The following is a 72,089-nucleotide window of genomic DNA, read 5'->3' on the forward strand; positions in this document are numbered from 1 at the left end:
TGAAGCACCATATGACTTGCAGTAATCAATAATCTTCTCTTCAATTATGTGCACTTATACATTTGGCATCATCCAAAATGCCTTTCCATGTTGCACTAGCCTGTGCGTGGCACATGATTCTAGCAACTTGTTCAGTTGGCCTAAACAAAGAATATCGAACTAATTTGTCAACTCGGGGGATATTGAGGTCCCCCTTCCTCTTTTCCATGAACAGTGGGGGAAGAAATAGACCTCCAACATTCTTTCCCACATCTTAATTCCAAAAGGAAGTTGCTAGCTCCTTCAAAATGGCTGTTCAAGTCAATACACTAAACTTCAAAATCATTGCTAAGAATACAAAGAGATATGGCAAGACTATTCTAAAAACTACAATTTCCCAATAGAAATCGAATGGCTGCCCCTTCCATGGCTTTATCATATCCTTCACTTTACTTTCCATCCATTCATCACATTGCCACATTATAGCTGCTACTTCCATAGGGAAGTCGAAGCATCTAAATATCTACCCAAGCTTAATGACTTTGAATCCAACTACATAAGTTGGGGCTTTGGCTCTCTATATGCCAAGAAGACTACATGTCTTGTTGATGCTTATCACCAAGCCCAACAAGGCCAGAAACTAATCATAAGCTTCCATCAAAGCCTCAACTTATTGTTTTAATACCTCCACTACATTAGGTTTTCACTTGCAACAATTTGAGCTACAAAAAGAGTAGACTTGGTCTATTGATACTTTTTGTCACACCCAATTGAATGTTCTTGTCCAAGTTCCTTAGGAGGGGGTATGTAATTAGTGCATAAAGTAATGGGGCAATAGAGTAGCCCTATCTTCCTAACATATGTAGTGCAAAAGGACAAACAAAATGCCATTAACATTTACCATTTCTGAGAAGTTAGTTAAAAGAGCCTTAGTCAATTTGAGGAACCATCTCCAAACTCCATGGTCTCTTGCATGGTCTTCATGACCTCAATAATGAATTGACAAGTGATTTTGTCATATTCATTGTCAAAATCCATATTAATTTGGACAAAATCTACATGAGAGTTCAGAACACGATCCATAAAGAAGATAAGATTGTGGTATCATGGATCTTTTTGCCTTGCATATCTGTGTTGTTGTGAGTGGAAAAACTTTCTAAGAATAACTTTAATCCTAAAATCCATTACTTCTGCCATAAATTTGCATACCACATTCAGCACAGTTAATGACCTCCATTGTAACAATCTTGTTCTATCCAACAATTGATTTAGGAATCAAAACAATTAAGACTTGGTTTAGTTTTTTAGGAAACATACATTCATGCCTTATTAGGCTGAGTATGCTACAAAGATCCTAAGAGCAAACCTCTCATAATGCCTAGAACACATCAATAGGTATTCCATCGGCCCTAGTGTCTTGCCCCCCATCCACATCCCCAATCATTGTGATGAATTCTCTATTTGCCTTTTGCTTCATGGCAATCAAGAAGAAGCTAGTTAGGGAATTTCCCATGAGACACGATTTACCTTTTAGATTTAACTTTTGTAGTCTCAAAATGAAAATTCCTTGTTGATTTTCAATGTAAGCCTCAGTTCCCTTAAGAAGTTATTATAGAACCATATCACTAAGGTTGTCCCTAAAAGCCAAAGGTACATTACCTCTACTTGACATTGATATTGTAGCCCTCTCCATTATCTAGCCTTAGCTCTACCTTGCTTCTTAGCAACCTTAACTATGGCTTTAATGCATCCACTCTAGGTATCTGCAAGCCTCAAGCTACTACCCATGTATCTAGAAATAGTTGCAAAGTTTTCCTCTCTTCTAGATAGGAGGATTTGAATAATCTAAAGGGCAACAACCCTTTTCCTTCCTCCCCTTCTACATAGAGTCTAGTCATATGGAATATTAGAGTGTGATCTAATAAAATTTTTCAATCAATATTACAAATCTACACTTTTGAGGGATGGTCCACCATCCTCCATGATTGAGGTAAATTCTATCAAGTCTTGTTGCCATGTATCTCCCACATGTCGATTATGCCATGTAAATTGAAGCTGCATGTTCAATTGAATGTAATCATCACATCAATCAATTCCTTTGAAGTTACTAGATCCTGCCATTTCTACCTTTCTTGTACTAGCATGTTGCTTTCTATGTGTGATTCCAAATCTAAGGAGAATCATTTTCCAATCCCCAAGAAAACTATCGCTATCATCCCTTGTTGCCTTATTTACTTTTTGACCAAAGTGTCACTCTTCTCAATTAATTGTTCAAACCATAAATAGAAAACATTACCATCTTCTCATCACTAATCATAACTCTTACAATCATTCCCTTCTATCACCTTTTTCCCATATAGCCTTTGATCTAAGGAAGTGCCTCTTGTATGTTTTCTATAGTCATCTTAACCCCAATTGTAGCTCTCAAACTTTAGTGTTTGAACAACTTCTTTACCCATCTTAACTTCCTACATTGCAACAATATTCAACTTCCTTCTCCTCAAGACAACATAGCACAAGTCTATCTTAAAGACACTTCCTTGCCATCTCACATTCCACGTGATTAAGGTGAGCCTCTACATCCTCTTCTCATTCATAATAGTATCTCCATAACCGTATACTTCATCCTCATCTTCAAATGTTGCATTTTTTTTTGTGTGTGTGTGTGTGTGTGTGTGTGTCCTCTATAGCATCTTTCTTACACCCATTGAATGCCTTTTCATCTTCTCCATCTTTACCATGTCTTCTCCAACTACAACCGTCCCTAGGTGGTCAAGTTCCATGCTACTACCATCTACGTGTGCACCATGGACTGCATTGCACCACTCACACACACCTCTTCATTTGTTAGCATTGCCCATTATGGCATACATTATTACAATGCTATAGTGGCATTGTGGATCATTATTGAAAAATTGACCACACCTAACTTGTTTACAAGCTTACTTGTAAGAAAGATAAATTTTCATTTAGTGGGAGGTTGCTTTTAGGGAAGAATGCTAATATAACAAAACGGCGATGATCGTGTGCACCCCTTACATGCCCTTAATTATTTTTTCATTGACATTGAGACATTGAGGATCTTTCTCAAGGGTGGCTACTTTAAAGGCCACTACATCTTTTTGTTTTCAGATTTTCTCTAGGAAAATCGTCTTAAGAAAAGAGATAGTAGGAAAATATGAAACACACACCGAGAAAGAGTTGTGGTGGTATTAAGAGGCAGGCATAGGTGATCGTGCTGTAGAGGCAAGAACCGATGCATGCTTAATGGTTTCAGCTGAAGGCTGAAATTGCCAAGAACATCCAGACTTAATTTCTCACTCGGTAAAAATTTAGGCTAGAATAGGTATACATGATTTTGTGTGCTATAGATCCCCAGTTTATCAAATCTCTAAGCTAGTATGTCTGCCATGTCTTACAATACGATGAGTTCTTTTCAGTACGAGTAAGTCTCATCCGTAACTTACAGTTAACTTGTGGCAGCTTGGGATGGTAGCCATTAGTACAATGTTAAGCGCATTTTGCATGATGGTCAATGCAAAACTCACTAATATTCTGTTGGAATAGCCAATAGGCTTGCTCTTTTTTTTTGTAAATACTAGATATGATCTTCATTATTCTCTTGCCGCAACAAAGAATTTCGCAACTCAGTAACCGGACCCAAAGCTTGCTGCTGTCAGGACTTGGCCAGGGACCTCAAGGTACACTTCAGTATGCTTTGGAGAAGAGTTGGCCATTCACAAGAGAATGGACACACTGAACTCTTAAGATAGAGTTTTGTAGGACCATCCAGCTAAGATTTCCCATGAAGTACATACTGCAGCCATCCGTTTTCACAAAGATTCCTTCCCCCATCTTAACTTAGGTGCAAATGCAGAAGGCTCTGTACTATACAGGATGCTTGCAGATCTTTGAGGCAGATGGGTTGCAGTTTTTGTCCATCCAGCATTAAGCAATTCAGCAAGGAGCCTTTGTATTATATCAGTTCAGTAAGGATCAACCCAGCATTTGTCTTGCTCAGCAGACTCATTCCATCGCCTACGGAAAATTTCAAGCTCCACATATGAGCGCCGTCGAACCTGAGAATAAGGGGTCCAGAAAGCTTTTGTCAGTAACGTTGGCTTTGAGAACAGCCAAAGAGAATGTACGACAATTAAAGAATGGTTTCATACTCGCATTCGTTCTTGTTGGTCAGTATTCGAGCTTGGCTGCATATGATTAACAAAGCAGTATCAGCATAGAGAAACATTAGTATGAAAACCCTCTCAAGCAAGCAATATACTAAAGGTTTTAAGTCTTAATTAAGATGGTGTGCTTAGACCTTTGAGTATTTCTTCAATGGAAGTGGTGGATTAGTTACTGCACTGTCACTTTCAGCCTCATTCTGGTACACACAGATAATGGCACATTTAGAATCATCTCTTTCTTTAATCTTTGCACATACCTCTAGAACAATCTGCTTTTGACATCGTACTTTAGAATGGAGAATGAGCTAGATTCTATTTGCTGGTTAACAAATCCAAGGTCTGACTCTTTCACAAGATACAAGGTCGGTAATAAGTCAGACACTACATGCATTCATAGCCAGCAGTTTTTTAGCTGTGCACATTGCTGCAGCCTCCAATAGCTGGCACTTTGAGAAGAAATATTATTCCCACAGAGTTACATGGACTGATACTAGAGTGATGACAAGGTACCATGCATCAGGATAATTGAAAGTAGCAACAAAGATCTGTGACCAGTATTTCAGTACAGAATAGATCATCACATCATCAATAGCTGCACTTTTAAAAGCCAGAAAAAAAATAACCTGATCAATGACACCCCCCAGAGATGGTATTCCATAATGCACAATGTACTGATCATCCACGATGCCAACCTTTTGGCTGCGATCACCCTTACAAATACAACAAAATAAGCAAAGCTTTATGACACTCATAAAAGACGGGTTGGCACAGATACCATTGGGCAATCAGTGACTGTGAAACCAACATTCAAATCAAGCAAGCCAGTTCCATCTCATAACATACAGCTTAAATTTTCCTGCTATTTTACACAGTGCTGGCACAATAACACCTTCCCTGGTTAATTTTTAAAGCACCCAAACTTTAAGGATCTAAGCAATGCATGCTCTGGATGTCAAATTGGAAAACCAAAAAAAGATGACATGATGCCTATTAATATTCATAATCTCTACGCCTTGGCACATTCATGGACTAAGAGCTGATTAAAGATGAGACAAGAAGCATCATGTGGCTCATGTTGCCTCATTAGATCTCTGGTTTGTTCGTGGGAAATTTTTTGTATGACTATTTGGGCTCCTTATTATACTTGGAATTGATGCACCTCCAAATGAAAGGTTTCCACATAAATCTAGCAACCTTTAAAAGTGCCTAAACTCCTAGCACTGCATACTTCAGATGCCAGTTCATAAAAGATGACTTGGTGCCTACTGATATTCATGACCTGCTATTCATTAAGATGAGACAAGAACCATCATGCAGCTCATGTTGTCTCGTTAACTCTTTGGTTTGTCCATGTCAAATTATTGTACAACTATCTATGCTCCTTTTTATCCGATTTGGAACAGATGCACGTTCAAATGGAAGGCTTCCACAATAAATCTAGCAACCAAGACACTAAAAGCTCGAGTTGCATCTATTCTCGTGTGGAAAACCCCCCCATATATCAGTCCATTACCAGTGACTAAGATACCAACAACCCACACACAGCTGTTTCATCAATTACCTTACTTCAGATCTCAACATTGGGCCCCATTAATTCCTGAGCTGTGAGATTTCTTAATATCAAGTCAATTGGAGATGCAAATGGTCAGGCCATTCCTCGCACAGTTCTCACATTTTGGCATGCCCATGCGAGTGAATGCCATCATGAACAGTTATTACCAGTTCAAAGGTGGCCAAGACAAATGCTGTCAAGCAGTTTTTGAGAAGGGAGGGTCATTCAATAAAAGGAGTCAGCTTTTTAGGATTTATTTTCCAATCCTTTCATGTGATCCCCTAATTGCCCCTTTGAAGTAGAGGAAACCAGATCCCTCTCCCTAGTAGGACTTGGTCATCCAATGTGCATAACGTAGGAATTGATACTCCAATTCACAAAAGGTCAGCAAGGTGAGCAAGAAAATGATTTGCTGCATGAATTGGAAGTATTTGGAAAGCATCTTAGTTAGAGTAATGTTGCCTAATCATCGTTTAACTTTGGTGGGACAGTGATGGTGGACTCAATGAGCAAACACCAGTAGTCAACCATTTGGACTGCTAAATCACCCCCTCCTTTCTAGTAAGCTCCTACAGCTCATAATCTCAATTAATATGTCAAGTGTGATCTCGAGCTGCATAGTGGTGAATGTGATGATCCCACTAGTGAACTCAAGTCCGTGCATCTGGAGTCGGTCATGCAACTACCATGCATAACATAGGAGCTGCTCTCAAATGCATAGGGTTGGCAACGTGGGCAAGAAAATGATTTGTGCATGGAGTGGAAATATTTAGAAGATATCTTATTTAGAAATAATGTGACCTAATGATCATCTGACTTTAGTAGGCCAGTGGTGGTGGACTTGGTGAGTAAAACGTCAATAGTCAACCATTTGGACTAATAGCCTTCCTTTCTAGTAAACTCCTACATCTCATAATCTAAATTAATAATCTAAGTGTGATCCCAAGCTGCATCATGGTCAATGAGATGATCCCACTGGGCTGATGCAAGTGGAAGACAATTTCTCTTTCTTTTAGGAAGCCGCAACCCCCACCCCAAAACAACCCAGTGACAAAAAGCATCACAACATCATACAAAAGGAGAAGCCAATTGCATAAGCTCTTTGGTAAGCAAAAACACATGAATCTCAAGACCTTTAGTTGTATTCTGGCTCCTGGTTCTTTCAACAATTCATTGGCCTTTTCAATAAAAAAAGGTATAATGACAAATACAATCCCAAGAATAAGATTGAATAAGAAATACCTGAGCACAGTACCCTAATTTGAAGTCCAAACCCCAAGCATGCACCAGATCATTCTGCATAGAAAGCAACCCTTGGCATAAAAAATTAAGGAATTCACGAGGACAGAAATGTCATTCAAAGCAGATGTTTATCCACTGGTAATCCTTTTCTGAAATTGTAAGAGCTTATGTCGAAATAAGCTACAGATACTATTTTCACAATGGTTTCTAGTAGAGGTACTGTAGAATGCATGAAACTTATTTGAGATTCAATTGCTAATCATTGTTTCTCTTAATTAAGCACTGCCAGCTTCACACCTGAATCATGTACCAGGCACAACGCCATGCCAGTTGGGAAAAAACAGGCACCATCATCTCCACCCATCTACATGGCATCAATTTTCCAGCAATTTTCACAATCAGATGTTCGAACTGTCGACTCTTTTCGTTTCCAATATAAACAGACCTCAAGAAGGCAGTCACATATGGATAATTTTCTGAACATAGATCCACCATAGTGGTTCTGCAAAGTGTGCACTTGAACCCAGACAAACTTACCCTGTACATGGTGGTCCAGTGCTGTTTTGAAAGCACAGTCCATTTCCTTTGAATTTATAAATCCTCCTGTTGATGACATACATGCTATTAAGCATAAAAACAATCTTCTAGGTCAACCATAATGAGGGCTTGAAGAGAGTCATCTACAACTGGTATGTACATCTACCTGTGAACTTTGCTTTTGGCTCTGCGAGCTGTTATCTGATGATGTACCTCAGACACCTTGGGATCCAAGGCTGGCTGTGATATTTCTAGACCTTCTTTTTCTACAATTTTCAAATACCTGAGAGTGTATGATCAAGTAAGAAGCATGCTTGAAGTTCAATAACACAAAACAGAAGAATACATTATGATAGAACATTTGTTTATGCTTCACAATATCTTATTGAATTTATACAGAAATTGCTGAATAGGCAAAGAAAAAAGTATCCCTTATGTATCTTCCTCTTTCATTTCTACTATGTTGATAACTAGGTGCAACTTCCAAGCAAATATGCTCATTTGAAGGCCTTTGGCCAAGTTTTATAATATTTAGTGAAGAAGCAACTCAAATATAATGCAATATTGAGGGTTAATTTTCAAATGCTCGACACTAGCAATTCCTTGGGATCAATTGTTATATAGTTCAAGCCAAACAATAGCAAATGCCATATGTATCTAGCAACAACATTTGCATGCACAAAAAACCACTAGAACATCCCAACAATCACTCTTACAATTGAATCAAATGGTCACTTTCTTGTTCCCAAAAGCATGCCAAAGCATACTTCTTTGTGTCTGTAGAGCGCTTTGTAGTTAATGAATAAAGAGCCTTTAGAATGAGGCTTTGAAAAAGCAATTAGTTTATGTACATTGAATTGCCAAACGAGATTGAACTAAGAAAGCATAAACAAGTACCAGGAACTCCTGCATTTGCAACATCATATGCTAAAATCCATTTTGGTTGGTGTAAAAAGTGACATAAGAAAAGCACAGATACCCTCATGTACTCCGAGAGCCACATGAGCAGCCCATATCTAAGTGATTCAATTCAACAAGGTTGAAACTCTGATCATTCTAAGCCCCAGTAACAAACATTATAACTACACAAAGACAGCCCAAACCCAATAACAGGAGCCTATACACACATACATATGTAAGTATGTTGCATGTATGTATGCATTTATGTATGTGGAGAGAGAGAGAGAGAGAGAGAGAGAGAGAGAGAGAGAGATTGCTTTTTTTTCTTTTAAGAGAGAGGTACATGGCATACCTGACCGCATCAAAATGTTCTACACCAATATCTTCATCCCAAACGAATATATATTTATAGGGTGCAACTACATCTGGATGTAGGAACCTTTTTGCATACCACCTGCCATTTAGCTCATCACATCAATCAAATTGCCAATCTCTCCTCCTCCCTTGCTCCATCCCTCCTCTCTATATTCCTTAAATGCACACTAATCCATGCTCTTTCAGTTCTTTTGAGATAATTCTAATATGCAAACCTAATTGTTCCCCATAAGAAATTGCCAAAAACCAGCTGCGTAAGCCAGAAGAATAAGGTTCTATAATGTCCTATACTTTGCAGCCGTGCAAAACAGGACATAAAAACACTTGACTACAGCCTCAACTGTCCTCGCCTCTGACTCCGAAGTCCAGAGCTGAACCAAGTGATTAGGATGGACATCCTAGAGAGGACTTGGGCGAGTCCCATAGGGCAGTTGGGGTACACAGGATGCATTCAACATTCACTTAGCATACATGGACATGCCACCAGAGTTATACCCTACACTCTTTCACACCTTGACATCTATATTACAATGGCCCATGAGAATGTTTTTGGATGATTGCATGGGGTCATTTTGTATTACATCTGACCTCCATTTGTATTTTACCTCCAGGATGGCATTTAAGACATGGATATCTCTTTTGCCCCCCTTCCCCTTTCTTTGCAGTTCTGATCCTGTTCATGCATGCAGTATCCTTTATGAAACAAGCATCCACTAATGTATAAATAATACTCATGAAAAACAGCCATGCAATAAAAAGTTCCGCACCATTTCGTTTGGTCTACAACTGCTACATGAATTACTCGCTTGCTCCAAGGGAAAATGTCCCATTGCTCAACAATCCCATCATAATGAAACAGCATCACGACAAATTTGTCTGCAGGAAACTGACAAGATAAAACTTAATTATATAGACAAAAAGGACGGGAGAAAGCTATATGAGCTGCTGACAAAACGAAAAACCCATTTGATTACAAAAGGAATGCTCTAGTTAAACAAAACGAATTTTCACAGACAAGTGAAAATGCTGATTAATTTTGTGTCACCTTTTGTATTATCTTGTCTACAGTTTCTTTCTGTTTAATTCCAACTGGCATCGCCAACAAGCTTTGAGAAGATGGTGCATTTCTGGACTGAAACATTCCAAAAGAAAACGTGAAAATATGCTCACTGTTTATGGAAACAGTACAAAGATTTGCATGTCAAAACTGTCACATGGATCAAAAAAATAGAAAAAAACAAATACATGAATTTGAGAAAGTATCTGGATCAAGTCACATAATGATTGTCAAGCAGGAATTGATTGAAAGTTAACAATATAGAACAAGAATGAACCACAACATATATATGGTAACTAAGAAGGTGCTCTTCAATATACAATTTTGTGAACAGAAAGAAGTCTGTCTTTCAGTAAGAGCTTTATGAGTGCCATACTCAAACATTAAAAGAAGAAGTTTGTCTTTCATTGAGAGCTTCACAAAGGACATACTCAAAACATTACAGAATAATCACCTCTGCAACAGGATCTGCGGACAAAGATCGCAAATACAGATCAGATGTCTCATGCATAACCCCTCTGGGAAATGAAATTATGTTCGCCTTTTGGAAAGAATCGTCTTTTCCCTGCAAAAAGCAAAAGTTGCAGCACTACAGATCAAACACATTCAAATTGGATTCATCCATGACTCACATGGTGAGCAATTTTTCATTAAGCAGCACTAATACTGCATATGAGGACAGGAAAATCCTGAAACAATCTTGCTACTAAAATCTAGGATCATTCAATCTCCAAATAGGCTGGACCAAGATGCCAATAGCCTTGTAGCAGATATACTTGACTCATGATCCAGATATAAGTGAAATATGCTGGGTTAGCTAATGTATATAGACGAAACATCTTTAGTTGGTGTCTTCACTCCTGAGGAATTTCTTATCTTCACTTTTTCCTTTTAAACAGAACATGACAAAGCAAAATACATGAACCAACATGGGATGCAACCAAATTTAGAAACTACACTTTAAGTATCACCTATGCATAAAGACAAAGCATGTGTAAGAAAAATGAGCACCTCACAAGGGGGGGAACTGGAAATCACAGAAGAGTTTGAAACGTTTAATAATGCTGGCATTCTTATCCGTGCAACCACCTGCATACAATATCAATTGTCATACTCTGTATCTAAATGGACCAAGACCCATTGATCAAAGTGCCAATCAAAGAAGAGTCCTTAAAATTTCTTTAACATAATCATTTCCAAGAGACTGAAATCAGGTTTTGAGTTTATAAAGAAGTATATGTCTTTCTCATTACTCACAAACCAAAGCTTGTTTTGAAGAGTCCCTACTTGACGAGCATCCTCTGATCCAACCTAAAATACAGAATCAATTGACATAGAATCTAAAATAATAGGGTTCGTATTTGGCATTGGAGAAAAGAAGTATTGTAGAAGTGATGTGTAATCCGAGCTAGGTTGCACTTGCAGATGGCTAGTCTGTAGTGGAGATTCCGAAGGTCCCGCAAGATCATTAGTTCTATGCACCAAATATTAAGGAAAAAACTCAGGCTTACCTTCAACTTCTTGCTGAGCCCTATGCATAAGGATGAGATCATACTCAGTGGTAAAAATTTGATATGGTCTATGGACTCGATGGTAGTTTGATGGTTCTTCAGATTTTGAAAACTCGACATCCCACAATCGGACGCACCAAAATTAGACCATTCAGAATCAAATGCTCAAAATCAAACTACCCAAAATCCCATAATCGAACGTCCAACTCCCAGAATTGGACTCCTACAGTTGGACACACGAAAATCGGACACATGTCAAATCGGTCATCCAATTCCCAAAATCGGATGCACGAAAATTGAACCAACGGACCACCCAAAATCGGACCACTCGAGGACTTAGACCATCTGATCGGTCGATTGGACCAACCCTGAATCAGATGTCCAATTCTAATAATCCAACTCCTAAATATCGGACCTTTGAGAATCGGACGCAGCACTTCTCCTTGTCATCAACACCTCTACCATGTTTCACTTCCTTCACAATGCAAATCTTGTCCAAGTGCACAAAGCACCAAAACCAACAACACTAGTCATCTCATGCCATGTGAGGATGAGCAACGGAAGTGGAAGAATCATAACTGCTGAAGAATGAACAGTGAAAGAAAGAAGATAAGAACTCAAACAATGAATGAATGGGAAATGGAGTCCACGACAAAATACATGAGATGTACCGTACAAGCCACACAGGTGAATGGCACATGTAGTGGATGAGACCAGAGGCAAATGAGCTAGCCCTAAATGGGCTGCCCAACTTCCCATAAAGGCTCCCAATACAAAGCCTAATAAAGAGCTTAACACCCATGAAATATACACTACTAACAATTGGCACAAGGAAAGTTCCTGGTAGCATGTGCTAGATGCACAAAAATAGAGGAAACACAAAGACCTATGAGACTAATCCAAAGCTCACAAGGTCTAGAGAAGAGCTCTTATATGACTTTGCATTACTAATCCAAAGCTCACAAGGCCTGGAGAAGAGCTCTTATATGACTTGGCATTACAAACCACCATATTGGTTATTCACATAGCCCTCATATTACACTTTCTCCTTGCAAGTTAGCTAGAAGACTTTTTGGATATTATGTTTTATCATTGATGTCCTCTATAGGGCTTACCATTGTATTTTTGTCCTTGTTTAGTTCAACTAAAGTGTTTATTACTGGAATGCTTTTTCCTCAAAAAATGTCGGAGATCATGAAGTCGTGTCGTGCATAGAACCTACTAGAGCATGTGGCCTTTATTAGCTGAAGTAACTATTCACAAAGGTGGCAAGCATATGTGTGTAAAAGTGCATGTTTAGGTGTGAACACAATATACGCAATAATAGGGATGAATAATAACTAACAATCTAAGAATGTTATACCATCGTAAGCTAGAGTTGTATGCATATAGACCCTAAGGGAATTCTCTCTTCCAACAAATCAAACTTGATAAATTCAAGAAATATCTTCTCTAGTAACCTAACTAGACATATCCTACCGAAGTACACATGTCTTGAGTTTTCAATAATGTTAAAGTTTCTCCTTAAACCTTCATCTAAACTAGATGGTCTTCTCTCACCCCTTCTGTTATAAATCTCCTAAAACCCAATAACAATAGCCTTACTATTAACCAAGGGAATGAACTAGGAATCTAATAACAAGAAGTTTCATAAACAAGAGTTAAATATGGGAAAAGCATTTTGCAAATTTTGAATCATTGTTAACATAATCACAAAACATAACAAAGCTTGTCCCTTTTATTACTAATTGATGACAATAATATCACATGGGAAATTCAACAAGGGCTACCTCAGTCCGATACTCCAGGACGGCAATGCTGACAAGAAGCAAAGTTAGTACCGCAAGGCTTCCAATAGGAATCATCTTTGACCACCATACTTTCCACCATTTAGTCCATTCTCCATGTGTTGTCCCGTCCAACTGTGAAATGATTCATGTAAATATTTGCAAAAATGAAAAGTTGAATGTAAAACCTAGCAACCTTTGCTTACAAAAAGATCTATACAATTTGCTTTGACCCAATAATGCTTAAAAGATCTATACAAATTGCTTTGATTCAATAAAGCTTAAAAATTCTAACTACTTTTTGAGAGCGTATATAGCCTTCCTATAAGATGATAATATTGTTAAGTATCCAAATCTAGAAGACTAATACTTTTGGAGAAACTCAAAGATTTTAAGGGATTGGAGATTTATTTTTAACTAAGAAAAGCATAAAGAAGTACATGAAAACACATATCACGCTTGTAGCTACTGCCCTTCAACAACTTTATTCACCTACTTCATTTCCACTTGCTTGCACTCAACAACTCTCCTAAATTTGTTCATCTCTATCTCCCCCCAATCATAATCATCATTTCCCTAGCTTACATCAAATTTCTAGGGCAACTTTCCTAGGGACCTATCTAGGTGGATCTTCGCTCTCTTGTTAAGTTGTTCGCTCTCTTCAGTTAACCAACCCCATGAGCAAGCAAAGGTGAAACATCATCCCAGTAAGAAGCTTAAAGAGATTTATGAAAAAGAGTTGTTGCCATGATCCATGCTCCTATCATGTGATGAAGTTATCTTAAGAAGCAAATTGGTTATATAGTCAAATTGTAGAAGCTTGAAAGACTTTTTCCACTCAAAAGAGTATCAATTTCACATCATTACATGGACATTTGACTATGCTTAGCTCATTATATAGCCAATCGCTGCACAATTTCAGCAAGTGATATAAACTTTTAGAAGTTGATTGTAATGGGTGTTCAAAAGCTACTAAAAATTTGTGCTATGTATGAAATTTGAAAAATATAGTTGGCCAACCACATTAAGAAGAAATGGTTCACAACAAAATCAAAAGACAAGTGGAAATCCCATACATTATATTAAGATAACCTCAGATTCACAATCCGACTAGATGGGTGGCTTCTTGGCATTGAAATCTATTATTCTAGCATTTGTCACTTGCTTTTTCGCTTCTAAATCCAGTAGCTACTTCATAATATCAAACCTTACAGCCATTAAATGGGAGGTCAGACGGACTCCAATCGACGAAACGGATACTTATCTTGGATTCTTGGCATCAAAAAGCATCTAGAAAAACTCCAGCTCCTTGATCCGTGATTGTTTCATTTTTTGCCAAAATCGCCTCTTTTACAGCTGTCGAGCCACTTTTGTGCTTTAAATTCAGCTCTCATGGGTGACCACAAGATAGGGTGACTCAGCACATTAAACTCTCAAACTGATCTGCATAAATATACTGGTTAGGTATTGACCTTATGTAATTTTCCCAATGCATGTAATTTTAAGACATTGATATATTAGTTACATGATTACCTTATCTGTTTTTCCCGATATATTAGTTATGTGATTACCTTATCTATTTTTCCCCTTGGAAAGAGCATTCATGTCATAAAGGTTATTGTGGCCATCATATGTGCTCACATGAGTTAGACATGCGTTCCTTCTCATGGGACGCCACTCGAGTTTTGCCTATATGGTGATAGCTGTTATATCTTGTCATTTTGCACACTAGTAGATTTCATTTCATGTAGATTTAAAAGAGAGAGAGTGTGCAATGGAGTACAAGATCAAGGAGTGAGTTGCACAGCTGAGAGTCAGAGAGAGTGAACGCAGAGATAGGTGTACCAGATCATGATGGTACACAGAGAATAAAAGAATGTATTTATATGTTAGGGTACATTAAGTGTGTGTTCACACTCGTAAGACTATTTACACGCAGATGAAGGACTTTACACCCAATAACCTCCCACTTAAAGGCCCGAAGTGGTATCTTTAAGCTAACCAGCTTCCACTAAACGAATGCAATGCTCATGCTGAGCCTTTGCAAGACACTTGGTGAGAACATTTGCAGGGTTATCTTGGGTTTTGACCTTAGTCAGTGTAACAAGACATCATCCAAGACCTGTCGAATAAAGTGATACCAAACATCTATGTGTTTGGTACGTGCATGGAACATGGCATTCTTAGCCAAACATACTACACTCAGGCTATCACAACCAAGCACTGAAGTGCGTAAAAAAAGACAAAAATCCTTGACCAAACGGCCAAGCCAAATAGCTTCCTTAGAAGCTTCAGTGGCTAAAATATATTCATCTTCTGTAGTACTCATCGCCACAATTTTCTGCAATCTTGAACACCAAGAGATAGCCCCACCAGCCAAAGTAAAAACATACCCACTGGTAGATTTCCTAGTGTCAAGATCTCTTGCCATGTCTGAATCACAAAATCCCTCCAACTCTAGTGTACCCTTTCCATAGCATATACACTTTTCTTGTGTACCTTCCAAGTATCTAAAGATGCATTTCACTGCTTCCCAATGTGGCTTGCTAGGGTTAGACATAAATCTGCTAACAACTCCCACCGCATGAGCAATGTCAGGGCGAGTTGCAACCATGGCATACATCAAAGATCCACAAGCTAACGCATAAGATATGCCCTTCATGGCACTAGCAGCTGCATTATCCTTGGGGTATTCAGATTTGCTAAGCTTTGTATGTGGCGGTAAAGGCACACCAAGAGGCTTAGCATCAACCATATTAAACCTGTCAAGGACTTTGTTGATGTACTTGTCCTGTGAGAGAAACAACAAACGCTGTCCTCTGTCTCTTTTAATGCCCATGCCAAAAATGTGTTTAGTTGCCCCCAAATCTTTCATGGAGAAGGTTGAACTCAGCTGCCTTTTAAGAGCATTCAAAGTACTCTTATGCTATCTTGCAATCAACATGTCATCCACATATAAAACCAGCACAATAAGGCTTCCACCATCAGCCTTTTTAGTGTATAAGCAGTGATTTGCATGACTGTGTTTAAATTCATGGTTGAGCATAAAGGTATCAAATTTTTTGTACCATTGTCTAGGGGCTTGTTTCAGCCCATATAAGCTACGTTTCAGCTTACAAACCAAATGCTCTTTTCCTGGAATAACAAATCCTTCTGGCTGCTACATATACAGCTCTTCATCCAAGTCACCATAAAGAAAAGCAATATTCACATCCATCTGATCCAACTCTAAATCCAAGGATGCAGTGAGAGCAAACAAAACACGGAGTGTAGTCATCTTCACCAATGGTGAAAAGACCTCTTGGAAGTCTATGCCTTCCTTCTGTGTATAGTCCTTAGCAACCAGCCGTGCTTGTACTTGGGCTTCCCATCAATAATTTCACTTTGTAAACTCATTTATTACAAATAGCTTTCCTATCCTTGGGTAAAGGTACAAGCTCCCATGTGTTATTTGCATATAGAGACTTCATCTCCTCTTGCATAGCAAGCTCCCACTTTCTCTTGTTTTCACATGACTATGTGTCATGAGACTCAGAAGATCAGGAAGAAGACTAGAAGAAATCAGTCTAAAAATTCAATGGGCACAAGATGCGTTTCACATCCCAGCCTTGCCTAGTTCATTGCTGGCCACACTCATCGTGATCCGATTGCCAGCCGTCAAACCTTGGTGAGTCCTACTATTCTTGGACTCTCTTTAATTCTAGGCTCCCCTAAACCCCATTCGGGCGCCCAAGTCCCTGGACGGTCATGCCTCGTGCATGTTTCCCTTAATTTACCTTATAAATATAACATTTCCTTCCCCTTAAGAATCGGTTTCGTCCTCGAAAACGATACTTGGAAGGTCTAACTGTAAATTGGGAAACCTTTTCTTTAAAGTACTTACTTGCTCCCATGTTGAGCTTTCTTCTGAACAATCTTTCCACTTAACCAAATATTCTTGATAAATGGTATTCCTTGTTCGTCTATTACGAACATTTAATATTATTTCCGGTTCATGTGGATTAGATTGGTCATTTAATAGCTCCTCAATATTATCATTTAAAACTAAATTATCCAAATCACCCAGCTTCTTCCTTAAGTTACTTACATGAAAAACTGGATGTATTTTACTACCAGTAGGTAGTTGGAGCTTGTAAGCCAGTTCTCCCACCTTTTTAAGTATTGTGAAAGGACCACAATACCTGGGTGAAAGCTTTGGGACATTGTCCCGTTTTCATGGTTTTAGTTTGTTCAGGCATCTTAAGATAAACCAATTCTCCTTCTTTAAAGGAGATGTCTCTTCGGTGAGGATCTGCATATGCTCTAGCTCAATTTTGAGCTTTTTTAATATTTTCTTGAGCCAATTTTAACATACTATTCATATCCTCCAAAAAAATCCTTAGCTGCCTGAACCTTTTCCTTATGCAGTCCTACTGCAAAAGGAGCTCTGGGCTGAAACCCATACATTAACATAAATGGACTATATCCAGTGGAAGAGTGCTTGGCACTATTATATGCAAACTCTGCTATCGGTAGATACTCTTCCCAATTAGTTTGCCTTTTACTTACATATGCCCTAAGCATACCTTCAAGGATTTGGTTAACCCTTTCAATTTACCCATCAGTTTGCGGGTGATCCGCCGTACTCATGCTAAGTTTAGTATCCAACTTCCTAAATACCGTACGCCAAAATTGACTATCAAATTTTCTATCCCGATCAGAAACTATATTTGCCGGAAGGCCATACAATCGGTATATGTTCTCTACGAACAATCTAGCCAATTCTGGTGTTTTAACATCACTTGAAGTTGGAATGAACCTAGCCATTTTGGTTAACCTATCCACAATCACCCACACAGAGTCATGCCCCCTCTGTGTTCTGGGTAAAGCAACGATAAAATCCATGGAGATACTCTCCCATTTTCCCGAAGGAATCTCTAGTGGATGGAGAAGTCCTCCCATTTTCAATCTTTCAGCTTTATTAACCTGGCATTAATTACATTTGGCCACATAGTCAAGGACGTCCTTATTCATTCCAGGCCAATAGAACTACCTTTTAATAAGACTATAAGTCTTATTAACTCTTGGATGTCCCGTGCTAGGGGTATCATGACACTCAAAGAGTATCTGGCACCTTATTTCTGAATCTTTCGGGACACATACCCTACCCTTGTAGAGTAAATAACCATTATCAATGGTAAAATTCTTCTACTTGAATCCAGTTTGAGCAACCCCTAATGCTCCATTTCCTTGTTGAACATCCTCATATATTCCTTCCTCAGTAGAAGCACTTTCATTTGGATCCCCATTTTTTATTGCTTCCCATATATTGGAATATGCCGGATCAACCTGGCATTTCCCTTTTAAAGATTCAAGCAAGTTGGAAGTGAACTGAGTAAAACTCAATTCATTAATGATGGGCATTCTGCTGAGTGCATCAGCTACTATATTATACTTTCCTTTTCTATATCTTATCTCATAGTCGAACTCTTGGAGGAGTTCGGCCCATCTGGCTTTACGCCCGTGTAGATCCGGTTGATCGTTAAGCCACTTAATGCTTTCATGCTCCGATAAAATTAAAAGTTTGGCACCGTACAGATAGTGCCTCCATTTCTTCATTGCATGTACAATTGCATACAGCTCCCTCTCATAAACAGAATAATTCTGTTTTGCACGGTCTAATTTCTTGCTTTTAAAAGCAACTGGTCGACCTTCTTGTAATAAGACCGCGCCTATCGCCTTATCACTGGCATCAGTTTCAACCACAAATGGTTTATTGGGATCCACTATTAATAATACTGGAATTGTAGCAATAGCTACTTTAATTTTTTGAAAACTTTCATTTTGGTCTGTTCCCCAATTAAAGCTATTTCCTTTCCCTTTAAGTTGGTCTATCATTGGAACAGCTATTTTGGCATAATCTCGAATGAATCTACAATAAAATATAGATAAACCTAAGAAGATCTGCAGCTCTTCCAGGTTCCTTGGAGATGGCCATTCAATAATTGGCCTAACTTTTTCTGGATCCATCTTGATTCCCTCTTTCAAGATAATATGCCCTAAATATTTGACCTCTTGTGCAAAGAATTCACATTTAGTTTTCTTCGCATAAAGGGAATGTGTTCTTAACAGTTGGAATACTAATTGTAAATGTTCCAAATGTTCTTCTCTTGATTTACTAAAGATCAAGATATCATCCAAGAAGACTACTACAAAATGTCCTAGATAGGGCCGTAGAACACTATTCATCAGCTTCATAAAGGTAGCTGGTGCATTAATGAGGCCAAAAGGCATCACCAAAAAATCATAATGCTCGTATCTAGTACGAAATGCTGTCTTAGGAACATCTTGTGCCTTAATTCTTACTTGGTGATAGCCTGATCTTAAATCTATCTTTGTGAAGAATTTTGCCCCTTGTAATTGATCAAAAAGATCTTCCATTCTGAGCATAGGAAATTTATTCTTCACCCTTATTTTATTAAGTGCTCTATAGTCAACACAAAGTCGCATAGAACCATCTTTTTTCTTTACTAATAAAATTGGCGAAGCCCAAGGTGAATTACTGGGTTGAATAAACCCTTTATCAAGGTAATCCTTAATTTGTCTTTCAACTTCTTGGTGCTGCGTTTCACTTAACTTATAAGGTGGTTTAGAAATAGGGAGAGTATCCTTATTTGTGTCAATTAGGTGATTTATATTACCCCTATCTGGTGGAAGGCTGCTTGGTAAATCAGAAGGAAACACATCTTTAAATTCATCTAATAAACTACTTAATTCATTATTTATATTCAACTCACAAACATAAGAAAATTATTGCTTTATATTACAGAAAGTAAAAGTGTCTTGTACAGGAAGAGACCATAACATGTATACCTCACAAACTTCCTTCTTTATCAACTTTTGAAGTTCAGTAGAACACAGCAAAGGATTATCAGATACTTCATGTTCACCTTGAATAACAAAAGTCTTACCATCCCTTTCAAATTCCAGTGTATTATGATGATAACTACGTTTTAAGGATGGGTCCAATCCCCATAGCCACTCCCTCCCTAGAGCAATATCAGCTCTTTCCATGTTCATAATTTGGAAATAAAGTTTATCTTTATATCCTTGAATCTCAATTTTCAAATTGGATACCATTGTATTCCATATTTTATTATCTTGACCTTGCATCATACGAACAACATATTGATGGCCACTCTTTTGTTGGGGAAGTTGCAATTTTTTAACAAGTGCATAATTTATAAAATTATGTGTAGCAGAGTCATCAATCATGACTCTAACCCTCTTTCCAGCTATCAATCCATATACTCTAACTAAATCATGTGGGCCAAAGGTAAGATGCCACATAGAAGTTGATATACAACACTTGTGTTGTACATCCATATGCAAGACCTTTAAAGATTTATACCTTTCATGTCCCGTTAATTCTAAGGTCTGCACTACATGGATTTGTTTTTCTTTTCCCTTGCCCTTGTCCTTATCCTTTCCTTTGTCTTCCCCCTTTTTCTTTTGAGGGCAATTCCAAGTAGCATGGTTAGGGGATAGGCAATTGAAACACAGCTTTTCTTTTTTAGCCTTATCAAAGTCATCAGGGCTTAACTTTGGCCTCACATATTGTTTCTTTTCAAAAGGTTGTTTTTTACCCTTTAAAAATGGCATTTTTCTTTTAAGTTTGCCCACAAATTTTGAGGTTTCCAATTCCTTAGACTTGGGCTCCATATCAGTGAGACTAGTGAGTGTACCTGGACGCATACTATCTTCATTGATTAATGCAAATTTAATTGCCTCTTCCAGCGTCTTATGAACTCCTTTTTACTTCCTTTTTACAGGCTTTATCTAGTCCCCAGATGAATCCTCTTGTCTTTTGAAATTTATCTATTCCTTCCAATTTGAGGATTATCTCACAATATTCCTCCAAATATGTCAGCAGGGGTCTTCCCTTTTGTCTGACATAATCCCAATCTTCCCACTTTCTTTCCATTTCATTTTCAGAAAGGAATTCTTTCAAAAAGACGGATTCAAATTGAACCCAAGTTTCAATTATTTTATTTGCCTCCTTTAAAGTTCGCCACCATTTATACGCTTTGGGCCCCAAAGTTAAACTAGCCTCCAATGCTTGGAGATGTGGTGGAGTATTTTTAAGTTTATGTAAATCTTCCCATTTTTGAAGAAAATTAAAGATTGTATCTTTACTTCTATCTTTTTCCTCCCCGTGAAACTGAGGGGGTTTCATATCTTTTAGAACTGGATTATCCCTCAACTTGTGGTGGGGTTCCTTAGGATCTCGCATAGTCACATCTAAATCTTTCGATGAAGATGGGACATCCAAGGTTTCTATCTTATTTTTATCCCTTTCTAACAATAAAGTTAATTGAGATTTTATTTCAGTGAGTGTTTGAGTTAAAAATTCCATTTAAACCCCCTAAGCCTGCACACGAGCAGTAAGATCATCAAATTGTTCTCGTGTAGCAAAGAATTCTTCCCATTGTTCTTCTTGCATCTCCGATTCATAGGGATCTACCATAGGGTGGTCCCCAGAACTAGCACCTTCCATTACTCCCTCTTTCCCTTTTTCTGCCATTAATACACTGGAATTGGAAAGCAAAGATAAGAAATTTACATACAAAGTAAACTACTTCCCTGGTTATAATAACACGGCAGCTGTTGCTGGATTTATTGGTAAGCCCGATCAGTGAGGAACAATTTTTATCTTCCGAACTAAGCCGGTCACGCAGGAAATGGAGCTTATTTGCAGAAACGACTAGTATTTAGTCCCCTTCTTAATGATCACCCAGACCATCAATACACCTTTCCTGAACTTGTTCTTTGCCCAGCCTGTACTTGTCATACAAGTGCAGTTGGAGCTGGCAAGAAAGATACCAAACAATAGAGGATACCGTGTAGTCGGCTGGTCACAGAGAGACCAGAGGGTAGCGTCAATTTTATTTGTTTGCGTCTCACGGAATTCACGTGATCCAGGATACAGCGTTAGACGTGAAGGACAGCCTCTTTTCACCAAATGATAAGTGACGTGGCGAAGATAAACCTCACATCAAATTTCATATGACGTGTCACCAAGGCGCCGGAGAAAAACAGCTTCACGGGTAAACAGAGCGAGACCCGTTGGCTCTTGAAGACAGAATGATTCGACGACTTCTCAAGAAAAAGATTCCAATGCCTGTGTCCGCTCTCATACCAATGTCGTGAGACTCAGAAGATCAGAAAGAAGACTAGAAGAAATCAGTCTGAAAATTCAATGGGCACAAGATGTGTTTCACCTCCCAGCCTTGCCTAGTTCATTGCTAGCCATACTCATCGTGATCCGATTGCCAGCCGTCAAACCTTGGTGAGTCCTACTATTCTTGGACTCTCTTTAATTCTAGGCTCCCCTAAAACCCGTTCGGGCGCCCAAGACCCTGGACGGTCATGCCTCGTGCATGTTTCCCTTAATTTACCTTATAGATATAACACTGTGCCTCTTTAATTGTCAAAGGCTCACCCTCATCAGTGGGCCTACATCCTGAGGAATGTGCACACCATCACCAGGTGGCTGATTTTCAGCATTTTCTTGCTGCTGTAATCTGTTTTCAGCATGTTCTTCTTGCTGTCCTATTTCATCATGTGCATCTATTTGTTGTCCATGATCTTCTGGCTGTAGCACAATAGGTTGCTGCTCATTTTCAGCATCGAAAGGGACAGAACTTTCAGCTAATGGCTGCTGAATGGCTGGCTGTTCATGCTGAAATTTGACCTTCTTTTTGTCAAGATCACCATGTGTAGCATTTTTCAGCAACTTTGGCTCATTAAATACTACGTCTCGGCTACGTACTATCTTCCTGCCTTGAGGAAGCCAAACTCTATAACCCATCTCTCCCTCATCTCCATATCCCATGAAGATACCCTTGATGGATTTCATGTCTAGTTTGGTCCTCTGTTCTATAAGTACATGCACAAAGGCATCACAACCAAAGACACGCAAATGGTCATATGAAGCAGGTTTGCCAAACCAAACCTCTTCAGAAATGCCATTTTCCAATGCACGATTGGGAGAGCGATTGCATACATGAACTGCAGTTTTAAGAGCCTCTCCCCAAAACTGCTGCAGGACATTAGCTGTGGACAGCATGCATCTGACTGTCTCACAAAGTGTGCGGTTAAATCTTTCAGCCACGCCATTTGATGCAGGATTATAAGGGGCTATCAACTCCTCCCTCTTAATGCCATGCATCTCACAAAACTTGTTAAATTCATTTGAGACATACTCACCCCCATTATCTGTTCTTATGGCTTTCAACTTAAGCCCTTTTTGTGTGGTAACAAAAGCATGAAACTTTTTAAAAACATCCAACACTTTCTTTTTGCTCTTAAGTACATACACCCATGACTTTCTACTAAAATCATCAATGAAAGTAAGAAAGTAGCGTGCACCCCCATACGAATTAACAAGCATACTGTACACATCAGAGTGTACTAAGTCAAGACCATTAGATTTCTTAACGACACCAGAGTAATAAGGAGACTTCACTTGTTTTCCATATAAGCAATCATTACAAAATTCAAGACCAGAGCCTTTTACATCAAATCTCCCTAAAGAGGAGAGAACTTGAAGGCCTTTCTGGCTCATATGACCAAGTCTTTTGTACCAAAGCTCCATCTATGAATGAACTTCAGCCACAACCAAGAACGTGCCAAGTAATGCTTTACAATACAAGTAATATAAAGTCCCCCTTTTGCTGCCTTTAACAATCAACATAGAGCCCTTATGGACCTTCCAAGATCCGCCACCAAAGGTAATAAAATACCCTTTAGCATCAAGTTGCACAACTGATAGTAGACTTTTCTTTATACTAGGTACAAACCTGGCATCCTGCAAAATCAACTCTTGGCCATTTTCAAGAGCCAAGTGAATGGTGCCAACACCCTCTATTGCACATGCATAGTTATTACCCAAGTAAACCTTGCCTAGGCAACCTACAATGTATTCAAAAAATGACTCCAAAGAGGGGGTAACATGAAAAGAGGCACTACTGTCCACCATCCATGATTGTGACAACCCATCATGAGCTGAAAGTAAGTCATCAATTACCTCCTTTTTGGTGATGTGCATATCACCTGCTACTGCCATAATATCTGTATCATTACATGAGGCTACAACAAGTATCTCTTCAGTGTCAGGAAGCTCTTCAATGACCATACTAGATGCAACATTTTCCTTTGCAACTTCTTTTGAGAAAGAGTTGTCATCATCTTTCTTATCATCCTTCTTTTTCTTACCCTGTTGTTTCTTTCTTTATTGCTCTTTCTTGAAGAACCGGCAATCGGGCTTTTTATGCCCTTTACACCCACACTTATAGCATGTGACATCTCGTTGTTTGCCCTTGATTTTGCTTCTGCTTTAACCTTTACTGGCTGCATTACCCCTCTTTTCAGAACTACCTCTTACATGGTAAGCTGAGCCACTGCTTTCACCACTAGACTTTCTTCTGATTTCTTCATTAAGAATTGAACCTCTAATACCATCAAAAGTCAAAGCGGGATTGTTGTTAAGTGACACAACCAAAGATTCCCAGCTGTCATGCAAAGTCATCAATAAGAAAATAGCTTTCAATTTATCATCGAAAGCCGTCAAACCAGAGGCCTGCAACAACTGACTCAAAACCCTATGAAAACACTCAAACGCTCAGATGCTAGCTTAGACTCATTCAACTCCATGTTCACAAGTTTACGCATAAGATGTACTTGATTCACAAGAGTTGTATTTTCATAAGTGTCCTTAAGTTTTTTCCATATAGCATAACCTCTATCAAGACGCTTGATGTCTGTAAGTACATCATTAGACACTGCCATCTTAATGTATGCAATGGCTTTCTTGTTACGTCTAGCCCAATCCACATCTGTCATAGCTATAGGCTTAGTCTCCAAGAGAGCATCTTCACAGTCCTTGAGATACAAAATGCCTTACATCCTATTCTTCCACAAGTCAAAGCCAGTGCAATCAAACCTCTTGATTTCAAAGAGGGATTTGGTGTCACTGCTGCTAGAAGCATTTGCAGCCATTTTTCAGCAATACACCAGAAATTCAATGCTGCAATTTATGACAGCAAAAATGAGCTGAATATTCAGCTGATTTCAGCTCAAATTTTCAGCAAATAATAGCGAGAATCAGTCCAGGTATGTGTACAGCAGTAGAACGAATGACTTTCAGCAGTATGACTGCAATTTCAGCATACATTAGATGCATACATCACCAAAAATACATCTGCAACAATCCTAGATCTGCAAATGATCACTAAGACTGGAAAGTAGCTCCCACTTCAGCAATATCACCAAAAATACATCTCCAACAATCCTAGATCTGCAAATGATCACTAAGACTGCTGCAGCATGAATAATCAGCAATACATCAACTCAATGGGAGTTGTCCAATATGTGTACTACATACATATGTGCTTGTATCAACTTCTCATACACTAAACACCAAGAAATCTCTGCAATTTCTCCAAAATCGCACAAGCGGGAGAAAAAAAAATGCTCAAATCACTCTGCTTATGGCAACAAGATTGCTTCAGCAATATTACCAAAGTGCATTTTACGCATCAACTTTGCCAAAATCCACAGATTTCAGCAAAAGCCCCAAATTTTCACTATCAAATCTAACCCAATTGCATTAATACATGTTCTTGAGAGCATAAAACGGGCAAATATAGCAAAATTTCACAAAATTTTGCAAAAGCCCCAAAATTTCCGGGTCCAAGTATGCATGAATGTCAACCAATCTGACTCAACTGAACAAAATTTCACCAATACAGCAAAAGCCCCAAATTTTATGGATCCAATGTTGAGAAATTTCACTCAAATGAGTAAAATTTCAGTAAATTTGGCGAAATCCCCAATTCAAACGCGCATAATGTCTGCAATTTCTAACGCAGATGCCTCAATTTTACATGAACAGCACTCAATCTGAAGAGCCCCAAATTTTTGGGCATAAATATGCACAAATCTGAACTTTGTGCTTGCACGCGCGAATCCTCATCAGAGCACACTCAGCAGCTACCAATCACCTTGAGTGGTGCTCGACTGACCTTCTTCTGCCCCGAGCTGTTCACGAGCTACCTTTGAGATCGAGAAGCATGCACTATGTGCTCTAATACCAGTTTGAAGGGGAGAGAGTGTGCATTTGAGTGCGAGATCAAGGCGCGAGCTGCAAAGCTGAGAGTTAGAGAGAGTGAACACAGAGATAGGTGTACCAGATCGTGATGGTACACAAAGAATAAAAGAATGTATTTATATGTTAGGGTACATTGAGGGTGTGTTCACACCCATAAGACTATTTACGCAGAGACGAAGGGACTTTACACCCAACAAGATTATGTTATTTGTTATTCCCCACCATTGCATTCCCTGCCCCCTATATGGCCATGCTTGGGGGTATTTTGATTTAGGGTTGGAAGAGCAAGTGGCCTCCTTGCCTTCACACTTCAATTTGCAAATCAAGTAATTGGCTCCTAGCATCGGTCTTGAAGGCTTCAAGGTGCCTTATTCGCATGCCACATAGCTCTCTTATGGAAGTTCACATACGATTTATCATGCTAGTGCTTTTGTGTTCTGGTGTTGAGCATTCTATTTTACCTTCCTTGGTTGAGTGTGAATGTGGTTGTCACTACTCCCTAGGCATTCTTTGTCTTTGTGATTTATTTCCTTGTGTGTTGATTTCTAATTGACTTGGTAGCAACATTCTCACCATTGATGCAATTGTCACAGCCAATGTATTTAATGCTTACCTAGGCCATACAAGAGATTGTTTGGCTTGATTCGGCTTTTGAGGATGCGAGTTCATTATATTGTTCTAATCCCCTCTTCGAATTAGCTCTTGGAGGATTCTATGCATAGCTACCAAGAACAAGGAATGGGGAACAATTGATGTTGGGAATAAAGGGCTACCATGCCTTTTATACGTGTGCTCGGGTGTTAATACACCCTTAGCACTTGTACTTTAGTACTTTACATATAACTATTACAAAAATCTAAGAGTGGTACAACTTTTTGTACCCCCACATCGTGCACATCACTTTCTCTTACTCTACTACTACCTCTCTCTCTCTCTCTCTCTCTCTCTCTCTCTCTCTCTCTCTCTCTCTCTCTCTCTCTCTCTCTCTCTCTCTCTCTCTCTCTCTCTCTCTCTCTCTCTCTCTCAGTAAGACTGACGCGACGGGGAGCTGGCGCCTGGCGTGACGAGGAGCTGACGGGTCTCTCTGGCATATGGTCGCTGACGGGTCGCTGGCGGGTCTCTGACGGGGAGCTATCACCTGGCGTGACGAGGAGCTGACGCGACGGGGAACTGGCGCGACAGGCGTGACGCTGGCAGGTGTGATGGGCGTGACACTGGCGGGTGTGACGAGCATGACGGGACCATGAGCTGCGTGACCCTGGTATGACAGGCACGACGGACGGATGATGACACAACAGGCGTGACGAGCCGGATGCAGACAAGACAGACGTGACACCAGCACACGTATCTGGCAGAGCAGTGTACTCTGACGAATGAAGTCTGACGAATGTAGTTTGACGAATGCACTGTGACGAACGGACTGTGGCAGCAGCGACGAATGAATGCTGTGGCAGCAGTGACGAATGCAGACACTCTCTCAGATTGCAGATACTCTCTCAGACTGACATAAATGCAGGGACTGTGAATGTACTGTGGCAGCAGTGACGAATGCAAACACTCTCTCAGATTGCAAACACTCTCTCAGACTGACACGAATGCAAACTGACATGAATGCAGACACTGTGAATGTACTGTGGCAGCAATGACGTATGCATACACTCTCTCAAATTGCAGACACTCTCTCAGACTGACATGAATGCAGACATTGTGAATGCACTGAGATTGCAGATGTACTCAGACTGATGTGAACCTTGCATGCTGTGTGGACTGGAAACCTGCGTGATTTCAGACTGACGCACATTAACATTTCATGTTACAGTCATATCTTATGATGCAGTCACATTGACAGTCTATGATATACTGTCTCTAGTTCATGCTAGAGTGATAGTTTGTCACTGGTTTACTACTCTACTCAGACTGTAAACAGTTTTATGCTATAGCGCATACTATAATTACGATGGAAGCAATGAAGGAATCACAAAACCAACCATGGAGACAATGTTTCATACACCGCCAAAGAACACGAGATACAAAACCTATGGGCATAAAACCCGAGATTGGAATGTCTCTCCAAGGTCGAGTAGATATGGAAAGACATCCCGCAAAATTAATGAAACACTATATGAGGAGGTGTTGACCATACTCCGTGCTGAAATACGTACCATGAGGAAGGAAATGGAAAAGGACATACAAGAGCGAGTTCGAGCTGAAATGATGGAAGAACTAAAAAAGGAGATGCAACAAACATTGGATGCATGCATGGCAGAGAAAGACTCATTGATCTCTAATCTACAAGAAGAACTAGAGGAATGCAAAAAGAAACTGGACGCACAAAAGGAACCACAAACCAGACTGGAACTACAAAAAGAAATGGATCTTTTAAAAAAGGACATGCACACCTATGCAAGTGTGGTGGAAGGCACCCAAAAGAAAATGGAGAATGTTGAGAATACCGTCAAAGAAAATGCAAAATGGATAGATATGGCAAAAAAGAACAAAGGAATGCATGGCAACAAAGTGGAAGCCATGAATGCCACCTTGGAAGAAGAGGCAAAAAGACAGGCACGCACACTCCACGTAAGAGTGGTTGGACTAGATGAGAAAAGCTCCCCAATTGAAGATGCTACAGCTCTTGCCACCAAAATCGGAGCTACAAATGTACCCATCATTGGGGCTTGGCGAGTCGGGAAAGCTGACACAAAAACAAAAGTCCTCATCTTGAAGTTTGGAGACCTTGACAAGAAGAGAGCCTTCCTCTCCAAGAGGATCGCTCTCAAAGGAGAAAAGATCTACCTAGATGAAGACCTCACCCCAGCCCAGTTAGCCCACAAGAGGGAAAATATGCCACGTGTTCTAGAGGAACGGAAAGCAGGTAAATGGGCTGTATACAAAGATGGAAGAGTCATCATCACAGAGAAAAGGACGGCATGACGGTGCGCGGCCTATGAGACCCCGAAGTTCACACTGTGGAATTGCAATGGCTCCCTTAAGACAGATGTAGGTTATTTTGAGGATACTTTCAAAGGTATAGACATTGCTATGTATACTGAGACACATCAATGTAAAGACAGCCGTTTACCTGATGTATATGGATATAGATGGGAAAGTGTATATCGCCCTCAGTCTAGACGGCCTGAAGGGACGAGGGGATCAGGAGGTGTGGCAATTCTATTTAGAGAAGAGCTCCGAGATATAATCCAAGTGGTACATAGAGATGTAGAGGCAAGATACATGTGGATCAAGTTACGTACAAGCAGAACTCGAGACATGTATATTGCCATATGCTATTTTCCCCCTGCATACTCTAAGTTTGCCCCTAAAGAGGCATCCCCGTATACACCACTATATGAGGACATAATGGGATACATGAGAATTGGGGATGTTCAACTAGCAGGAGACTTTAATGCACGCACAGGAAACAACCAATCTGCTTTCTTTGACACTAGTGATGAGATGTTCAGAGATATTGCATTAGATGAAGTGGGATTACTTAGATCAGCCCAAGATAGAGAGATAACAAAATATGGAACACACCTACTGGCACTGGGAAGTACACGTGGTTTGGCCATCCTTAACGGGCTACCACAGTGGCCAAGATCTAATGGCTTCACATGTTGGAATAACAAGAAAGGGTCAAGCATAGTGGACTATTCGATTGGATCACCCAGCTTACTACCTGACATAAAAAGTTTTGAAATCTCAGACAAACCAATTGGATTAGTTAGTAGACCGTGCTATTCTAGCCTTCACAATGCAATATGGGCATATACACGAAGCACAGTCACACATACCAAAATTACCACGCTATGATTTTGTGGAAGTGACCTCACACATATACAGCATTACTGTGCGAGATGCATTGAGGGAGCAAGACACACAGGCCTCTTTGGATGAGTTTACAGGACAGTTAGCCGAGATAATACACACTTCAGCAGCATACGCTTTCCCACACACTACACCGTCAGATAAACCTCCACGAGGTAATGGCCCACAGAATGGCTGGTATGATGATGAGTGCAGAGAGACACGAGCACGTTTTCAGCGAGAGATGACACTTGGCATATGTACACATAAGCATGCTCGAACACTCTTCAGACGGTTGGTACGCAAAAAGAAGCGGGAATACCTGAGCAAACTAGAAACAGAAATGTATTCCATGTTCTTGGGGCAGGACAGCAAGAGAGCATGGAAAAAGATGCACGTGAACCAGCCACCCCTACAAATTACTAGACCGGATGATTGGCATGGATATGCTTGCACACTCTATGATATTCCTGGCCAAGAGCCTATGCCACTCTCCTCAACCTCAAGACCAGCAAATTGCAGATTTTTCACAGAAAAAAAAGTGAGGAATGCCATATGGAAACTGAAAAATGGAAAAGCCCAAGACCATGAGGGTTTAGTGGCTGAACACTTCACGCATGCCTGTGATATTCTGGCACCAACGCTGGCTCACATCTTTAATAGGGCAGTTTGTGAAGGATTTCCAACCTGTTGGTCAGACCATATTATTGTGCCGCTCTTTAAGAGTGGAAACCCCACGCTACCTAGTAACTACCGAACTATCATGATTGGACACATGCTGGCCAAGATATATGGCTCTATCGTGGAGCAAGCATTGAGTGAATGGGCCGAGATGCATGGCCTGAGGTCAAAAGGCCGGGCTGGCTTCAGGAGGGGATATACAACTCTAGACCATATCTTTACGTTGAGGGCAATCATTGAAGAAGGCAAGGCATTCAAGAAAAAGATCTATTGCTGTTTTGTGGACTTTTGCAAGGCCTTTGACACAGTGCCACGTGCTAGACTCATGAGAAGAATGCAAAACATTGATCTGCTCGTAGAGATACAGTGGAGTATCTATGCCCTGTATGAGACAGTGACAAGCAGAGTACGAACACCTGAGGGCATCTCAGATACAGTCAATAGCACCATTGGGGTGAAACAAGGCTGTCCACTTTCACCGACACTTTTTGGGCTGTATATAGATGAAATTTCAGAATATGTGGATAGGACTGGTGGGGCCGGAGCCAGCCTAGCTGGAGTGCTAATACCATTACTGCTTTATGCCAATGATATTGTACTTATATCTGACTCACCTAAGGGACTAAATAGACACTTGGATGCATTATCAGCTTTTTGCAGAGATAGAGATCTTAAGGTGAACCTTGGGAAAACTAAAGTTATGGTATTTAACACTTCAGCTGCTTGGGTGACAAGAGCTGAGCACCAGTTTACTTTTGACGGAGAGCCAGTGGAGATGGTTAGGCAGTATGTTTATTTGGGGGTCACATTGAAGGGACCACAGTTCTCTTGGAGAGAGACATCAGAGGCTCGTTTGGCAAAAGCATATGCAGCCTTAGGTGCATTGGAGAGGCAATGTGCTCACATACAATTTCATGAGCCGTGCACCAAACTGTGGCTTTTTGACACCCTAGTTACACCCACACTCCTATATGGGGCAGCTATTTGGGGTCCGAGTCTCTTTCACACGAGGAGACAGCCTTTGGGAGACCACGATGGACCAGAGAAGGAATACTATGACGGATGGGAGCATATAGAAAGACCACTGGTCATGATGATCTCATGCATGATACGAGCGAAGAGCTCGACCCCACATGAGATTATCAGAGCTGAGTTGGAAGCATCACCCATGGTGGCTGAGGCCTTGGTCCAGGCAGTGACTTTCATACATAGACTATGGAAGCTCCCCCAAGATAGATACCCACGGCTAGCCCTGGCCTCTTCTAGACAACTAGCAACAGATGATGACAGACACTGTTGGTATGCTCAGATAAGTACATGGATGAGTCTACATGGGCTGCAGATTGACAGACTACCCCCCTTTGACTATAGCCCGGATTGCCCTACACTTGACCTAAGCCGATCAGAGCTAAACCATGTGATCAAAGCAGACATACTGAAGTTAGATACGGAGAAGACCTAGATCCCCGACCCCCCTCCCCCATGGCACGAGGATGGCACACTACTAGACCCACTTCCTTCAGGTATCTGAGGATGGTTTCATCACCCGACCCAATTACATGGACACACAGCTGCCTCATGGACTACGCACAGTTATTCGTCAGATCCGCACCTCATCCCACCACCTGAGGATTGAGACAGGCAGATGGGAGGGTATACAGACAGAAGAACGCATATGCCCACTATACGACAAAGAGCCAGAGACAGAGGAACACTACATCTGCCGATGCACTGTATATTATGACATACGAGGTAGATACCACTGTCTGTTTCGAGAGGGTTTTGGACCCCTGAGACGGCGGATCATGCAATTTGAGGATCAGAGATGCTTGGGATTTTTCCTCTTGGAGCTCCAAAGGCGCAGAGCAACAATTCTACGGAGTAGGAGGCCCCCACAGCTCGGCTCACATAGACAGAGAGCAATCACTGACTTTTTCATTGATACACGACAGAGTATGGCAGATACCACTACTACTGCCACATAGCCTACAAGAGAACATCATCATTGGACCTCATCTTCTGTAGGTGTCCCTTTGGATAGAGCAGTGGCACTTAGCCGGTCTAGGCGCCCACGTCCACCCGGACGAAGGCCTAGACATCCACACCACAGACAAATTAAAGCCATCATTGAGCGCCATAGGAGACAGATACCGAGACGCCTCAGCCATGCAGAGATACACCTCCCTAGAGAACAGACATATCATTAATGGAGAGTTTTCCTTACTCTACTCTCACTTTCAGATCACTGACATGTTTCCCTTTTATAGGACACTATTTCATTTCTTTTTCAGTCTTATAGGCATGTTTTTCATCTTTTTTCTCGTTCCAGATGAGAAACACACCATCATTGTATGTACTGCTTTGGTCTCATAGGCCACATTGGCCTTTTAGAGACGTTAATACTCTCTCTCTCTCTCTCTCTCTCTCTCTCTCTCTCTCTCTCTCTCTCTCTCTCTCTCTCTCTCTCTCTCTCTCTCTCCGCCATTGCCATTGCTAAACATTGAACCTTTACTACGTGTAGGCCACCACAAACTAGTATCAGAATTAAAGACCATCCCGATCGAGCTTCCGAAGCTTGTCCAAGCTATGACACAACAAGTCACAAGATTGTTCAACATTCAGGAGCAGGTTGCGGTCTGCGCGAAGGCAGACCACGACAGACACACGACAGGCGATTCAAGTGGCGCAAGCACACGCCAAGACGCAACAAGCAAGTTAGGCAACACAAGTGTCAAGCAGGCGCAAGCAAGCGGCATCGGTACAAGAGGCACAAAAGGAGCCGGCGATGCGGACAAGCGACATGTAGGCAAGAGACACACAAGTCACGTGCTGCCCAACCTACCAACAAGTCAATTTTTTTCTAACGATTTTTTTTCTTTTTCTTATCCTTTCCTTGGTGCTCTGCGGACTATTACACGTGTATAAGCATAGCTCTACAAATATCAAAGATTGGACACGCATCTACTCCCAAAATTTTGGGATTTTCACATTTGCATGAAGATTTTACTTGACTAAGTAAAATTTGTAGATTCTCGCACACTCTCGGGTCTCAGAAATTGGGGCTTCTCACGTACGTGCAGAAATTGCAATGAGTAGGTACAATTCTTGAAATTTTGACACATTGGACTCCGTACAATTTGGGGCTTTTGCAAAATTTGCAAAGTTTGGGTCAAATTTGGTCTTGGTATGTACTTGCAATGCAATTTCTATGCAAATTAAGCACATATGACCCCGGACAAATTTGGGGCTTTTGCAAACTTTGTGAAATTTTGGCAAAATTGGCTTGTACAATCCATTCAGGGAGTAATGTTTGATGTCATTTGAGCGCAGTTTGAGTAGAGAAATTTCGGGGTTTTTGACCATGGTAGTCAAATTTGTGCCTGTGGATGCATTTGCAATAAAATTTGCAGCTAAAATTTGGGGCTTTCTCATGAAATTGATGTATTAGCCCGTGATATGGCTGTAATTGCTTATGGTGTGCTGTAGCACACATTTCATATCTCTGAAAATTTATTTGCAGATCTGAAATTTCTGCAATTAGTTGAATTTTCATTGTTGGTTGGTACTTGCTTGGTACATTGGTCATTTGTGTGACAGTTGGACTCACATTTGTTGACTTTTGAGTCACTTTTGAGCTGCAAATCAGGGCTGCCAGCCGTGATAGCAACAATCTTTTGCACAATAAGAAGCTTGAGGATGCACACAACTTTGCTATATGGCAGAAGCTTGGTGCAGAAGAAACAGGTGAAGCCTCTAAAAACAAAGGGAAAAAAACAACAACCATGGATCCAAATGAGTGGGATGAGTTAGATGAGCTTGCACGCTCTACCATAGAGCTTTTAATATCAAACACTTTGCTCTTCAACATAGAGAAATTTGAAATCTGCTTATGATATGTGGCAACAACTTGAGTTATATGCTCAAAAAAGTACAGCCAGCAAGGTTTATTGGATTTAAAAAATGATGGACCTTTGTATCAAGGTACAACCATGTCTATACATTTGAATGAGTTAAACCCTATTTTCAGCCAGCCGATTGCTTTGGAATTTCACGCTGATGAGGAGTTCAAGGCAACCTTTTTGCTATGTACTTTGCCTAAAAGTTGGGACACTTTTAGGACAGCAATGAGCAACTTTAATGCTATGCTATTATATTCAGATGTGGAGAGCTATTTACTCGTGGAGGAGCTCAATAGGCAAAATATTTCAGCAAACAAGTCTTCCAATGCACTGCATACTAGAGGTAGATCCCAGCAAAAGAGCAACTCTGACAACAAAGCACGCAGCAAGTCTCGTGGTAAAAATGTGAAGTGCCATCATTGTGGCAAGAAAAGACAATTCAAGCAAGGTTGCTTTAAATGGAAGAAACAAAAGAGCAAAGGCAAAAACACTAATGATAACAAAGATGAGAAAAAGAACAGTCAACATGCAAAGAAGAGCAGTGTGAAGATAAAGAAAGTCAATGTAGTCAGTCACGAGAGTGACAATGGCAGTGATGTACTCTTTGCTTCTTCTTTTAGTGCACACTCATTGATTGCAAATTCTAATGATGACATGCACACCTGGATTCTTGATTCAGGTGCTTCATTCCATGTAACACCACACTGTGAGTGGCTCTCTGACTATAGTAGTGGTAGACATGGTGTTTTCCACTTGGGGGATAATTATGCATGTGACATTGCAGGGATTGACAGTGTGCAGTTGGCATTTCAGCCTAAATCAGTGTTCACTTTTCATAATGTGAGGCATATACCTCGGCTCAAGAAGAGCTTGATAAGCACAAGGCAGCTAGATGATGAAGGCTATCATACCACTTTTGGGAATAGCAAATGGAAGATATATAAGGGCTCTAGGATTGTTGCTAAAGGCTCTAAAAGTGATACTCTATATCCATTACATGTATCTAGCATGTGTGATCATGTTGTCGCCGTAACCAAGCAGCCAAGTGTGTGGCCAAGTATGTGTTTCTGGCATAGCCGGTTGGGGCACATGAGTCGAATGAAAGTGCTTTCTCGTTTGGGTTATTTGCCGTGTTTGAGATATATTGATTTTGACCATTGTGATCACTGTATTTTTGGCAAGCTGATTTTGACCATTGTGATCATTGTATTTTTTGCAAGCATCCTCAAACATCACATAAAAAGTCTCTTTCATTACAATCTTCACCCTTAGAATTGGTACATTCACATATATAGATGGCAGGGTTGTCTCTAGGGGAGAAGAAATATTTTATTGCTTTTGTTGATGATGCCACACGCAAAGTATGCGTTTATCCAATCCGTGGAAAAAACAAGGCTTTGTATAAGTTTAAAAATTTCCTAGCACTTTGCTGAAAATATAACCAACAAGACATTAAAGTAACTTCACTCTGACAATGGTGGGGAATATGTGTCTAAAGCCTTTCAAGCCTTTTGTGACAACAAAGGGATAAAAAGGGAGCTCATTGCCCCTTATAATCCGCCCCAAAATGGTATCACAGAGCTTATGAATAGGACTATTCAGAAGAAGGTCCATACAATGCTGTCTTATGTCGCATTATCTCATGGATTTTGAGCAAAGGCTGTTATAACAACTATATACTTGATAAATTAGTCACCAAACAAGTCTTTGGGGGAGAGAGTCCCTCAAGAAGAAGTGCGATCAAACAAGCCACCTTCGCATACACAATTAAGAGTGTTTGGCTGCGAGGCATTTGTGCACATACGCAAAGAACAATGTAGCAAATTAAAGCCAAAGTTTGTAAATGCATTTATCTAGGATATGGTGATGAGGGAGAAATGGGGCATAAGTTACAAGATCCCGAAACAAGGAAATTTGTATGCAACAATGATGTACTCTTCCAAGAAGATCGCATGCAAAGAATTGTGTTTCGAGAAGAAATGCCTATAGCACAGCAAAGAGTGCCCATTGTACAGCAGCAAATACATGCTGTAAATGACCCTATAAATACAAGAAATAATGTTGAAATTGATCACCAAGAAGTTACCCGTGATATATCCTTGTTTCAACAAGAAATTGTACCATTGGAACAATTGGAACAGGCACGATAGCATGCTGAACCTTTTGAACAACTAGTTGTTGATGCAAATTTGCAAGCTAAACATCTAGCAAACACTAATCATTAGGTCCATAGGTCGACCAAAAATACCAAACAGCCAAACCGGTTTATTCCTGGTGCAAATTATATTGCTGATTATGTCATGTTGACAGATAGTGGTGAACCATCATGCTTCAAGGAAGCAATGGATAAAGAGGACAGCAAGAAATGGCATAAAGCTATGCTATTAGAGATGGAATCTCTAAAGAAAAATGATACTTGGCATTTGGTGCATTTGCCTGAGGGACAAAAAATCCTACCATGAAAATGGGTTTATAAGATGAAGCTCACCTCTGGTTCCTCGCTAAAGTACAAAGCACGGCTTGTTGCCAAAGGAGGGAATTAATTTTTAAAACATGGTTAAGTAAATGTTGCACATGTGAGGTGTAACTAGGGTTAGAGTAAATTTACGAGCCCCGGACCCAAGGAAATCACGGAATGTCAAAGGAAAACATTACTACAAGTTATGCCGCACAAGTATTTGGTAGTATCTGGTACCAGTTATTGGCCTAGGTCATTCATTTGGCCATAAGTGTCAATTGGTGATACTAGAGAAGTGGCATTTAATGGTACCTGACGCTAGTCTGATGATCAAAGATGGCACAGAGACACTCGAGAATGGAAGTTGCCTAGCCAATTTAATTATTGGCTACTCAAATTGATTTTCAGGACACTAAAATAATTACTAAATTAATTTACAGTATTTAAGGACTGATAATTAATAATTAATTATGAATAATGTTGAAAAAACCATTTGGAAAGACTGCCACTTGTCAAAATTGCCCATGCAAGACTGAAAAACGTCTTTAGAGGCAGGAGAGCGACATTTTTAGTGTATTCAACCTACAAGAGAGAGGGAGAAGATGCTATTGGTGTGATTTGCAGTCTTTGGAAGACCTTCTGAGACGGCCAAGGGCAGGAGAAGACCAATCAATAGCAAGTAACAACATCTACAAACTGTTGAGATAGGGCAACAACAGTAAATGACTAGTTTTCTTTAGTTCTTTGCATCTGCAAGCTGTTGAGATAGGGCAACAACAGTAAATGACAGATTTTCTTTAGTCCTTTACAAGAAAAGTCTGAATTTTCTCTCTCCTCAGCATTCTCTCGCATCTCTCAACCTTTCTACAACCTTGCTCCGAAGATTACAGCATTCAGATCACCAGAGGCTGATGAATTTCAGATTTCTCTACTATAAACCCTAATCTGCGTAGAAATTAGGGTTTAACAGCAACCTCGAGAAGTGTGCCAAAAATTGGAAGCTCCAAGACTTGCATCCAACAGGGCTGAAGCTGCTTTTTAGTCAAATTCAAGTGGAGGGACCATCAAATCAATGAACTTGGGGCATTTTCCATCTCCATCAAAGCAAGTGAAGGCCAATTGGCTGCCCGAATCAAGGGGCAAATCAGATTGAATTGGATAGCAAGGGAAGTTGGAATACCGAAAGGGATTGGGAGAATCCCATTGTACATCAACTTCTTCTTCAATTAAGTTAAATAAATACCGAAAGGGCCACCAGTTTTAGGGCCAACAGGGTGTTCAATGTCCAAGATTATATGATTAAGTGTGCATTTCACTTTTGTGAATTTGTTAATTGCTGTAAATAGTGCTTAATCAGGTTATTTACCATCCTACCCGATGAAGGTAGGTCGTTACACATATCCTCACATGGAACCAAGTCTAATTTGGTTCACAAAGTAGTCATTTTGACTATAGGAGAAAAGATCTCATCAAAGTCAATCCGATGTGCTTATATGGGCTAAAACAAGCACCACGAGAATGGTATCATAAGTTTGATACATGTAATCTCAAGGATTTAAGAGAAGTCCAGTAACTACTTGTATACCAATAAGGCGGCAAATGGCAACCTTATTATACTAATTTTGTATGCAGACGACATGTTGATTGGTGGTAGGGATGATACATTAAAGTAGCACCTACATAGCAACTTTGATATAAAGGATCCTGGTAAAGCAAATCATATTCTTGGCATGGGTATACTCAGGAACAGATCGAAAGGTCTTCTTTATCAGTCACAACAGGAGTATGTATCCAAGATTTTGCAACATTTTAATACGGAGGAGAGAAAAGCGATTGGCGTACCATTGCCTCCATATGTGAAACTCAATGTAGAGGGCGGCCCTACATCTGATGATGAAAAGGCTAAAATGGCCAAGATCCCGTATGCTTTAGTTGTGGGTAGCAATGTATGCTATGGTTGTTACACGTCCTAACATAGTATTTGCGGTGGAGTAGTTAGCAAGTACATGGCACATCCTGGTAAAAAGCATTGGGAAGCAGTGAAAGGTATCATGAGATATTTTAAGGACACATAGGATTTGTGCATTTGCTTTGAAAAGTAGAAGGCATCTGTCTTTGGCTTCACGAATGCAGACTATACTGGTCATATTGACTGCAGCACGAAGTCTACTTCAGGGTAGGTATTCACCTTCATAGGGGAAGCAATTTCTTGGATCTCCAGGCTGCAGAAGTGTGTTGCATTGTCTACTATATAGGCAGAGTATGTGGCTGCCACTGAGGCATACAAGGAGGCTTTATGGCTTTCACGTTTCGTGGGAGAGCTTGGCATTATTGAGACACCTCTCCTCCATTGTGATAGTTGGAGTGCTATCATGTTAGCAGGAAATCCCAACTTTCATGCAAAGACAAAGCACATGCAGGTGAAGTATCACTTTATCAAGGATGTACTTGACAGCAAAAGCATTGAGCTTGTTAAGGTACATACAGATGATAATCCTATAGATCTTCTCATGAAGGGGCTTCAAGCAGAGCAATTTGCTCATTGCCGACAGATTATGGAAGTTGGATAGCATATGTATTTTGGTTTTGGAAGAGCAAGCCATAAGTATCAAAAAGGAGTAGGGGTGAAAAATGATCAAATCTAAGGTGCAAATTTTGATTTCAAAGTCTTTTTTCGTGTCCCTATGTTACCGGCCCTATGTTACCGGAATGAGAAATGGACTTAATAATTTAAATAAAATAAACTCTAATTTTGGTAACTCTAGATCATGCACTACCTATGTACAATTTGGCCATGAAGCTACATATTGCAGAGCGTCATGTAAGATCCCTACCCCTAACCTTGCCCACTCATAGTTTAACCGTGGCTCAAATTATGCTAGGCAATCTCCGCTTGCCCCACAATTGGTACTATTGGCCCCCCCAATAGCCGTATAATAAGCTCAAATTAATCCCTTTAAAATACTTGGACCTCTAGTGCCAATTGTCATGCACCCTCCCAGTGTATGTCCCTATCCACTTCATTGAAGAACTAGTGGAAGTCCAAGAATATATGAATTATTTTGCACCAACACTGAAGGATTTGGCATAGGACATGCAGTGGATGAGTGTATAGCCTATGTGGTACAAGGACAAGGCAAAAGAAACAAGACACAACGTGAAACTTTCATTATGTTAAAAATTCACACCTTAGAATTGAGTTACATTGAAAGATTCACCCGGTGAGCAGCTCACTTAAGGCACTTAAGTTATTAAGCAAACCTTGAGCTAAAGTTTCATCCAATGAGCAACTCTCATTTAATTAGCCCTTGATCAAAAACATGATCTTATCAAGGAGCAACTAGTTATTCCTGATCAAAAACGTAATCTCATCAAGGAGTAGCTGGTTGATGATTAATGATCGCGTCATTAATTAGCCCTTAATCAAAAACGTGATCTGATCAAGGAGCAACTAGTTTTTCTTTTGAAAACTTGATCTTGGCTATTTGGGGTTCTCTTCCTCTCTTCTTCTCTCGCTTTTGGAGCAATCCCAATTCGGAGATTGTAGTGTTGAGAAACCAAGTCATACAATACATTTCTTCTCCTTCATTCCTATTTTGGTTTCCATTTACAGCCCCAAAAAAGCTTTCTAGGTATCACCCAAGAGACTTCAACAGGCGCCACTCGAGAGAGTTGGGACACCACTCGAGGCAATCTATGCCTATAAATATAGCACTAACTTCCCTCATTATACACCCACTTCATTAGTCATTCTAACACTCTGCCACTCTCTCCCATATTCTCTTCTCCTCTCTCCATCCCCTCAATTGCTGTCCACACCCCTCAACAGGACATTACAGTTCATGGTCGGCTTCCATCTCCACCTAGCCCCACTTCAAGGCTCTGTTTGTGGTCTAGGAGGCTCTTCTTCATCATAAGTCTGTCCCTCTCCACCTTGCATCAACTACATGGCTGTGTTTGCAGTCTGGGAGGACTTCTCTCTATTTGACAATAGTCTCTTCCTACCTAGTGTCAGTACACACACTACATTTTGCAGTCTAGTGGCTCCTTCACCTAGCAACCTTCATCTCCATCAAACGCTAGCATCTAGGCTGTGTTTTCCTGTTGAAACACCTTCCTAGTATCGGCATCGACTCTGGCAGGCGCGTGCTATGCCAAATGACTGTGTTTTGCAGCTCTTGCTCCATCTAGGGTTGGATTTCTTCATCTAGCAAGCTGTCTTGTCCTTCTTCCCTTCCAAAGTATGCATCAGCTCTGCTATGGTGATCTTCTTCCTCAATTACGATGGCCTCAGAGGACTGCAATTCACTCCCTCACCAACTATCCTTCATCTTCAGCACTACCTTCTACACCCTACTACCCCAAGGACCGTGTTTCGCTCCCTCTACAATGCAAATTCCCTTCAAGTGTTGCCCCTTGATCATACACGATAGAGCAGTCATCTTAATTGCTTCAGCTCTATTGTATCAACTTGATTCACTTAGCATGATTCAATGATTCATCATTCATCTTCTTCTCCTTCTATGTGGACAATTAATGCTAAGGCCTCATTCCATGAATTGGATCGGTCTAGGACAAAAATTCCTATGAATTCCTCATTGATTGCAATGTCACAATAGTGAGAGACCATGGATGCATTTCTCAATGTCATGTTGGTCAACATTGCACTGATTGCAGCTTTGTATGCTTAAAGACACACTAGTTTGAGTGCGTAATTGAGACAGATTCAAAGCTTGTAAGTTGGTGAGAGAAACTAAGGATATAGTAGTTGGAGCAAATCTAGTCCATTGAAGAACTAGGCATGCGAAGAATCACCGGCAAAAAAAGGCTGGTCTGTGACAGCCACGTTGATCACATGGGTGAGTCACAAGTAGTTCGTGTAAAGGCTCATCTTTAATATTAAAGAAATACCATAAGGGGCGTTCGGCACTCACTTTGAGGGCCTATTTGGTGTCATCTATTGTGCAAGAATGCTCTATCTTTTAGGTTCTTTGTGTCATTTATTTTTTTTCCTGAATTGAATAGTGTGTGCGCTATAAGTTTATGTTTACTTCCCTATAGATCAAATCTATAGGCTGGTTTCACTGTACAAGACTATTCCCTACAAGGGGACTCTATGTTTATGAGGTTTCTCTATGCTTATTGATCTTGTTCCTTTGCATACACATTGCATCATTTTGACATCATGGTCATATTGTCTGGCAATCATCTCCATAAACTTCCATGTGTGGTGTAGCTATCAAAGTTTCAAGTTTGCAAATAAGTAACAAAACAAAATAGCTTCAGCATCAGCCATAAGATCTCAATATACATCAAATTGTGTGTTTAGGTCCATCCATGTTTAGCAACTCATATGTGAGCATTACAGCCCATATAAATCAACCTGTTTTAATATGGGTGCACGTCTTCAAGTAAGGTAATTGACTTCTGCACAAGGGTAGGGTAGACACAACCAACACAAACAACATCCAAAAGCTATCTTATGCACAAGTTCCAAACCAAGCCTGAAATCTAATTATAGTCAGACTCTCCAAGTCCAAACTGCTAAAGACCATTGTGGCAGCTAACCCACCCAACATTGTGGCAAGAAAGACATGTTCTTGATATTAAATTTATTTCAGTACCCATAGTCCACACGCAAGTGGGAACTCCCATGCTTTTCAAGAGAGAGAAACTAGAGCATCAAAAGAGCTAGAATTCTTACATCCTTAGACAGCAATCGAGGATGGGCACCCATAGGCCACTTACCATGGTTTATTTTGTGACTAGGTGTGAACATGCCTAAAGGCTATGGTGATTAAGAGTCTAAAGGTTCAATTGTGCAACTAATGTGATCACCACACAGACTCTAAGCTCATATGCAATCTTGTCCACATATCAAGATGGCGCAGGCCGGTGGTATGAGATGGCATGGCTTGTTATAGGAGAACCTAGCTCAGTGATTGATAAATGAGCTTGATGTCACTCCCTCTACATTTCTTTGGTCACTAAAATCAATTGACACTCCATAAGGTCCCTAGCTCATCCAATAGGGCACCTTCAACAATGGTTCTTTGCATGGAACCAACTCAATGGTAGTCTTCCAAGTGTGATGGAGGAAACTCAATAAGAAATCATCTAAGGAAAGAGTCAAACTCCGTGAGCATGTTGACATGCCCACTCCACTAACAACACCGTGAAGACTATTCGTGTTACTCATGCACATGAACCGAGTTCACTCGGAATAAGCACCAGTTGTTGAGCAATGAGCCCATACATGCATATGGTGAAATGTGTTCACTACAAAACCTATACCACCTTCCACTCCTTGTCTATCAACATAAGTGATAGTATGGTTGTGTATATTTGAAATGCAACAAGTGCAAAAGAGACGTGGAACATCTTAGCAAAAATGCTTGAGAGTAAAAGCATCATTGGAGTGATGCATTTGAAGTCTAAGCTAAATGAAACAACTAAAAACGTAAATGAAAGTATGCACGATTACTTGTTGAAGATTAAAGACATTGAGGTTAAACTAGCTACATTGGGTGAGAACATCAAAGAGGAAGAGAGCTCACAAGTCATTTTCAAGGGTGTGAAGAAAGACTATGCACTCACTTCCATTGCTATGAGGGAAAAATTTCCTTCACTTGAAGACCTCAAAGCCCTTCTTATTCAAGAAGAACAAAGGTTCAAGGAAGACACACCCATCTCCAACAAACAAGAATCAACCCTTGCAATGGTCAAAGGAGGAAAAGAAACCACAAGAGGAAGATATGGAAGATGGAAGAGGAACCCACTTCAGCAATAACTCAACATTTCAAAATCAAGAAGAATATTCAGCAAATCAGTATACATCAACCACCAACTACCAAACACACACCTAAAGGCTAAGATACTCCTATCTCCACAACTATCTCCCACCTTGGAAGTCTTCTTATCATTTGTCTAGTTGTCTCTATTTTTTGAGATACACCTAATCTTCTTGCAGCAACACCCTTCATGGCCGGGACAATTCCCCCAAGCAACCACCTTCTAGGAAAAATGTCCTCCTCTAGACTCACCCCCAACCTTGCATTCTTCTCATGGCCATGGACCTACTCACCTCTTCTATCTAGACACTTGCCAATTTCATTGCCTACTCTAACGAAGATAGTATCTTTGACTCCACAGCTGTCAATATGGCTATCCACAAAATGTTGACAAACTATCACCTCTATGCCAACAAGTAGAAATTTGGTAAGTACAAACAATTTCATACTGCTTTTGGCACAAGGGTTGAAGTTAGTAGCCACTTCTCTAACCCAAGTTTAGAGCAGCTTTCCATCATGAATGGCAATGCCACCTTGGAATTGGGAGCTTGTTGGCCCTTCTATGACACAATGATGTTGAGTCCCACCATTCGCACTCCAAAACTTACTAGTGCATAAAAGAATGGCCAGCATTGCCTTGCCCCCAACAAATTGCAAGCATAAGGAAATTAATGATCCAACAGATTCTGGGTAACAAAGAAATATTGTGGCACTCATATTCCTCACACTAATAGCCACACCCATTATAAGTTCCCCACTAGAAGCTAGGCCTGCCTATGGCAAGGAATGAGGAACAAAAACTGGTGATAAGTAAGCATACATGATACATAAGGACAGATAAGGGAGAACTCATGACCCCCCTTAGGTCATCCAAGTTGGCTACCAAGGCAAAACTGGCTTCTCAAACCAACTTGAGAGCTGAACTCTGTGCCCCAAGCATGCTTGGTGACCTTGAAATCAAGCCACCATCATTGCAAGGAAGACCTAAATCTCTAGGTGCTCTCCATGGTCCACTCTCCGTTCCCAACATGGTATGGTACCAATGAACTCTCCCTCTAATGCTAGGAGATTGTCAACCATGCCAAAAAGTCATTTGACTTTGAAAAGCTGGCACCTTCATGCAGGTTGTCTCAATCTATATCATAATATCGACAAAAGAAAGCCGTCATGGTGCCATTGCCACTACTCTGTATACCTTAGAAGATAGCAAGATTTTGGTGTCCAGCCATCTTTGCCTCTTAACTCCACCATCACAAGTTTTGTTTTTGGGTGCCTACCATTTAAATGCACATACCAGAGAAGATAAGAAGGAATAAAGGCAGGAAAGCGCCTCCAGCTCTGTCTTATAGCTGTAAAAAGATGAAGTAGGTGGATTCAAGATACAAGAGAGAGAATATCTACAAATCTTGACAGTTTCGCTGCACTAGCACAAGGCTGGAGGACCTTCTGCTCTGCTGTTCTCACCAAAACAGCACCTTGGGACACCTCCATTCTTTGCCAAGACACCAGCCACCTGCCACACATAGGATGCAGTCCACATGCTTTCAAATCGCCAAGGAGAGAGGAAGAGTTCACATCTGTGTGGCTGCTCCAAATGGGTAAGGGGGACTTGTATACAATCCTAGTGTGGCCGACTGACCTGCTGCCCACTGACCAGCAGGTCCACCCGACATACTGCTGCCATGTGCTTGCTGGTGACCTTGTTTACCTACCAGACATTTCCAGTGCTGCAGCTGGCTCCCGTAGGTAATGATAGTTGTATGCTGTTGCCAGGCATATGCACAACTTACACAAGGCTGATAGAAGACAAGGATTGCATTTTCACCACTAAACCACAGGGCAATTACAACCCATCAACAACTCTTTAAACTGAAACATGGACTATGTGCAAAGCCCTCAGTGTCCTCTAACAGAAACGCACAGCTTGTGAGTTTCTAGAAAAGAATGATTGGCAGCCAAGAGTCCTCCAATGAGGAGTCATCCCCCTTGCCTCACTATAATCTACAGAATGCGTAGGTCCCTAACCCACACTCTGTTAATAAACTGCTTGCCTTGGTCAGCAGAAGCCCTGTCCCACTAACTGATCTGGGATTACCGACTCCCAGGCATAGCACATTATACTAAGCCACTTCCCTGTCGGCACCAGACATCTTGAATTGGGAGTTGCTCTGAATAAATAGGACCTTGTCTTTTGCAGACTATAGACCACAACCTTCAGACTTTTGCATCTTCTTTCTCAAACAATCCACATCAGAACGACAAAAAGATTTGAAACTGGATTGAGATCAAAATTATGTAGATACACTGTACGACAAGTACTATTACACATGTCTTTCAGTTACGTGGAGGCCTATTGTCTCTAGCTTGGGAAAAATGGTTCTCTCCTTCAGAAGCGCCAACAAAGTAGATGTTGGAACTTAAATGTCCAAAATTTGAGCACTCATGCAGGGCATGATGCTCATTCTCCACTTCTGAGTGCCTGAAGCACTTATCAAAATCCAGAAACTATGTTCTAATCACAGTTAGACTTCATGGTCATTTTGGATCTAATGGCACGGTCACTTTGACCGCAGCATTTCAATCCTGCTGAGCAGTTGGAAGCACTAGGCATTCAGATCCAAACCAAGCGCCCATGTCTGTGCTCCAGATTGAAAGGGCCAGACTTATGTTACCGGATTGCTCAATTAATCTCTGTAAACATAATTATGAGTGAGCGGAAACGGGAAGTAAGGAGAAGAATTTGGTTTGAAATGAATTCACGATCAGAAAAGGCGTGCAATGCTTCAAAACAAAGAAAAGACTCTCTTTTAACGGGAGACACAACCTCCCAAACAAAAGAAATTTTAATGCAAAAAAAGGCTTGAGTGAAGATCAGTAAATGCGATGGCACCGACACATTGGGCGCTCAACTATGGATTACAGAAAAATGTATGAAGAAAAGGAGGCTATGTGATTGGGCAATGCAGAGCCGGAGGACTAACATGAAAGAGAAAAACGGATCAAATTCAGCATGTTGGGTGGAGACAAACGGTATGAAGAAACAAAGAAGGGCTAGAGGATAGAAGACTAACACAATGCAGCAGAAAAATATTAATTTCAGCTCGTGATTTGGGGGAAGAGATATGGAGGTATTAGATCTTACCGTGGGATTGCGGGGCGACAGGCCGTTGGGAGGGGAGCGAAGATGAGACATGGCAGGATCACGGATGGCTGCCGCAGGAGAAGCTGCGCGAGCTGCAAGGGGGGTGGACGAGGGCCGAATGAAGGGGAGGGAGGAGGGGGAGGATGAAGAAGGAGGGGAGATGGCGATGCAGAAGGAGGTGAAGATGGGGGTGCGGCTGCCAGATGATTGGTAATTGCGGGATGTCGTGGTGCTGCTGCTGATGAAGCTGCGAGGTCGAGGCGAGATGAATGAGGCTCATGATATGAATTGGGGGGCGAGGGGGGAGGTCTTCTTCGTCTTCCTTCCTAATCCTTTCTTCGCTTGCGGAAGGCGAAGGGGTGCGTGTGTGTGAGCGCGCGCGTGTGCGTTTGACGGAGGAGGGAGGAGGGAGAAGCAGTGGAGGTAGAGTGCGAGGGGGGTGGTAATGGTAGTCTATTAGTGACACTACGCAAGAGAGAGAATGTGAGAGACAGAGAGAGAGAGAGAGGCTTCAGCCTTCTTTGCATTCTTCGCACACGGCTGGTGCACGAACTCCACTGAGATGATGATGGACCCCGTCCATCATGTGCCACACACCGCTTTTCTTCACCCTTTTGCCTTTGTCTTTTGGCCTGTTGGCAAAACATTCCAGAATCCACATTCACCGTCAACTAACCATCGCCCCCCTTATTTCCCTAAGCGCACACATGTCTCTTCTTCTCTTCCCCACCTGCCCATACCACCTCCCCCAACAAGAACCCACTCTTTGCAATCAGGGTTTATCCCCCTGCAAAAGCACTCTTTGATACCCGGGTTTATGGCCCCCCGCAAACGCACACTGTTTGAAACCAAGGTTTAAACTAAGGATGGTTACACACAGCCTCGGACGGCTAGGTTATGAGCAAGTTGCCCATTGCTTTGGTTACACACTAAACTGCGCCCAAGAGTAACACCAAAAGAGGCTTAGCCCATTGGTAATAAGATCGATGTGTGTGGGGATTGGTGGGGTTTCAATTCTTGTCAATCGCGTGGTTCCCTTTTCGAATAAATGTGTTGTCTTCTTGTGCATTGGGCACGCCCGAATTTCAGGATGGGGGAGATCCCCCTAAAGTGTCCGCTAACCGTGAAAATCGGATCCAATGATCTGTTGATACGTACTGCGACGGACGTCTCTTTTTCCACCTCTTGTCCGATGTGTAACCGGCCTAAGAAGCCTCGATTCCTTCTTGTTACTTGAACCAAGGTTTAAATTAATTAAGGGACCTTGTTACTCCTTGAGCATCAATAAATGGATGAATTTTTCTCTTCTTCTAGTAAGAACCCCATCCCACCTAGCACCTCCCCTTGCAAAAAGCATTGTTTGAAACCAAGGTTCAAATTAAGGGATTAAGGGACCCCCACTACTTCTCAAGCCTAAATATCTCAATGAAATATTTGTCTCCTTCTGGTAGGAAACCCATCCCACCTAACACCTCCCCCCAACAAAAAGCACTATTTGAAACCAAGGTTCAAATCACTACTTCTTGAACCTAAATATGTGGACGAATTTTTGCCTTCTTCTTGTAAGAACCCCATCCCACCAAGCACCTTCCCCAACAAAAAGTAATGTTTGAAACCAAGGTTCAAATTAAGGAACCCCCACTACCTCTCGAGCTAAACATGTGGACGAATTTTTCTCTTCTTCTGGTAAGAACCCCATCCCACCTAGCATGTCTCCCAACAAAAAGCACTGTTTGCCCAACCAAGGTTTCAATTAAGGGAGACCCACTACTTCTCGAGTTTAAACAAGTGGATGAATTTTTCTCTTCTTCTAGTAAGAACCCCACCCCATCTAGCACTCCCCCAGCGAAAAAGCATTGTTTGAAACCAAGGTTCAAGTTAAGGGACCCCCATTACTTCTTGAACATAAATAGATGGACAAAAAAAATTTGTTGCTAAAAGATGAAGAGATTAGAAATGGGGCAAAATGTTGTTGATTTTTGGGGTATTTTCTAGCCAAAATATCCAACTCATAGTATGTACAGGCTAGCTTTTGACTATTTAAGCCTTAAAATTTTAGCCTCATCACCTCAAAAAACTCCAAAGTAACAACCATTGGACTAGAATTTCTAGGGGCTAGCTTTTGACTATTTAAGTCTTACAAAATTAGCCTAGTCACCTGAAAAAACTCCTAAGAAATAACCATTGGGCTAGAATTTCATCCCTAATTTTTACTATGCTTGAAATGTAGGAAGCTTCCAACTCAACCCAATATGATCAATATGAAGGTCTTTGTCACTACTCACAAAAAATGACATTCTGGCTAAATTTCTATAGTATCACAATGCTCCCAATGATACACAACCTCAAGAAGGGCTTCACTAAACTCCAATCTCCACGATATTTTTTGCAAGCTGTTCTCTATATTTTGGAATTCATATTTCCCAAAATTTCAATCTTTTTCAAGCTTAGCATTAGCTTAGTACCAAACCTCAACTTTCTTGTGAGACTCTTACCTTTCTTTGTCATAGTATGCAAAGTACTTAGTGACACAAGCCCCTAAGACAAAGATGAGAGGCTAATATCATAGAACCAAAATAGGTAGCTCCTTAGGAAGGTCAACCCTTCCAAGATAAAGGCAATGAAAGCAACACCAACTTCCAAGTGCCCTGTTTGAGATTAAGGTTATGCATAAAGAGGACTATCCTATTTCGATACAAATAGTACTTGAAGTCAATGATGCATTTTCCTTGGCTTGAAGGTTATATACCAACAAAGACATTATAGCTACTCTAATCCATACACACCTCCCTTGGCTACCTTCTAACCCAAGCTTAACAATAGAGCTATTCTTAATCCTTGCACATTCTTCCCACCTCTCTTCCAAAATTCATAACTAGACAAGGTCAAGTTCTCCCTTGTACTTCTCTTATGGAGAGTTATGTACACCTTACTATGCTCACAAAACACCTTAAATATGGCTCATGGAACTTCGCTTCTATCTAGCTACATCAACTTTACAGTACTCCAATAGTAAGTCTTCCTTTTTTGAACACCATTATCTCCCATATGACATGGACATGTAGAAACATACTGAGTTGTACACATATAAAGGTCACACCTTTTTACTAGAAATTGAGTGAGAGCTCCATACCTCAACATGGTAATATATACAAATTTGTATCGAGGGATATTTACGAAATATTTCCATGAAATGTTGAGTATGCATTTAGTGTTACCTATAAATGTGTTATCAAGCAATTTTGTTTAGTTTTCACCCACTTTCACCTTTTCTGCTCTAACCCATTCATATTCCATAGCCATGGAATAATGAGTTTCTTGTCTAGTCTAAGTAAAAAACAACACTAAAAGGAAAAGTATGTGACCTCATATACACTTCCATTTGGCATGTAGTATTTTCAAATACGTTGATTATTGTATGACAATGAATCCCATTCATTCAAACTTATAGTACTTTATAAGTTGTTCAAAATGACTATAACAAAATTGATCGTGTCTATAATATTAAATTTGAGCACAATTGACTATGATACCTTGTGTCCATCCTTTTTTTAAATTTCCCCTTGCCACCACACTTTTCCATTTGCTTAGTGTTTTGTGCACTTGGTTAAAGATCCAATCTTGATAGAAAATCGCGTTTTCATTGAAAATTTATGCTCATATGCATATGTGTGCCACTTTGGTATTTTCTCTATGTGATCATGCAATCACTAAGGCATTGTTATAGTTCACCTATTTGGTGTGTTTCTTTCTCGTGCAAGAGGCAATGTACACGTCGATAAGAGATGTCCAAAAAGTATGAACAAATACTATAAACCTTATACTTGAAGCAAGTTAAGGAGTTCCTCCTAGCATCAATATTTACAAGCTTGGTATCAATTTTACGTACCCTCACTAACAATATTCCTAATTGGTGGTGGATCTTTAAATGTCTCCCTCTTCTAAGACTAGAGTTGCCTCAAACTAGTAATTCCATGAGTGAGGCATTTGATCTGATGATAGAAGATGAAAATCCACTTATAGAAACCATTCAAAAAATTCACTATTGAATAATGCCATGGAAATCAATGTCTTATGATTTTCTAACTTTTGTAAATGGGGAGTTGTACTACTTCTCCTCCATTGTTTTGAAGGAAGCATGGTATCTTCATCATTTTAGGATTTTGCAATCTTAAAAAGGCCTAACTCTAGCATTGGTCCTTAAGCAATGTTGGGGATGAGATAACCAAAAAGAAAGATTTTCTAAAGAAACTTGTTTTCATTGTTTGCATAGTGAATAGTGAGACTATATTGCTTTCTTTTTGTTTATCATTCTTGAACTGCATACTCAAAGTCTTTTGCATGCTCAAAATCTTGAGTCACTCTATACTCAAAGTATTAGACAACTTTACAAAAATGAGGGGTCCAATGAAATTACAAGACATGAAACCAAGGGCAAGAGACACAATTGACACTCTAATTATTTCCAACACATAAGATTGGTACTAGAACTAAATACAAGCACCATAAATTAAAAGTTAAGTGTATTATATTATTGGGATTAAAGTATGACCCAAGTGCTGACTTTGAAGGTGGCTCCCTTCTTCCAAGTGCCCCCCCCCCCCCCCCCCGAAAAAAAAAAAAAAAAAAAAACTAGCTTTACACACCTGAATGACAATAATTTCTGGTTGAGTGTCATGTAGCAACACTCTTAAGGATCGCCACAAAGGAGAGAAAATGGATTTCTAGACCCCTTTGAAACAAGCACTTCGTGTACCTTCAAAGTAGTTGGTGGGCCTTCATGAGAGATTTTGAAAGGCCTTCATTTGGGAAGGTAACTCACATGCAGACTCTTGGCTTGATCCTTATACGAAAATTCATCCGAGCATATTTGACTTTGGTAATGGTATCTCACGTTGTATTGTAGTCATGTATGCTAGAACCATATTAAGCTTATTACTCTCTGAAGGTTACATCATGCCTAATCCATTGATATAAGATACACATATGGTCCTCACATTTGAAGCTAAAGTAAAGCTTTTCTTATCACATAAACCAAGTAAATAGAAGTTAATTAGGCTAAACACTATTTTGAATGTTCAAGCCTTAATTATTGGATGTGAACAAATTTTATAATATGCCTCTTAGGATGCAAGATGCAATGCCTGTAACTCAACCCACACTCAAACCACTATGCCATGACCTTAATGGCTCAAACCTTAATTATTGCTTCCCAAACATCCCATGTGCACTATGTTGGCAATCAAGACAAGTCACCATAGATCTAGTCAATTTGTTGCATCTTATTCAATTTGTAATTGTGCCTCCCTTGATGCACTTGAGCCATTTCATGACGGAGCATTGTTCTAAATCATAGTTATAATGTAGAATAGATGTGCAACATGGCATAAGTGGGTAGCATTGGTTTTCAGACTATCCATGTGAAGATTTCAAAACCAATCCACTTGTATTTGGAACAACCAAGTTTTAAAATAAGTATTGACCATTTTTCATATTAGTGATACAATAGTTGCATGTCTTAGTATAAAATCAAGGGTCAATGACATTGTTTACTCTATTCCTTTTAGCACCTTAGATTTTCCCAATTTTTAGGAGCACCTTTATGCAAAATTTTACATGTGTATAATGTCCTCTTGATGTTAACCTTTTACTAGAGCATTGTGTTTTGTATCAACATTTTCATCTTCGAGAAAGATCCATAAACAACTTTTAAGTTATTAGTTTCCTCAATCATGTCATCTTTAAGATCTTATAAATAGAGCCAAAAATATACCCCAAGCACCACATAAAAATGATCTTTTTCCCCACCCCATATCATGCATCTCTTTCTTCGTTAATATTATTTAATGTTTTCTTCTTCACAAGCACCAATAAATAGATTGGAGTTCGAAATTTGTACCCAAATTTGTCTAAACCACTAGCTTGTCCTTCTTGTTATAGTTCTAATTGAACATGTGTTGCCAATACAATCATGTTCACTTAATCCAAGCAATGTAAAAGGCTTGATGTTTGTAATGGCTTGCAAGTTGGTACTCAAAATGCTATTAATAGTGATGGAAACATATTATAGAAGAATGACGGAAACGTAGGAGGCTCCCATAGTTATACGAGTAATTTGATATATGGATATAAGGAAACTTGACATTATTACCTTAAGTATGTTAGTCAACATTCATGGGTTGTATGCTTGATATGGCAATTTGTAATAAGTAGGATTATTATTAATTTGTTAGAGAATTATAGCCACATTGAAAGCAACAAGCAATGTTCTAGATTTTCAAGGTGGAGCCACATTTACCAAACCTATATTTCAATTCTTATATGTTACATTGTGGAGTGTTTATCCAAGATCTTAAAAGAGCTAAAAAGGATGTGATGGCACTTGTGCGATCAACAAAGAGAAAGGATTAGATAGAATTTGTGCCTTACGATGTGGAGATGGTGGCTAGGATCAAGAGAGTCTCTAGTAGCTAGAACTTCTTCTTCTTTTTTTTTCATATAATGCTTCAAGGTTTTTGCCACGACTAGCAAGGTTTTACCTAGAGTTGTACATAATTATAGGAGTATTCTAGGCTTTTGATATTTGGTTGGAAAGTTGTGAACGATGCAAAGGATTGAAGCTTGGTATCTTGAGTTTGGGAGTATGTGTATCCACTTATTTGCATTCTATAGCATGAAACTTTGGATTACTTTACTCAAGGATATAAGTTATTTGCTATGAGCTTTTACCTTATCCATGATATCATGGGCTCTTTCAATACACATTGGAGGTCGACTATTATGGTGCATTGATAGGGGCTTATTGAGGCCTTATAAGGGAACCCACAATGGGTATGCCTCAAAATATGAAAGTGTACCATGTGCAATCGACAAAAGGGGGCTCAAATGGGTGATTTTATTCACAAAATTTGGAGACATTTACAAGATTACGTTTACATCGGGGTTTAGGGTTAAGGGTTTTTGGTAGGACAACAAATCAATACCAATTAAAGGTAATACATACAATAATTTGTAAGATATATCTCATTACTCAAGGTAATCATGCTATTATTATTACATTGCATAATATTGAGCAAAAAAAATTTACAAACAGGGCCACAAAAACTAACCCACTAGATATAAGAAGCCCATAACACAATCATAATGCATAATGAGATATGAAAGGGTTGCACTTGGTACTTGCAAAATCAGCCAAGTAAATGATTATTCAGGGCACATGCAAACCTATGTTGTAGGTGTCAAGGGCACAACCCAGTTGCCATCCCCATAACCATATCCAAACACATACCTTGTTTATGTGGAATGGGTGATGCATCTCATCATCCCAACCATTGAGCCTTGTTTATATCTTAAGGATGGGTGTAGACTGGGTTTTTATTTTGGTTGCTACCTCTTAGAGTTGCAAAGCACAAAGGCAAGGGTACATCATCTTCTATATTAGAAATGATATTCAAACAATTGAATATGTATGATTAAGAAAAAAATCAAGTAAAAATGCATGTTGAAGTATACAACGGATATGAGAGCTCATAGAGAGACTGTGTAAGTGAGAATCTGAGGTGTTGCTAGTAGGTAGAGACCATGCTTAATCCATGCTTTCCAGCATCATGTTTTCCCTATGAGAGTACCTCCTTAATAAGGAGTTTGAAAGAATTACAATCTATGGGACTACTAGCTTACAAATTTTAATCAAAATTATTTAGTGCAAAACAAGGCTAGCTAGAGATAATGAATAAGGCATGCATATAAACATGATGTTTGCCTATGTGGATATGTCCTCACTAAGGAGTTTTTAAAAGATGGAATCTATGGGTATTAAGCTACTGAAATATTGCCTTTGCATGAAGACCATACAAAGATAGGCTCTACATTAGTGCACATCATCTCAAACAATAAGAGCTTGTGCTTCCTCACAAAGCTTAGTGATGCATCGACTTTCATGATTGTGAGAGCTTGTGTAGTCATATGTAGTCAAACCCTCCATGTGCACAACCAAAGAGATACGTAGTAGCCAAAGCCACCAGGAACATAGCCATTTACATATTTCACTAGCAAGCCATGGCATATGTTCCCCAAGAGGAACAATCACGAGGCATATAGGCCTCATGAAAGGGGAGGGGAGGTGTAAAATGAGTATAATCACATAGTAAACCATATATATATAAATTACTAATTAGTATATACTTTCTTACATAATTTAAAACTAATTAATATTCATATAAACTATATACTTCTTGGTATATGTTTTATGTAATAAGAACTGCTAAGAGTTAAGGTGTAACATATTAAGAGTTAGTGTGTAACTAAAAAGAATTAGTTTTAAACTAATATGTTGTATTGAATAACACATTATGAAGCAAAATTAGCAACTTCCATTGTGATGTTCTGTGAAGAAAAACACCAACTAACAATCCAAAGAAAGTAGACACATCAACAACAAAGATAGAAAACAATGCGAGTAATCACATATGCATTAGCTCAATATAAAAACTAGGAGAACCTCCCGTAGATCTTGGACAAGATGAGAGCACCATAAAATCTAATTATCAAGACTAAATAAACATGGCATATACAAATATGTCTACTCTTACAAGTTACTCTTTCACATATTTCATAGATACCACATTGTGGGCATACAAAACATCAATAACCATAAAAACAAATACAAGACACAATTGTCTCTTTGCATTCATAATCCTTCTCCACAAAAGATAGTTGTCTACTCAAGGCTCACATATAAGCAGCATCAACATCCTTTGGCAAACAAGAAACCACTAATATCACACAAGGAATCCACAAACATCAACTCACAATGGAACACACTTCCCTTCTATGTCCTTATAGACCAAGCACAAAATAACGTTGATATTTCCTCAACATGACTAAGCATGTGAGTCCATTCCCATCCCTTTGGTCCAACTGCAAGCTTCAAGAGAAATACTCACACCATTTTAAGATTAGGCCAAAGAAATCCACTTCAATAAATTTCAATAGTGAAAAAGTTGATGAAAATCTAGAAATATGAATACGTGTATCCATGGATGAGTAGGAATTGTCAATGGCATTAAAATCCATACCATGGTGACATTTTACACATGATAAACAATGCATTTTGAAGCAAAATTTGTAGCATCTATATTAAGATTAGGCCAAAAGAAAATTTCTTCAAGAATTTTCAACATGTTTAGAATTCATTGATGACCCATGAGTGGAGGTTAGGCATGTCTTTTAGAATCATGTGTTTAAATGCATTCGTAATGCATAAACATGTCTTGAAAAATGAAAATCCATTAGGCACTAAAAAATCATGAGAAGGAAACCGACTATTAGATTCTAAACTTTTCCATGCATCATATATAGTAGAATCTAAATCATAAGTATTCCTCATATCATCAAAAGATTGAATTATAACTCAAATATTGTGATGATCAATTGTCTACTAAATGTAGCTATTGATCATCACTTAAAAAATCACGAGAAGGCAACCAACTATTAGATTCTAAACTTTTCCATACATCATATATATAGGAATCTAAATCATAAGTATTCCTCATAACATCAAAAGATTGAATGAAAACTCACACATTGTGATGATCAATTGTCTACTTAATGTAACATTATGGGATGGAGACTTAAAATTTTGGATAAAATATACCTATTTAATATTCCAATCAACCATTAAAGATTGTGAAAGCAAATGTATAATTCTCAATTGATCAATTATAGTTAGAAATTTAGATCCCATGAGAATGTTTCCAAAATTTCAAAGCAAAAACAACATCGAACAATTCTTTGGCATATCCACTATAAGAAATCTCACATCCTTTAAGTTTGCAGCTTTCAAAGGCAATGGGATGGTCATTTTACATACACACAGCTCCTATGCCTTTACCCCTAGCATCCATAATGAAAGGTTTAGTAATATCATCCCATTGCAGTCAACCTCATGCATTTGTACTCAACTTCATCTCTCACCATGAAAGGATGGAAAGAAAGAAAGAAGAGGAGATGATCTTTAACTCCCTAGTTTCTCATTTCCTCTCACATCACTCTCTTCCTCTCCTTCACTCTCTGACAAGCATGCAAAAAGAAAAGCAAGAACAAGGAGTCCCAAAATTTGCAAGCACATGAATGGCTTGGCGTATTCTTTTTCTTCACTCTTTATACTCAAGTTTTAGGATTTCCACACATCTTGGCAGCTAGCCCACTTTATGGCCTCATGACTATCATCCTCTATTTGCATGCTTTCCCTAAGGTCCATGAGCCATCCTAAGATGAAAATTAAATGGAGCACCTTGCCTTATCCTTGGAAGTCTATTGATACTAATACAATTTGCATGGAAGTGAGCGGGCCTTTTAGATTAATATTATAAAATAATAATGTAACTGCTTCTTCATGCATGCCACAATCCAATGTAGTTGTTGATGAAGAATGCTACTTGGTACTAGGTAAATGGTGGCTCACATAGTGGTGAGTGACAAGACTACTGAAGATTGTGACATTCTTATAGTATCCTTGATTGATAATTTCCAATGGTGGATTATTGTTGAAAGAGAAGAATGTTGGATTGGTGGTTACAAAATCAAGACGAATGAGTAGGTGTTGAAGAAGAGGTATTGGCATGAAGGTCTTCATAGTCTTCTATATCACAATGGGAAACCTCTCATGCATTATCTCCCTAATGTAAGTGCTAGTCTTCTTTTTTGTACATAGGACATGTTTTCTTAGTTTGGAGATGGGTTTAACCCCAAGCAAGCCAGGAAAAATTTTATGCACTTGTTGAGGGCCCAAACAATGCATAGGTTATTGTATAAATATTATGTGAGTACATTGCATACTTAGGTATTACTTAGTTAGAAGACAAGTCCAGTGGTTCTTCCTAGTTATGCAGTTGATGAAGCAAGGTATCTTGATAGTTGATGATGGGAAGAATTGTTAGTGTTGAGGAAAAAGGTGCTTATAGAAGATTATGAGGTGAAAGGCCTTAAAGTCATTAAGTAGAATCCACACAGTGGCACTTCGATAAGCCTTCAGAGCTGCCATTACCAAGTTGACGAAGCATTATATCCAAGCTAAGTGATTTTTGAAGGACAGGGTCTCCAATGGTCACATCTACTTATGATAGTCGGAGAAATGAGTTTCTTTCTCAAGTGCCTTTCTACCTTCCTTCCATTGTTGTTGTGATGGGACTAGAATAAAGAGAAGTTAAGAGAGAAAAGTGGAAGTGGTTTGGGGAGATATGTCTGAGTGAAGCTCCTTAAGTATGTCTACTTGATGAGCCCTAATCAATCGTAGGGGAACTAAGAAGAGGAGCTAGGGGTTAGATATGGAGTTGCTAGATCAAGGCCACTGGGTATCTCTAACTTAAAGACCCTAGATGCGGTGTTGTGATCATATGATCATGTGTGCACATTTATTTATTTTTCTTTTCTTTTTTCTTTTTTTTTCCAATGGCCTCCTATTCTACTATGTGGTAAGGGCTCGAGTGACCTCATCATTGAATCATCCTTGATCTCGACAACCAAACCAAACTTTGTTCTTCATGTGCATAACATGAGAGGCTTAAGGATGTACTCTTATTCCTTCATTTCTATCCAAGAAAGGATAGATGAAAATTGATATTTGAGTTATAGTGAACAAGGACTTACTTCTTTACTGTAGTACCACTCAAAGTCTTATCACTTATCCACACAAAACCACTTGGTTTGATCTACCTATTTGCCTCCAACTTCAAATGTAATATGGAGAGGAGAGGATGGAGAAGAAGTGTAAAAAGAGCTTCACATTGCATTCCTCACTCACTCAACCCAACCTCATGCATGCACCCTCAACTTCACCTCTCACCATGAAAGGCTAGAAAGAAAGAAAGAAGAGGAGATGATCATAACCTCCTTAGTTCCTGAATCTTCTCACGCTCACTCTCTTAATCTCCTACACTCTCTTGCAAGCATGCAAAAAGAAAAGTAAGAACAAGGAGTCCCAAACTTTGCACACACATGAATGTCTTTCTTCATTCTTTTTCTACATGAGTTTTAGGGTTTCCATCCCTCTTGGGCATCGAGCCTACTTTATGACCTCACGATTGGTTATTCTCTATTTTCATGCTTTTCCTAAGGTCCATGAGCCATATTAAGATGAAAATTAAATAGACTAGTATGCTTTATCCTTGTAACTCTATCAATATTAATATAATTTGCACATTAGAGAGCTTGGCTCTTGGATTAATGTTACAAAAAAATAGTGCAACCCCTTCATACACATCACAATATGAAAAATATGATACATTCTAATGTTAAAACGTTGCACTTTTTCTTGACTTGCATCCTTCACTATGTATGGTTAACGTCATTCATGCTCATTAGACATAAGAGTCAACTTCAAAACAACCACCTAGATAAAAAGAAAATAACTTGGAGCACCACATGTTCTCCAAGGTTGCTAACATTCCACCTAGAACATAAGGAAACAATTTGCTTAAATGAAGCTCTTTACCACTAATTGTTGTTTTTCATCTTGGTTGGATTAATTTGCAAAAGAGACAATGTAGAGCTTGCATTTATTGTATACTCATCACTTCTTGCATCCACATTAGCCATTGATATTGCACTAGCCTCTTCAAGGTAAGTTAAATATTGGATACAATAAACTTCTTCATAAGCATGAACCACATCTTTTCAAAAAAGGAGTTCCAACTCCAAATGTAAGGGGCATTTTCTTGCACTTTTCTAGTAACAAAGGCTTCATGGATGGTTCTCTCTCTCTCTCTCTCTCTCTCTCTCTCTAGCAGTGATATACTTTCTTATGTTCTTCTTATGTTTCATTCCATTGCTAGTTTTCCTCCACACTTGGGGATATCACAACCCTAATCATCTTCAAGCTCATCCATCACAATCACATCAACATACCTATTTGCATCTTCAATCTTACCTTCTTTCTTTGAATTCTCAAACTCTTAAACATTCCTAAGGAGGTCTTCTATTCCCTATTCCTCATCCCTACTATTTGTCAAAGAAGAAACATTCTATTCCCTATTCCTCATCGCCATTATGAGTCAAAGAAGAAACTCTCTCACCAACCTAAGCTCATTTTCATATCCTTGAAACCCTCCCGAAACCCTGCATCTCTTGTAAAGATCCCTTTACATGACCAACATATTGATAATGAGGTTCAATATACTCCACAATTGGCCCATCTTCCTCCTCCCATAGAGCTATCAACTCTCACTACAAGGGATTAGACTCGTAGTCGGCCACATAGAGGCATTTTAGAAACTTTAAAAAAACTCACAAGTGTGTTTATAGCCTAGCTTAAGCATGTGTCAAGGTACTTATATCTAAACTTGTGTGTATTTTGCACATAAGATATAAAAATACTCCATGAAAGAATATAACTTGACACAACAATATGTACAATGAGAATATAAGAGAAAAACAAGAACAACCAAATAATAGTCCTTGTTGCATTGCCAAATATAAAAGAAAAATGAGAACAATCAAATAATAGTCCTTGTTGCATTGTCAAATATAAAACAAAAATGAGAACAACCAAATAAGAGTCTGTGTTGCATTATCAAATATACAAGGGTGTACATAAAGCTTTGAAAGCCAAAACTTGGCTTGATCCGTAAAACAAGGTAACTCAAAGCTACCAAATAATATCATTTGTTGCATTATAGATAACCATTTGTGTATGCAAAAATTTGATTGCCAAATTTTGGCTTGCACTACTAGGTAGAACAACTCAAACCTAATATGGTGTGCCTTATGCATTGGTGACTATCCTCATCAAAAGCATTCGACTTGCTTGTTCTTACTTCCTTTTCTCCCTCTTGATTTCCTTGTGCCTACACAAATGAGATATTTTACATATTAACAAATTCAATAAAAATAATACAATGGTTAATATTAGAAATATGCAAGCTTAATGAACCGGTTCTTAAATACTTATAGACATAGCTTCCAATAATGTTCATATTGTTGATTCTTTTGTGTGATGATCCATGACCTTCCATCTAGATTTGTCACATCCCAATGTGTTGTTGACTAGAAACCCATTATATTGTAGGGTTCTTCGCTTCATCATATGCAGTCTGGTGCCTTGGATTGGGTTGGCTCATAGGATGAATTCTAGACCTAAGGAAGCCATGCATTGATATCTTTGGCTATCATTTGTATGGCATAATGGATCACCATACAAAAACACACATACTCAACTGCTTAAGTCATGCCAATCCATAGTGGATCATTATATGGAAACATACATAATTGCTTATCCATGACTCAAAATCCTACAACTTAACTTGAGTATCTTTGCTAGTCCTAATATTTTGAACAAGGGTCATGCAATGCCCCCAAAAGCATGACAATAAATATCAATTCTTTACTTGATCACAACAATCTTGCACACACACTTTCTTTCTTAGACATGAGAAGTCCCACAGCAAGCACAAGAGAGTGTGTATAAAAGCATGGGAAATAGAGCATATGAAGGGTGCTTTTACAAAGAGTGATATAGCTTAAGCTTTACAAGATCAATAATTCAAAAAACAAGTTTATTCTCTAATAGTTTTTTTCATCATCAATTCTAACATCGACTTCATCAACATGAAGAACAATACCGCAAGACAAGTGACCCATAGATAGCCCCAATTTGAGTGGAGAAGGAGGTTCCCAAACAAATGTGAAAAGAAGGAGATGATGAAGCTAATTAGGTTGGCATGCTAATCATCATGAGGTAATGGATGGAGAACGTTCTAATTTTAGTCCCCTATCATGAGAGAGAGAGAGAGAGAGAGAGAGAGAGAGAGAGAGAGAGAGAGAGAGCTCATAGCCATTGAAGGAAAATTTGAGGAGGAGAAGAGCCTACCTTATCACCATGCATTAGTTGTCACCGTCATGGCCATAATGAAGAGAGGCTATGAAAGTAGCCTATAGGCAAAAGCATGAGGTTAATACTTTCATTCTCTTTATAATGCATGCATGCATGTATGCATGTATGTATGTCTGAGTGAGAGAAGGAGAGGAATAGAGGGAACTTAGATGCAAAGAGACCATGAAGGCATGAAATTTTGAAGGAGTTACTTTGGTACCCCAATTGGCCTATTCCCTCTTTGCCCTCCTCATTCTCACTAATACCTTGTAATGTTTCACACATGAATTGTAGCTGCCAATTAAACTCCGTCATCATCATCATATGCATGGTTGTCATCATCAAGATCATTGTTGTCATGATCATTATTGTCCTCATCGATTTTTTTTTGTAGGAAGTGTGAATATTTGTATTTAAAAAGTAAAAATAGGTTTATATAGCTATTTATATATAGGGGGGAATGCTTCAAAACATAGAAGTTCCTAAGCATAGAGGAGATTGATACAAGCAACTAACTTCCATAGTGGGCTTATCAGCCATTTAGGTAGTTTTGTTTTTAATTTCTAGTAGGATAGTGGCTACTTCCACCTTCTACTCTAGCAGCTTCAGTTTTCTTTACTCTCCCAACTTTGACTTCTTGATTTACTTCATGGAGTTTCTGTAGCACTTCAACATCCACTTTAGGCCTCAAAAATAGATCAGTTTTAAAGCTAATCAGGGGATCTAAATTAGAATTGTTAAGCACCTTTCTATTCCTACAGATCTAAATGTTCCATAAGTAGTGACTTCTCATCCAATTCTAGAATATCAAGCCATTACCCCAATCCTTGATCACTCGAGCATTCCTCATCCAAGGTCTCCCTACAAAGGTATCATAATCCACTCCCTTCGTGACTATGAAGCTCACAGAGAACTGAATTCTTGCTATCTTTAAAGGCCAATATTTTTGGACTCCATGGGGTCTAACCTTCATCCCATTTTCTAGAGTTGTCGGCATTCAACCATGCAGTTTCTACTAGTGGGTTTCCCCAAGCTTGCAGGAGTGCATGGCTAAGTACACTAACTCATGCTCCTGTGTCTACTATCCCTTTCCGCGTTGTATCTCCTAGGGAAACAACAGGTAAGACTATGTGCATCTCAATGCCTTCCCAAAAGGCATTCACTTGTGGGGACTTAAACATTGGGTTCAATGTTAGGTTTGGTATGCACATCATAGTGTCATGATCGGGCAAGTCTTGTGCTTTACATCTATCCGTTTGTTCTATCGGTTTTGCCTAAGAAATTCTCCCAGTGGTAATGTTACAAGAGTTGACATAAGTGTGCTGAGCAAATTGCCAGTCGTCTTTCCCTCTTTTGCTTCATGGGCTTCTTGCTAATTCTCTTGGGCAATCCATCTATTCATGGCATCCATGTTCTATCTATGCGGTTGTGCATGTGGTGATATTGCCTCTCTTGCTCTCAAGTATATGGGAGAGACTAGTAGACTCATGGTTGAGAGTTCATTGGTCTCATCCTCAATGATAGGCTCAGCATCTTGCAAGTGAGCTTGTGCTTCTTTTATCCATTCTTTGATCTTATCCACAACCTTTAGTTGCTAGTTGGGGTCAAGGTACTCTCCAACCTTAGCACTTCCCTTCTCCCTTGTCTTAGGAGCAGATGTTTCTGCTTCTGCATCAGTAACTTACTTTTCCTTTGTTAAAGTGGTCACGCTCTTTATTTTGAGTGTTATTTTTGCATCACTCCTCTTTCTTTTCCTTCATTGGCTCTTCTTCCCTATAGAGGTTGCATCTAGGTTGCTAGGTCTAGGTGTAATGAAATATCGTCCTGCTTCGTTTGGGCTCATGTCATTACATTTATGGGGATGCCTGTTTTATTGTTATCAAGTGACTCAACACAAAAGAGTCAGAGTAGTATAGATGACATGGTTGCCAAAATAGTGGAGCGTTTCTGCCTAGAGCAATCAAACAAATAGGTGTGTGACTTCACATTCGGGACACCTCAAGTCAATCTTCTCTCTATTTGGTTGCTTGTTTTTAGGGTAGCAGGATGAGATATGCCTTGGATGGCGACACATTCAACATGCTATGGGCTCATGGTTTTGAATTCCTCCTAGGCCTCTACCTCTCCCTATGCCTAAAGCCATGTCTGGCATAGGCCTAAAGTCCATCAATGTGGGATTACCCTTCTCGTCATAAGAGACATAATGGTTCACGTATGAGTCTTCCTCTAGTGGTTCCTCTACAAAGTGCACTAGAGCATTGCTTGGTGGATGGGTCACTATAGGTCCTGGTGGTCTCTGGGGATTCTTGTTAGGTTGTTGTCGATCCTTAGAGTAGTTGACTTTGAACCGTTAAGTGTAGGTAGAGACAAGGGGGCTCATCTTCCAAAGTTAGGCTACCTAACTCTTGGATAGTATGGTTGAGCATGGGGTTGTTGGTATGGTAACCATCTTGGCGATCGACAATGTAGAGCATCATGCCCGAATCTTCCATAGTTGGCACAAGGCTAAGACCTAGGATCAAGACACTTAGATGGTAGGTGGTTCCCTCCACAATGCACACACTACACGTGAGGTTGCACTGGCCTTCGCAATGACTCCTATAGTCTGGTTAGTGCTGAACTATCCCTTGGGTCTGGTCGACATTCTTTCCTTTATCTTGTTCACTAGGGTTTGCTCGTTCTCGCTAAGTGCTATGATTCTCTCGACATTTCTAAATGTGTTGTTCTCTTGCTATGTAGTGCTAGAGCTTCTCTCTTTGAGCAAGTCATCCACTTGTATAGCCTCCTTAAAGACTCTTGCTGCTAGCACATCCCTTTGTAGGTTCGAGTTGCTCGCTAAGGCATTATAGAGTTCTTTATTGCGGATCCCATTGATGAATACAGTGGAAATTGCTTTCTCATTGGGTCACTCAACTACAGGTATCCTCTTGTAGAGACTCCTCACATGAGTGACTTAGTCTCTATGTACTCTTTGTCTTTTTGGCTGACTTTCATCAACTTAACGATGAGGTTGTCAGACTATCCTACCTCTGAGAATCTCCTAATGAAGAGATCCTTTAGTTCATTAAAATTGTTGTGTTTGGCATTATCTAGACTGGTAGACCAAGTCAGTCCCTTGTCTCCTAAGTAAAGATCGAACGTTTTTGCCCATTGAGCGGGGTCCATGAGGTTGTTAGCCTCGCATACCTACTCAAACTACTTGACAAAATTGTAGGGGTCATTGCTTACTTGATATTTATCGAGTTTCTTGGAAACTATGGATATCTTTGTTTGGCTCCTGGTATTTGTGGTGACTCCTAGCCCAGTTAGCAATGATGCGATCTCACGTTGACCGAGCTCCTTACAAAGCGACTGCTAGACAACTTATCAGCAGAACAGAGCGTGGGGTGCAATGGCAACCTCATTGCTTGCAGGATTAGGGGTTAACTAGGGCTTTAAGAGCCAAATAATGACCCATATAGCTTTGTAGAGCAATTTGAGCAAGTTTGTGAGACCAACAGCCTCACTGATCTTACTCAACACTCGCAAGATTTTGGTCTATGCTTAGGAGATAAGGGTAGGACCTGGTACATGAGTCTAGACATTGTTGAGTAGATTGACTTCAACAACCTTAAGAGTCTCTTCATTAAGAGATTATCTGAGCCTGGGTACTCCAATAGCCTTTTGGTGCGGCTGATGAACGTCAAGCAAAAAGATAAGGAGGACATCAGAGACTAAGTCACCCACATGCAGAGTCTCTTCAAGAGGATCCCAACTAGTGAGAGACCTATTGAAAGAGTAGTCTCCACAGTCTTTATCAATGGGATACGAAGTGAGGAACTCTACAAGGCCTTGGTAAGCAATTCAAGCTTGCAATAGCGAGACGCACTAGCTAGGGTCTTTGACGAGCCAATCAGAGTGGATGACCAGCTCCAAGAGAGAAGCTCTAAGAGCTCGACCCGAGAGGAGACTAATGCCAGAAACTCTAAGAAAGTTTCGACGTCAAGTGAAAGATCAGGCCCAAGTACTTAGGATAAAGGAAAGGGCATAGATGCAAGTCAAGAGCTAGTGAAGATGAAGACGGAGCTAGCCAAATTACAAGAAATGATGACACAACCAACACGCCCTCACGTTTAATGCATGTATTGTGGCGAAAACCACCTACTAGTAGCTGAGTGTCAGGATGACCCAAGTTCCTGACCTTGCGCCAACTATGGTAGGTTCGGTCATGATGTCATGCATTACAAACTATCGAGGAGACTCTCGTACTCGCATCCATATGGACAACCTTACCTAGTGAATAGGCCACAAAACTTTTTCGAAAGGGGAGCCCCATTGGCTCTCTCAACACCTAATGATGCCAAACCGACCATTCCTAGGGTGGAGATAAATCCCACAGGCATACCTAGACCACCTAGACCCTACGTAATCCATCCACCAAGCAATAGTCCAATCCATTATGTGGAGGAATCGAACGACGAAGAGCCTTACGTGCACCCCTATGTATCGTATGATGAAGAGGGCAATGCAATCCTTATGGATTATCGACATGTACCGATGATGGCATTAGGTAGAGGTGGAGGCAGAGGCTTTAGAGGGCAAGACCTAAGAACCAATCTGGGACTCGTAGACACCTAGGACATATCTCCTCACGCTACACTGAACGGGAGTAGGCTAATCGAGAAAAGGCTGATCTTAGATGCCCAGAGTGTGGAATCACTCACCTCTTTGCCGAATGCACTAGATGAAGACCGCCCTCTAGTGTGGCAAACAAGCCATCAGTACCATTGGGGATGTTTGGAGTTGAGACATTTAATGGAGAGGATACACCCATCCTGTTGCACGTCATGACTCGCACATAGACAAAATAGGTTGGCATATCACTTCTTGGACCCAACAACTTAGATGTAGCCTTGAGGGATTGGAAAGAAAAGTCATAGTAGGCGAAGGAGAAAGAAAGCTGACACGAAAGTCACACTGAAAACCGAGAGTGCCACAATGCTGCTTGTTGGAAAAAAGGTGATAGGTGCAGAAGCAGAAATGTCAGCTCCAAAGATGGCCGAGAAGGGGAGTGCAAAGGTTGGGGAGTATCCCAACCCACAGCACCAACTTGAGGCCATCGAAAAGATCAAGGAGTGGGTAAAAGAAGCCCAGGAGCACCTAAAGGATGCTGAGCCCATATTGGAAGATGAGATTGATAATCTCTCAAGCGTAAGCACACCAGCCTTGCCTCCACAACTAGAGTCGAGAGACACGGCTAACAAACAATGTCGCTTAAACAAATCCTACATGCTATACGGGCTAGCAAACTAGTCACGACCATTGGCTAAGAAACACAATGTTAAAAGAGAGGCAAGCAGCTAACCTCCTCACCATGCTTGTGACCACCCCGGTGACTTTAAGTCTAGGAGATCTACTTAGGCAGCATCCGATGCTATGGCAAGAAATGAAGCAGTGGATTGAAGGACCAATGGAGCAAGGGGCAGTTGGTCTACACGATCATGACATGGTAACTCAGATATCAGCCCGATGTTGCACTCAATGCCAAAGTCCTTATACATTAATGCTTTTTGGAAAGGCACCGAAATGCATACAGTATTATCTATCTTAGCTCTAGGAGACACCATGAGAAAGGGAATTGTAGATATAGGAGTAGGAGTTAGTTTGCTAAGCCACGCAATACTCCAGGATTGGGGTAACTTGCCTATTGAGAATGCTAGGTTCAATGTCACCCTAGCCAATGGAATGAAAGTGCAGCCATTTGGAGTGTTAAAGAACTAGCCCTTGAAGATAGCAGGAATCCAATTATCTGTTGACTTTATAGTCATGAAGGGAGTGGACTATGACATCATGTTAGGCTGGCCCTAGATGAGCAATGCACAGGTCATAGAAGACTGGGGTAATAGTCTAATCTTCTTAGGAAATAAAACAAAGGCAGTAAAAGTAGAGATGGATACATGGAAGACCACACCAGTCGACCTAGATGCCATCTCCACCATGCTGAAAGGTGATGTGCAAATTTGAAAACCTTATGGGCCACTGACCAAATATATCCCCTATCCTGAGGATGAGTGAGATTGGATGCACATGCTCGCCATGATAGATCTATCGTTCTCAGACAGTGAAGAGTACGAGCAAGTTGCTAAGATAGCTGATAAGCCTAGAGATGCATCCTCAGTGCCAATCTACATGATGGCCAAAAGCTCACATAGACAACCCAATCCTGTCAAGGTACGAGTAGCCACCATCATGAAAGTTAAAGATAAAGATGAGGAAGTGGTGGCACCTACCTATCTACGCTTATCAATGAAACTAACTAGAAGACGCACATCTTTGATGAGGGAGCTGACTTTAACATCCTTATGCACGATCATTGGACTATCATTGGCCAACCCCAACTAAAACCTACCGATACTAAGCTCAATTCATTTGGAGGATGGTTCTACTCACTCCTAGGAAAATGCAAAATAACAGTCTCTATTGAGACTGAAAGTCTACATGTGATCTTCTATGTGATGCCTAACACTAAGACTACTAGTAAGGAATTAGTATTGGGATGCATGTTCAAGAAACAAGTACACTGCAAGGTCGACTATGACTTGCAGTGCATTTACCTTGCCATTGGAAATGTTAGGATAGTAGCAGCTTTGAGCAAGGGCAGCTCAACTCCATCACAGCCCACCAAGCCACCGAGAGAGCAACCCACTACCAAGCCTAAGAAGGGAGATCACGACTTGTCACAACCCGCCAAACCTCAATCCCAGCAAACGGTAGAAGTTAGAACCAAGGCCCATGAGCCATAGCTCAATTAGATGCCTAAGCATAAAGGCCCACCTCCTAGAAGTAGACACACACGACCTTGCAACGCAAAAGAATCACACCCAAGAGCTAGGAGGCCGCAGAATTGCCGATACAGTCAAGTCATGATGAGTTTCCAAAACCTTATTGCAAGTGCAACACTATTATGAGGGTAATACCTAGATTTGGGTACCTAAAGCCAGAATGGCCAAGGATACTACTCCAGTGCTACTCCCAAACTTAACCACACAAAGTCATGTGACAAACAAGGCACCAATGCCACAAACGACTCAAATTGCAAAACTCACAGAGCCTCAAACGTAGAAGCTAGCAAAGACTAAACAAGTCTATCGACCAAAGCCGCACCTTGCTACTCATATACTACCTCAGCCCAGTCCTACTAGTGCCCCTAAGACCTCATTAGTATCTAGTAGCACATCATCCGTGACTCTAACCAAGCCCATCACACAAGAAACCCAACCACACTCTCAGGAGAAACTAAAGCCGCAACCATTGGCTACTAAGTTATCTAGTTCAATCAAGCCCTATCCGCTAGCAAGTCTTGAACCATCCTACGAATGATGATCTATCCTCACATTGGCTAAAGACCTAGCTGAAAACAAAGGAGACGACCTGATTACTTGCATCAAGTGCTTGGATGCCACGTTCACCCTACTGGTTATAAGAGCTATGAGTGCTTGGACCTAGGTCTGCTTGATCCATCCTTAGCGTTAGATGTCCATTTCATGCCATGCACCTAGGAGGAATATGAGTTCATGATAGTAAAAAACCCCACGGTCACGGAGGAATTGATTGCTAATGCCAAAATATCTTGGGACCAAGCCCTCAAACGGTGGCTGATCACCTCCTATAGCAAAAGCAGAGTTACTGCTAGAAGCCAAAAGTTGGAGGAACTTTGTAAGCTAGCTGATAATGACTCATCCTTCTTACGCAAGTGGTATGCTCTCAGACTCCACCGATGGGAACAAGAAGGCTGCCAAATCATGACCAATTTGAGCAACAACATGCCATTAAGACCTTTGAGTATGATTCCACTTATGTAGCTCCAACTTCCTATAGGGTGTTGAGACCACCATCTGTAACAACCAACCCGTGGAAGAGCACATCATGACCTACCCATACTTAGATCAAAGTCTGACTGAGGAAGAGTTACACATTGCTAGCATGATCAACTTTGATGACTTCCTCACGGATTTTCTCATCTACATCACTCAAGTAGGCATCTTCCCTTTCGATATGGACCGCTATGCCAATCTAGAATATAATTGGTTTATGTGAAAGTAAAGCACCGCAAGCCAGCGATGAATGCCCTTAACCACTCAAACCTTAATGTTAGGAAGGATTCTCTGGGATAAGGTGAAATCAAACATGTAAACAAGTAAGGTGAATGAAACACCCGGATAAAACATCCACCAATATCCAAGGGTAGAAGGGAGTGGATAAAGATCAACTTGTGACTAAGGAATAAGTCATAAAGTCTTTGGAATGAATGGGATACTTGAAGGAAAAATGTTCTTTTTGTATTTAAGCATGTTATTCTTCCCAAGAAAGCATAATCAATTTTTGCTTACATTTTAGCAATAAATTACCTTAAGGACACTAATGGTGAACTATGGCATTATGACAGGTACCCACTATGGTAGGTCAAGATAAAAGTAGCAAACTTCCATCCTTAGAAGAGGAGCAGATGAAGTACAGCCTCTCGTTGGAGATGAGGGCTTATAATCAATTCAAATTCAGGTATATCTTGAATCTAGAAGAGATAATCGTGGAAGAACCAGCCATCCAGAACAAGTGGTGAAGTAGTGCAAGCTGTAGTAGAAGTACATGGAAAAGGTGGGCCAAGCCATCAACCATGAGAAGTGTGCTGAGTTCCTTCGAACCTTTGACAGAAACTGGGGCACTATCATGGTGCACCTAGAAAATGAAGTCCGCCAAGTACAAATCGAGCTGAGCCCTGAGCTCATACAAATAGCATTGGGCCTACCAAACAAAGTGGAAAAATGGCCAAAACGGGATGTGTATGACATGTTGGGGATGGACAAAGTGATGGTCCACACCAACGATGGCATCAGCCTAGCTGACATCCCCAACCCTGATGTTCAAATCCAGGCCAAAATGGTGCATGCTCTATTCTCCAGTCAACAGTATAATGCATTGATGAACAGAATCAACGTACCAATGTTGGAGAGCATTGTTGTGCCCAAGTCCTTTGACGAGGTAAACCTTAATGGCTTCGTGATGAGGAAGATGATAAAGATGTTGGCAAAAGCATTAGCCATCAATAGAATACCTGCAGGGGGAGAGTCCCCGGCCTCCAAAGCGAGGAAATGGTCATCTTCAAAGGCCTCCACCATTGGCTTCGGAGGAATCTTGATAGCCATCATAAGAGAGGCACTAGGGAAAGCACAAGATGATGAGTCAGTTGGTGGGATGCCAGATAGGTCCCCTCCGCACCAAGGATAGGAGTAGTCCAACAAAAGGACCTTCAGTGAGGACAAAGGAGAGCAAGAAACACAATCTGGCCAAGGAAGGGCCAAGAAGTCAAAGTGAGAGCGGAATTTTGGTGCCGAGAGTTGCTTAAAAATAGCTAAAAATTATGAATATCAAGGGAAAAATATTCACCGTCAAAGGCGGCGGCTCGATCTAGGACGATTTTAAGCGCTAAAGTGCTTTAAAGGTGCCCGAGCGACACTTATTGATTTTTCATAATTTTTCAGACAGTCGTGCGGGTTGACACGAGCTACTGGCCAATGCGGGATGCTAAGCCGGATGCCCAGGATTTTTCAGAGCTCAATTCCGAGTCCGGACGGGGAAATGGCCAAGAAACCGGTCAAGATATGAAAAGGTGGACACTTGGGAGGCCAAAATTGGGCATGCCTTTTGAGTTTGGACCCTCCCTCCCAAAATTTTATGCACCTCTTGATCAAAAAACGTGGAGAGAGAAGGAAGACATGGCGTGATCAATAAATGGCGCATTTTTCGCTCTCTCTCCTCTCTCATCATGATTGTGGGCTGTGAGTACCCCATGGAACAGACATTGGGGCTGATCTTCTCCTTCTTGGCCGATCTTATCGCCGCCCTTCGCCCGTAGAATGGTGGACTGAATGAAGAGAACCAGATCTAGTCTTTCTCTCTCCTCCCTCTCTCTCTTCTAAAGGCAAGTTCATGTGGGAAGAGGAAGAAAGAAGAAAGAATGGTGGAGGCTTGTCCATTGCTCCACGGGCTAGAAATGGTGACTTGTGATCGTCATGAGCAGGAAGTGCTGCTGATTTTCAGATTTGCAGCCATGGACATGAAACCCGAAACACGCAAATAAGCGGTAATTCAAGTTTTTCAAAGGAAATTTGAGATTTCATGGCTTTTGATT

General features: G+C 40.2%; 1 protein-coding gene across 1 annotated transcript; it reads right to left on the reverse strand.

The window, feature by feature from the left end:
- Positions 1-3,044: 3,044 nt before the first annotated feature.
- Positions 3,045-47,586, reverse strand: LOC148041001 (GTPase Der (DUF707)). Its single transcript, XM_087675508.1, has 15 exons — positions 47,053-47,586; positions 13,131-13,262; positions 10,841-10,918; positions 10,284-10,394; positions 9,818-9,904; positions 9,540-9,658; positions 8,750-8,851; positions 7,664-7,780; positions 7,498-7,563; positions 7,258-7,324; positions 6,961-7,014; positions 4,790-4,876; positions 4,301-4,363; positions 4,152-4,187; positions 3,045-4,058 (listed from the first exon to the last, which is right to left on the reverse strand). Exons 1-15 carry the CDS (start codon positions 47,101-47,103, stop codon positions 3,966-3,968), a joined length of 1,263 nt encoding a protein of 420 aa, XP_087531634.1. The 5' UTR covers positions 47,104-47,586; the 3' UTR covers positions 3,045-3,965.
- Positions 47,587-72,089: the final 24,503 nt, after the last annotated feature.

This window comes from Lygodium microphyllum, chromosome 1, assembly GCF_053477565.2.
Source record: "Lygodium microphyllum isolate KBCC chromosome 1, Lygodium_microphyllum_v1.1.10, whole genome shotgun sequence".
NCBI lineage: Eukaryota > Viridiplantae > Streptophyta > Polypodiopsida > Schizaeales > Lygodiaceae > Lygodium > Lygodium microphyllum.

Excerpts from the sequence above, each read along its gene's own strand:
- LOC148041001 (XM_087675508.1), bottom strand. The coding sequence starts at position 47,103 with ATGTCTCATCTTCGCTCCCCTCCCAACGGCCTGTCGCCCCGCAATCCC. Across the intron at positions 9,905-10,283 it reads CCGCAGATCCTGTTGCAGAG|TCCAGAAATGCACCATCTTC; the intron begins GTGATTATTCTG and ends GGAATGTTTCAG. Across the intron at positions 7,325-7,497 it reads ACTGGACCACCATGTACAGG|ATGGGTGGAGATGATGGTGC; the intron begins GTAAGTTTGTCT and ends GATGCCATGTAG.